Source organism: Macaca fascicularis, chromosome 10, assembly GCF_037993035.2.
Source record: "Macaca fascicularis isolate 582-1 chromosome 10, T2T-MFA8v1.1".
In the NCBI taxonomy this organism is placed as follows: domain Eukaryota; kingdom Metazoa; phylum Chordata; class Mammalia; order Primates; family Cercopithecidae; genus Macaca; species Macaca fascicularis.
This window is the reverse complement of record NC_088384.1, coordinates 30,882,704-30,954,792: the sequence shown is the minus strand read 5'-3', so window position 1 is coordinate 30,954,792 and position 72,089 is coordinate 30,882,704. Positions and strand designations below refer to the sequence as shown.

General features: G+C 47.5%; 3 gene segments (V, D, J or C); all 3 read left to right on the top strand.

The window, feature by feature from the left end:
• Positions 1-15,410: 15,410 nt before the first annotated feature.
• On the top strand, positions 15,411-17,875 carry LOC123566788 (probable non-functional immunoglobulin lambda variable 11-55). The segment is given in 2 exon segments: positions 15,411-15,489; positions 15,608-17,875. Coding segments are annotated over 2 exon segments (390 nt in total).
• A 21,310-nt stretch (positions 17,876-39,185) lies between these two features.
• On the top strand, positions 39,186-40,366 carry LOC135965264 (immunoglobulin lambda variable 10-54-like). The segment is given in 3 exon segments: positions 39,186-39,289; positions 39,411-39,742; positions 40,217-40,366. Coding segments are annotated over 3 exon segments (528 nt in total).
• Positions 40,367-59,796: 19,430 nt separating this feature from the next.
• LOC123567278 (immunoglobulin lambda variable 6-57-like) lies at positions 59,797-61,276 on the top strand. The segment is given in 2 exon segments: positions 59,797-59,877; positions 60,002-61,276. Coding segments are annotated over 2 exon segments (324 nt in total).
• The last annotated feature ends 10,813 nt before the right edge of the window (positions 61,277-72,089 follow it).

The window sequence follows — 72,089 nt, the reverse complement described above, 5'->3', positions numbered from 1 at the left end:
CCCATGCAGAAGCTCTAAAATGATGTATAGTCCCATGTGTTTGTATTCATATTTGTTAGCAGTGATTTTTGTGTCCCATCCAAAAAGAACAAAAAATAAGAAAGAAAAAGTAATGCCAAATCAATTGCATGGCCTAAGGGTTCGTTGCCATAGATAATTTTTGCTTTTGTTTTCTTTCTTTTTTGCAAACTGCATGCTTAGATACAAGTTTTGCTGAAATAAACTCCCACTTTTCTTATAGGAGCTTTGTGGCTCCAGGACTGGATTTAAGTGTTTATTTTGTGTTGATTTGGGGGTATCATATTTCAGACCCTGAAATGTTGATTTCTTTGACTTGTTTTTGTCTGATATACCACAGTGGGGCTTGTGTTCAAATTAAGCTGTGGGACATCCTTTAGATACTGGGTTCAAACAATTCTCTCCTTCCTTGATGTTCCCTTAGGGGAGAGGTGTCAGAAAGTCTGGGAAGATCCATAGTGGGAAAAGTTTATCTGTATTTCCTGGAGACTCATGGCCAGCTCCCTTGTGCACAGGACTTCTGGAGAAGGCCAGCCCTACCACTTGCATAAATACCTCCCATCTCCAGCCCTTCAGTAAATATTTAAGTGATTCATTAAATATTTACAACTTAAAAAAGTAGAGTAACCCAGTGGAACTTGAATTTAACTAGAATTTAAGTTTGAGAGTAACTGGTCAGTAGAACAAGTGACATAGATTGGGAGACATACTGTGGTTTTTAAGTGTTTTTTTTGTTTTTTTTTGTTTGTTTGTTTTTCTTAAACAGAGTTAGCAATAATTAATTTGAATAAAGAAGGAAAACATTAAACGGTTGGCAGGTGTAACGTGAATGCTATTCCATGGCTTGTTCAGCCATAGCCTCAATTTGACATGCTAGATTATGAATCCTAAAGACTGGTATACGGTTACTGCAGTGGAGTTACTGTTCTCATTCAACAACTGTAGAACATTCTGAATAGTGTTTTAAATAAATTTTATTTTAATGAAAGCTAAGAAAAAAACCCGTTACTTATACACTAAAGAAAATAAACATAAAATGGTTTCCCGCCTGACATGCAAAAGTCCCATGGCTTGACCCTGGCCAGCAGGAGCAGCTGGTGTTGAGGAGTGGGGTCAAGATGTAGCTGAGCTGCCAGCCACCTAGATGTGGTTTCCTGGTGTCTCCGGTCTGGGGGAAGGATGATGCAGAGCTGGTGTTCTAGAAAGCATCCCAATAGGGCCCCAGCCACTGCAGGATGTTTCCAGCCTACTGGGATTCGGGCTCCAGCTGACAGGACAGCTTGTAGCTGCAGGACAGAGAGGCAGGTGTGAGGCCACCATGAGCCAGACATCGGGTCCCCTCTCATTGCCTGCCCAGCTGGAATCCTGGGTCCCCAGCAGTCCCCATGCAACAGGGCTTGATGCTGGTGGTGGAGTCATGGCCATAGGCGCTCTGCAGCTGTCCACAGGAGAGCCTCCTCTAGGCCAGGTTGGGTGGCTCACACCTGTACTGTCAGTACTTTGGGAGGCTGAGGTGAGTGGATTGCTTGAGGCCAGGAGTTTGAGACCAGCCTGGACATCATCATGAAACCCCACCTGTACCAGAACAACAACAGGAGAACAACCGGACATGGTGGTGCATAGCAGTAATCCCAGCTGCTTGGGAGGCTGAGGAAGGGCTTGAGCCCAGGAGGCAGATGTTGCAGTGAGCAGAGATGGTGACACTGCAGTGCAGCCTGGGCGACAGAGCTAGACCACATTAAAAAAAAATGGAGAGCTTTCTCCCACCCTCTTTCCATGTGCCAGGCCCTCACCTCTCCTTGTCACTGAGCTGCTCCATTCTTGAGAAACAAGTGACAAATTTCTCCAGGGGCCGAAGCCTGTAATTCATGGCAGCCACTTGGAGCAGCTGCATTTCCTGCAGAACTCGGACCTCCTAGAGACAGAGGACAGGATGCTGACAGGGCCTGGGTGGAAGACACTGAGGGGACCTTTGGCAGGCAGGGAGAAGGGGCTGGTCCCTGGGGCCATTCTGTGAAGGGGCCCCATGGAGTCCCCAGCCTGTTCCCAGAGTTGGATGTAAACAGCCCCTCCTGCAGGAACTGGTCTTTGATTCCAGTGCCTTTCCCACTTTCTCCACTGGGATAGGTCTCCTCCTCCTGTGTGTGTCAAACTCTCCCAGTAAAGCTAAGATGTAGAGGATGGAGCCAGGGAGTGTCCTGCCCAGGGTGGACTGTGACGTCCACATCCCCAACCTCATCCAACATGAATGCCCCAGCTGCTCACCTTCCTCCTCTTGTTGCTGTTGCCCTGGAAGTCAGATAGAGCCCATGAGAAAGGTCCCTGGCCCACAACAGCCTCACCCCATCCCTTCCCATGCTGCACTACTGCCAGGGCCACCAGGGTCAGGGGATGTGCACATGACACAACGTGAACCTGCCTCAGGCTCCGGGCTCTAGGGCAGGGGGCATGGGAGCTGGGGCTCAGGGACCTTCTGCCCCAACCCTCTGAAATGACAGACAGAGAAACTGAGGTCTCTCGTAGAAAGAAAGTGCTCAGTGACCCTGGAATTGCCTGCCCTTGGAAAGGCTCAATTTCACCCTCCTATTATGGGACTACCCTAGGGAGAGGCTGAGTCCAGCTCAGCCCACAGCTCAGCAGCGTTGCAGTCAGGCAGCTCTGCAGCTTCACCACTCAGGGACAGGGACTGGTGACTGCCATGGAGCCTCTGTCACTCAGAGGTAATGAGATGGGCCTGGCACCCCCACCCACAGGAGCAGCTGTGAGAATCTCAGGAGAGGAGGTTTTCCAAGGGCTGAGATCTAAGGGCTCCTTCCAGGCCCCTGTCCTCCCAAGCCTCAGGATCCTGGTTCCCAAGCAGCCTGCCCCAGACTCACTCACATCCAGATCATCCGGGATGGCCGAATCCAACCTGTGTAACTCAGTCAGAAAATCCCCCAGGAAGGGGACCACGCCCTGTGCCATGGAGGGGTGGGGAGGTGGGAGGGGTAGTGGTGATGAGTATTGACCCTGAGGTGCCTGCCCAAGGCCCTGTCCCATGAAATCCCATCAGCCCCTGTCTCCCAGAACCCCCGTCCCCAGGTCTCCCAGTTGTAGCAGCCAAAGACCCTCAGCTGCCTTTCCCAATTCTCTGCCTCCTCTATTCCAGCTGGCCTCCACGTCTAGCAATCACTCCTAGTTACCTCTATGATGGGATTTTAAAAAGTCACAAGGGCCTGTGGTCCCAGCCTTACCCTTCCCCACATCCACTCTGAGTCCTGCTTTCCCAGACCCTTGCTCTGGTCTCTCCAATGGAGGTTTTCCAGGCCCAGTGGCCATAGGAGGACAGGGCTGGGGAGGAAGCCCCCGCTGTTTTGATATGGAGGCCTCCAGCTGGTGGGGAAAAGAGCCCTGTCCTCTGATCCCCTGCGGTCCCTCCATGCCACAGTCTCACTCACCTTCTTCTGCCTCCGTAGCCTCATCTGGGCTCTCTGGGGGTTCCTCTCCTGGGTGGCCACCTTAAAGCTCCCCGCCTGCCAGGTGTCAGGGACAGGGACAGTGAGGCTCTCCTCCCTTCCCCCAGTTACACCCCAGCCACCCCACACTTGGATCCCCAGGGACTGGCGTGAATCACCTGGCACAGTGCTCATACCACTGGCCAGCTCCACACTCCCTGTGTGTGTCACCCAATCATGCAGCCAGGCCTCCCTGAGACTGTTTCCTCTTCTGTAAAGAGCCATGAAAACCACAGCTACCTCACAGGGCCTCCTGAGTACTGTTTCCTGTAGCTGTTGTCATTGTTCTCCCCCTCATCCCTCTGAGGAAGAACCATTCACGAGCACCCTCCAATTGCTTTCTTTTCTCGAACCTCATTTCCACCCTGTGAGGCCCACACTACAGGCTCAGCATCCCTTCATTTTCCAGATAAGGAAACAGAGACCAAGAGTGGGCAGTGACTCCCCAGGGCCCCAAAAGAGAGGGCACCTCCTCCCCCTCCTGGAGGCTCTGTCTCGGCTGCCTTCAGCCCACATCCCAGCACCACCACCCATCAGGGTCTTGTTCTCTGGAGTCTCTGAGTGTCTAGGACTCCAGCCTTGTAGTGTCGTGATGGGAAAGGGACAGGGCATTTTAGGATACCTGGTTAAGTGGCACCTGCCTATCTGAGCCCCACCGGAGTCTGTGCCACACAAACTGGGTTTTCGCCATGCCAAATCCTTGGTTTGGCCTCGCCAGTGATCCCCCAGGGGAGTTCCATGCACAGAACTCTCTCTTCCTCCAGTCAGGATGTGGCCTCCTGAGGCGACATCTCTGACGGACATGGCAGGGTTTTCCAGAATCCTGGGTGGGGTGGCATGTTGCCTTCTCATTTGCATGGAGGTTTCTGAGATCCGGTCAGGGCAGATCCCCTAGGAATGCATGGATCCCCCAGATACTTGTCATCAGCATGTGTCACTGCTAATTGGTGAGAATCCTGTGACATGACCATTTTCAGATGTCTGCAAAGGGCAGAGCGGGGAGTCCCAGCAAGCACATACATCTGTCCTGAGTTTGCCCATTGGCACCCATAGCTGGGCAGTCTACTGGACTCCCTGGCACATGAGCTTCCTCTGTTGTGGTTCCCTCTTTCCCCCAGTGTGGACTGCAGTCCCTGCCCATGGAGGTGCGCTGCAGACAGAAGCAGCAGCGGAGGCCTGGCTTCCTGAGGAATTGCTCCCAGTTTGAGGAAGGAAGAAAGTCCCACCTACAATGATCACCCGCTAGCCTGGAGGAAGCTCCATGCCAGCAGCATGGACCAGCATGGGAACCAGAGCCCTGCTAATGCTGCAGCTCATCACCCCCACTCAGAAGCCCAGCAGCCATTGCCACATCCCATTTGCAGGGCCTCCTGCCCCGGTGCCCCCACGCGCCCATGGACCCACACACCTCTCCTCCTGTTTGCCCAAAGTAGGCCTGGAGGGAATTTTTCAAGTCCACTTTTTGTAGGTAAATCAAAACATTACAAAATAACCACTGCACACCGGGTTCAATGCCTTTCCAAACTCACTCTTTTCTCTGACCCTTAAACACTTGTTCCGCATCTCCCAGACTCCACTGTACCTTGATCAGCAGGTCCCTCTTCACTGCAGTGTCTTTTTTGCAGAGTTCTTTTAGATATTTTGTGCTTTTGCTGTTGACAGAGGAAAGAAAAAAGGGTAAATTTGGGAATCACGGGGGAGATTTGTGAGTTCCAATCCCTTTTGTTTGAAACTTAATGAATCTCAGCTTCCTGCATGAGAGTTTCCAGTGGTGTCATCTGATGACAAGGGCTCCAGAGGACCAGGGTGGGACTGTCATGCTCCTCCCCTGGCCCATCTCCACTTCACATGAGCCCTGCGTGTTCAGAGTTAGCTTCCAGCTGGACACAGTTCCACTGCTGGGTACAAACACCTGAAAGCCTCCAGTTGGCTCCAGTCTGTTCCTGATGGTTAAAAACCCTTACTCCTGAGTTAGAAATCCTTGCCTAGGAGTCCAGGGCAGCTTAGTGACCACACCCACCAGCCCATCCCTGCCTCCAGCGTCCCTGTTCTCCAAGAACCTTTCAGAGTCATTGAGGGCCCATGGGGAGACCTATGGGTCCCTAGGTCAACCCTGGTGCTCCCCTGAAGGGAGCTCCTCACCTGGACACTCCTGCCCACGTCTTGTGTAGCCGATGTATTGGGTTGCTGCGCAGAGCAGAGACGATGGCGTGCACCGCGGAGAAGTTGTTGAGGCGTAGGCACTCCTGGAGAGGGAAGAGTGAGCTGTGAGGTCCAGAGTTGGAGTCGGACCCACTTCAGCCTCAGCCCCCTCTGCTGAGATCTCCCTTCCTGAATGAAGCAGAGCCTCAGGAGGGTACACCTGGGGCTGAGTGAATGTCACTCATCTGGAAAGATTTCAGTTCAACCCAAGGAAGATCCTAGGTCAGAAGTGAGCAGCCACTACTGGGCCATGGGGGTGAAGGTCAAGGAACCTCTGGGAAGAAGGGCCCAGGGGATGTGCAGGGCTCAGGCTAGATATACAGATGCCAATCCTGAAAGCCGATGGAGGAGAAGAGGCAGTTCCCCATTTTTAGAGAGGGAATCCCAAGGCCCAATCATGGCTTACCCTGGCCACTTTGATCCAGTGCTCCACCACCCTGGCCCTGTCCAGGGCCCTCATGCTGTGGTCCCCGAGGCAGGAGGTGGTGACACAGTTGGTGAGCCTGTTGAAGTGTGCAATGGTGGCACAAACTGTGGGTGCCACGTGCTCACTCCCCTTCTGATGTCGTTGGCCCCAGATGGAGCCCAAGCATTCGTAGAGCTCCACCTTCTTGAAGAGATCCTTTGAGGAAGGAGAAGAGTGTCATGGACACAGCACAGCCCAGCTCAGAGTCACCCACAGTCCCAGGCAGGAAGTGAGCTCACAGTCATCCACAGTCTCTGGCAGGAATACAGCTGGGGCTCAGAAAGCTTTAAAATGGGCTCCAGACTTGTGGGAGTCCCTGGGTTTGGTTTTCTGCCCACTGAGGGCCCTGAATGCATCATGGCCCAGAACCCAACAAGGGTGGGAAGAGAGTGACATTTTCTCCCAGGCCATCCTCACTCCAAGAAGTAGAAGGTGGCTCAGGCCTCCCCATCCTGAGGCCTCGTCTTCCTCCCATCCCAATCAGCCCTCTACTCCTTCTCTCCCTACTGGTGCAGTTTCCTTGCAGCAACTGCAACCTTGGGCTCTGTTTGGGTGTCTGCCATAGAATCTAGTATGCATCAGGTACCTAATAAGTGCTGAGGGTAGTGAGGCTCCTAAGCAGCTGGGTGAGTGACCCATGGCCCTGCCTGCCCCTCGGTGATCACCTGCCCTGTAATGCTTTCTGTCCATCCCCTGTCATTCAGTCTGCACAGTCACTCTGTGCAGCTGGCACGGGTCATTTCCCATCTCTGCTGTCCACATGCAGACAGGGAAGGCTTGTGGGTGAGGAAACTCATCCAGATCCCATGGTTGGTAAGAAGTGGGGCTGAAACTGGACCCAGGGCATTGGCCGCTCCTCGGGGAGAGGCTGGTCTCAGACAGCTGGTGCCAGACGCACAGCCTGCAAAGCCCAGCTGCTCACCGCATCTATGAGGGTCAGCTGCTCAGCCAGCAGCCTGGGAGGGAAGGTCGTGATGTCCGGCAGCTCCTCAGTGAGTTGGCTCTTGACAGTCCCGGGACAGGGACAGGGGGACTCTGGGGCTGACGGTGGCTCCAGCACTGTTCCTGGAGGGGGCCCTTCCCCTGGTGCTGGTGCTGGTGCTGATGCTGAATGTAGATATCCTGGTGCATCCAGGGCTACAGGTGACTCTGGCTCTAGAGCAGGCCGCAGGTCCGCCAGCAGTGGTGGTGCTGGCTCCAGGGCCAGCATTGTTAATGCGTGTTGCCCAGGAGGTGGAGCAGGATCTGGAAAAGGAGAAAAGGTCACCATTCCAGTCACTCTTCACTGGGATTTCCAAGTATAGAAATGACTGGATGGAATTTAAGGGAATTGTAGCCCCAAAACACCACCCCCTGAAAGTCTTCTCACCATCTGGCTTGGCCTCCTTGGGCTCCGGAAGCACCAACTGGCCTAGGACAATTTCCTGATGGTCCTCCAAGCCCAGTCCAGGCCAGGCGAAGGTTCTGAAGGCCAGCTTTATCCAGAAAGATGACTGTTGCAGGGCCTGGCAGCAAACTGAAGTGTTTTCAGGGGGCCAGGTGAACAAAATGGAGGTGGTGGTGCTGGTGATGGAGTGGACAGCTGAGTCAGAGGCCTGGCCTTCTCCCACACAACCCTCCAGGGCACCGTTGTGTGGTTCTGGGTGCCTGGCCTCTTGCTGCCTGTGTGGAGAACAGCCCCACCCTACCACAAGGCATCAGTGCTGTCCTGGAAGGGGCAGGCCTGGGCATGTAGCAGGGCTTTATGGACCCTTCTGCGCCCCAGCATCCCACTGAGATTCTCTTCCCAATGGCCCTGGAGCAGAGCACTGTGCACCTGGACACTCAAGACTTCAGCTCCAGGCAGATTTGTGAGCAGCTTGCTCATCAAAGCTCCAGTTTGGTTCCCCTGGTCCTGGGGTTAGGAGAGTAGGGGCAGATGTTGGGTGGAGGAGGACAGGGAGAGCTGGGAAGGCACGGTGCTGGGGATGGGTCTCTCAGTGGCCAGTTGTGACCCCAGCCTTACCTCTCCTTTGCAAGGGACCTACTTTTAGAGAACTCACTATTTCCCTCTTGCAGGGGAAGTCCCCAGATGTCAGCCTTGTTGTGGGAATTACAAGACATATGAACCCCAGGGCTCCTTTAGTCTCTCCCCAGCCAGAGTCCACATATTTCCCCCCATGTTTTGTGGGTGAAGAGGCCCTTCAGAACCCTAAGTCCCCCCAGTTTATACTTGTTAGGCTCCGTCATTCTAGTCAGAATCTGAGAGGATGCCACCATAGATAGAGAAGGCCATAAGGGTTTCCCCTCTAACGTTCTGTAGATATGATTTGTTTGTTCTGTCTACTGTGAGCACCTGACTCTGAGTAGAATTGAGGCCCAGGGATTGTCATCTGCCTTGTTTATGAAATTAGGCCAAGTCACAAGAAGAGCGATGCACAAATGAAGTGTTTTGTATGTACGTGTTGAATGAGTGAACCCCAACCATTGGAGAAACTCAGTGAGCCTCTCCAGATGTCTGAGTGAGCCTGTGGCTCCTTTTTCAGCATGAAGGGACCCCTCTTCTGTCTGTGTCAAGGAGAAAGTCCAGCCAGAAGGAAACTCAGACATCCTTTACCAATGCCATTGCAGACTTGCTGTCTATATGCCTTTCCAAACAGTAAGAGAGATGGGCCATTGGGGCAGAAAGCTGAGAGCTGCTTCAGTGAGGGGGAAGAGAAAAGTAATAAACATGAATCACAGCACCCACAGCAGATTGTCCAGAGTTTTAGGCTCTAGGGACCCTTCTGTTTGCCGTGTCTTAGATCATTCAGTCCCTACAAGAACCCTGTGAGGTTCATCTTATTACTCCCTGTTCCAGAGGAGCCAACTGAGTCTCCAAGAGGTGCATCTTCAAGACACAGCCAGTAGGGGACAGAGGCACCTCCGTGCCTTGGAGGGGATGGACACTCACCTTCTAACCAGTAGTTCCAAAAAGTGTGGCACGGTGATAAAGTCCCAGAAGGGACCCAGGCAGGTGGCATACGACGAGATGGGTTTAGTTAGAAAGGCTGGAACCAGGGACTCCAACAGCTTCTCCCCTGTGCGGGGCTGGAAAGTTGGCATCCTGCAGATCTCATTTTCATACTAGGGGGACAAGGAGCGACATGCGAGTCAGTGGTAACACCATGAACCCCCAGAGGATCGGGATCTGGAACTCACACCAAGAAACACCAGCCCTTTAGGGACTTGTGCGTGTGGAGAACCTGGGTGCCCATGGTGAAAAGAGTTCTAGGCTTTCAAGGTAAAATTGCACGTGAGGATGGAGAAGGAGAAAATGATTCATGCCTTCAAGGTATCAGCACGGTGAATGTCAGCTGTGGGGCAGTAGCACCCTCTGTATCAACAGCCTGCATGAAGAGCATCATCCCTGCAACCCTCAAAAATCACCCTCATGGTGGAGAAGAGGAGACGCGGGCTTTTGGATGTCAGATGCTTGCTCAGCAGCACCCGGGTCAGAAGAGTGCACCTTCCACAAGGAGGACTGGATGAAATTCCCTCTAGGCCACCTGAGGCTCCGCTTCTTATATGGAAGGGAATGGTTGGGGGAGGTCTCATCCCCTCCTTATTTTATTGACAGCACACCAGACAAGATGCTGTAGAAGAACCCTTTGACTTAAAGGGATATGATTGTTTTTGTTCTTTAACATGAATGTGAGTCTGGAGAAACAGCTACAGCCATCCCAGCCCTGGCCAAGGGGAAAATGCCGGAAGACTCCAGGGTGGGAGGAAGTGCATCCCAAGGCCCAGGATCTGCCAGGCGACTCGTGGAAGAGAAAACGCAGGCAGGTATAGAAACCGGGAAAAGTTACAGAAATGTATGGTTTAAAGTGGAAATGAAACAAGGTGATTTTCTCTGCCACACAGACAGCAGATTGACAAAAAGTTAAGAACATGTTAGTATTCAGGGGAGGTTGTGTTCAAAGAAGCAGCTACGTTCAGAGGCTGCTGGTGACCCTGTGAGCAGCTGGAGCCCTTTTGGAAAGTCAACTGGACAGTGGCTCACTCAAGTGTGAAAGCCCTAGGACAGAGCCTAGGGAGTCCCCATATTCATGTTTGAGTCCTGGGTCCACCCTGGTTTTCTAGAGTCCCTGTATGTGGAGTCCCTTCTGTGTCCAGTCTCACCCCAGACCAGCACTGGCTGTGGTTGGTAGCAGGGTGCCCCTGCCCTTCTTTGAAGAAGATGGAGAAATGGAATCCATCCAACAGCTCCTGCTTGATCTGCTGTGTGGAGCTCTGCAAAGAGAGTGAGCCAGGCGAAGATGTGTTAGTGGGCTGCCTGGCTGACCCCATAGTGGGACACCCCCATTAGAACTCCTCCCTGGCACCCCCTTCCCCAACAGGATTTGGCACATAGGAGCATCTGCATAGACCTCCAGCCAGAGCAGGTTGAAGTCTCCGGCAGATGACAGCTTGATGTCTTGGGATTCAGATCTGAGCAGACAAGCTATGTCCTCGACACTCACCTTCCCATCCTGAAGGTGTGGTCTGGGCTGTGAATCTGACATACTGTCCAGGCTCCAAACCCCCGGCAACCTACCTACTCCTATCCAGGGAGGGCCCCTCTTCTCCTGTTTCCCCCAAACACATTTGGAGGGGCTCAGCACTGCCCTGATGGACACAGCTGAGGCCTGGCCTTGACAGGCCTGCCCTGGGCTCTGTGTTACCTGTGGGTGCCTGCTGGCAAAGGGCCAGAGGCGTCGAGGGTGAGGGTTGTACCAATGTCTATATTCTCGAGAAACAGTCTCATTTTGGCCTCTTCTGTGACGAGGAGGTTGGCAGCATGTGGGGACACAGCAGGAGAACATGTTCTCTCGAGTGTCGACTCCCAGCTGGGCTGGAAATGGGGCTGTGTGTATAATATGGGTGCCTAGTTACCAGAATTCTAAGTTCTGTTGGGGTCTGTCAGTAAGGAAGTGAGGTCACATCTTGTAGGTTCCATCCTGTAAGCGACTCCTTTCCATAAGACCTACTCAAAGGCCCCACTGGGCTTCTGGCCGCTCACCCTCCCCCATCGACTCCTTACCTTTCACCATTATGCCAAAGTGTGCCCCTTCAGCAGCTTGGGAAGACCTGGATGTAACCAGGGTCCCAGGTTTGAGGAGACAGTGCTGGGTCAAACAACCTTTATCTTAGCAGTTGTGAGACCCTAGAGAACTCCTTTTGTGTTTTGGGGCCTCCCCAGCATGCACAATGGGGGTTACGCTAGCATCTCCCTCCTAGGGAACTCATGAGGTGTGTTTGAGATATCTTATAAAACTCATGATGTGGTGTTTCCTGTAGATATTGCACACACTTACAGATGGAGGAAATTCAAAAAGGAGTGAGAAGTAGCATGGACGAGAACTCCAGTGGGCCTGGGGTTCATGGTGTGGTCTCAGGAGAAGACACTTTTCCTCTGGACCTCCTCTTTCATGCTGCACCAGTAGAGGTTGAGATTAAATGAAATTCAGACATCCTCCTCCTCTGACATTGCACCTTCCACTGCCTTCCCATTTTATTTAGACCCAGACCCTGTGTTTCATCTCAGCCTAGGGTGGGCAGCATCCACAAAGACAGCACTGAGGGGTTAGTGACTCCCTTCTGAATGATGGAATATGACACAGGTGATGGAATCGCACTTCTGGGCTAGTTCAGGATGTTACAACAAAGAGCCATAGCCTGGGGAGCTGATCAAAAACAGAATTATGTTTCTCCCAGTTCTGGAGGCTGGACGTTGGATGTCAGGGTACCAGTCTGGTCAGGCTTTAGTGAAGTGTCCCGTCCCATTCACTGAGCTTTTACAGTGCTGTCCTTTCCTTGGAGGACAGCTTAACTTTAGGAGCCTGAGTAGACTTCCATTGAAAGCCCAGCTCCCACTTGTAGCTTGGTGATCTTTGATGGGGTGGAAAACAGGCATCTTCTTCCTGAAGACAACAGAGATATTGCCTATGGCTGAGGGGTCCTGGAGGTGATCCGGGTGCAGCGACATATTTGAATGTAGGAAATTGTCTCCCATTGAGACCTGTAGAGACTAAAAGAGCCTTAGGAACTTTCACTGTTACCGCTGGAGTCTTGGGGTGCAGATCTCTTGAGCACCTGCATCATGACCTGGCCCCTCTGCTTTTTTTCCTCTTCCCTCCCTGCCCGGGTGAGGCCCGTCCTGCTCTGGGGAGAAGTTTCTATGTGGTCCTCAGCCCACCTCTGCTCCACTCCCTTCCTCATAGGGCTCATTGTTGTCTCTGTCTCCACCCTCCTGGGTCTATGATCCACATGGGGCTGACAGCTTCATGACTTCACTGACCAAGTCTTCACTGACCTCCTTCACTGACCAAGTCTCCAGGAATGACAATGACAATCACCTGCCCTGGAAACAGCCGTCATACTGTCAATCAAGGCACAGCTTGGATTCAGGAGCACCTGGGACACGTCCCCAAACCTCAGACCCAGAGGGGTAACAACTATCCCTCTGGGACCTCAGGGAAGTTCCCCAGCCCCATCTGAGGGAATTTGGCCTCCCTGGCCATCTCTGGGCTCCAGGCTGGGGCGTGATTTTCACTATTTAGCACAGGCTGATTTTCACTATTCACTGCAGGCTGATTTTCACTATTCAGCACAGGATGGCAGCCTTGCTGATTGTTCTCTGATTATCTGGATGCTCTGTGACTCCTTCTGTGCATCTCTGGGATCATCATTCAGACTCGCCTGCAACCTGAGCAGTAACACCAATGTTGTTTGCTATGACATTTACTGGAAACACGACAAGACAGGCAGCCTTGCCTCCCTGGTCTCTACCAAGATTCTATTGAGATTGAAGTAGAACCAGGGCTCAGGGTCCCCAGCCTCTTCTCTGTGTGAGTGGATGCCGCCACCAGTGCTGAGGCTTTGCACACCATTGGGCTCAAGCTTGAGGGTGAGGCTACTAATGGCACAGTAGTGCCTCTCACAGTGTCATGGATGAGACGTTCTTTCTAAAATAGAAGTCCTTTTTTTGTTTGGCCCCTTTGATAAGTAGATTCTATAATTAATCAGAAATTTCTTTTATGGAGGGTAGAGACGCTGGTGAAAGAGAAACGGGGAAGGACTTGGCATGGGGGGTGGGTGGGCTTCAGACCCGGCTCTGACCCCCATGAAAGGAGAGAGGGAAGAGGGATCACTAGGAACTGCCCCAGTCCACAGGCAGGTCAGATGTCAGATAAAGCCTCAGCCGACGGAGTGGGTTCTTTCCCAGGGGTGCTCACTAGAAGTGCCCTGCTTCCTGCAGGAAGACCTGGCTGGGGGGACCCCTGGGATCCTCACTGCCTGGAGCCAGCCCAGGGGCAGGGGACATGTTAGTCACCTGTGGTCCTCCTGCAGGTTCTCCTGAAGAGGCATCTGAGGGGGATGCTTCCACGGCCACCAGCAGCACTGCTGCTGCACCTCCCTCTGGACACGGGCAGTGCCCTCCTCCCCCGGCCTGCGCATCCACCTGAGCTCCGTGTGAAGTCAAAGCTCAGGCATCTCAGAGCTTTTCCCCCGCAGGCCCTGCAGCCACTGAGACCCTTATATGCCCTGAGCTGCATGCTAGGGAGAGAGGGGTCTGTGGGAGACCTTGGCCCTTAGCCGTCGACTCCTCTGGGGAACACCATGAAATCCTCAGACTGGGGATGTTCTCTGGAGCCGTCTTTATCCTCCTCTTCTGCCCCGCATCTCCTACTCCATGACCTGGGTCCTGTCCCTAAACCCCTGTTACATCCCCAGTGTCTGATCCATGCCAGCCCTTCTTTAAATATGTGTTGAACCCATTTCCCATTTGCCCAAGAAATGAGTGCTGGCAACTAGCTGCACTTTTTTTTTTCTAAATGGGAAATGGGTCAATAAATGAATGAGTGAATGAATGAATAACAACACAACCTGAGTCTCCTGTCACATGGTTATTTTAAGACCTGCATTTGTTTTTATAAAGGAGGAAAATGAGTCCCTGCAGCTGTGATTGCCTCTGAATTGAGTTAACTTGTTTCCACACTGTCATGCCATGGTCACAGTGGGACAAACGTACACCAAGCTCACCACAGCCTTTCAGCCCTGCCTTTCCGCCTGCACCGCCTGTGGCCGTCATGGCATCAGGGCTTCTCTCATGGTGGGCCTCTACCCACCACACACTCTGGGCCATCTCCTCCTCTCCGACAGCCTGGGGTTCAGTGATCCCTGTCCCTGTGTCCCACCTCAGAGCACCTGCCTCTCCACCCTTTCCCCAATTTCTCTGCCACTGTTTCTCCGGTCTCCCAGGAATGTCTTCTGCCCAATCTCCTGTCCCAGGTTCTAGAACTTGTCCTGGAACTTCCCCAGAGCTGAGTCTCTAATAGGAGAGCTGATGACAGGTACAGCCGCGGTCAAGCCTCTAGCCAGCAGATGGAGGAGAATCAGCCCGAGGGCCCCGCAGTATCCTCCCTGCTGCACACCTGGGCCCATATCCCCCTCCACACCTGCAGCCCCCACCTCGGAGTCTGCCTCAGCGTCTCCTCCCAGCACCTTTCTCAGGAAGGGCCTGAGGTCTTGCATGGCGTGTTTCCCCTCGGCGAACTCCTAGTCACAGCAGCATCTTGAGCAAGAGCCTCCTGGTGAAGCAATCCTCTTGGTGCTCCGCCCTGGCATTGTGTCCTCAGCTCCAGGGCAGATCACACACTTTCCTGGACCAAAATTACATGCAGGCCACCCCTGCTGGCCCCCTGCCCCACAGAGGGAGGCCCGGGGTCAGGGATGGCACCAGGACCACAGCTTCGTTGTTCCCTGAAGGAATTCTTTCGGCATGTTTGAAAGACAAGAGTTAAGGAAACAAAGCAGAGGGAAGATTCTGATCATTGCAAAAGGAGAAGTTTGCCTGTGGACCAGCAGGGGGCGCGGTGAGACCTTCTCTGTGTGTTTCTGCAGGACAGGTGCTCACAGCTGATAAGCCCTCAACTGACAGAAGCCCAGGGCTGCTCCTTCACTTCCTCCTGGGACTCTGCAGCCTTGTCCCATCTGTGCCTGGCAGAGTCGTCTACACACGACCTGTGTGTGGTCCCAGCAGCTGCTGCTTTCTCTGGTCCTACCCGTGGGGCAAACTCTTGCCTCATGCCAGCCTCCCTGTCCAAGGGCCTGGTCCCTGTGAGTGCACCTGGGGGCAGGCAATGGGGGACTCATTTGCATGGTCAGTCCCTCCCCTGTGAGCCCAGTGACACTGCGATAAGAGCGGCCTGGGGCAGCCCAACCCTGGGTCTGTGGCCTCAGAGGTAGCCGTGTCCACCATGGCCCTGACTCCTCTCCTCCTCCTGCTCCTCTCTCACTGCACAGGTAGGGACAGGGCTTAGAGCTGAGGGTGGCTCCCAGCCTGATCTGTTCCCCATGGCTCAGATCCCTCAGCAGCTGTGCCCTGACCCTGCTTCTCACCGTTCTGTGTCTGTGTCTGCAGGTTCCCTCTCCCAGCCTGTGCTGACTCAGCCACCCTCCCTGTCTGCATCCCCGGGAGCATCGGCCAGACTCCCCTGCACCCTGAGCAGTGACCTCAGTGTTGGTAGTAAAAACATGTACTGGTACCAGCAGAAGCCAGGGAGCGCTCCCAGGTTATTCCTGTACTACTACTCCGACTCAGACAAGCAGCTGGGACCTGGGGTCCCCAATCGAGTCTCTGGCTCCAAGGAGACCTCAAGTAACACAGCGTTTTTGCTCATCTCTGGGCTCCAGCCTGAGGACGAGGCCGATTATTACTGTCAGGTGTATGACAGTAGTGCTAATCACAGTGAGAGAGACAGATGAGGAAGTGGGACAAAAACCAAGGTTTTAAGCTTCTCACGTTTACTGAACTGGTTAAGAACTTCGGTGGTTAATAAAATCACATTAATACTGGATTGTTGTTAAAAATGGTGCCACATTATAACTGTGTCCCATTTTTCACATAATACCCATAGTGACTCAGCCAAAATCAAAACACAAGAACTTATACCAGTACTAAGAAATACTAATATTACTAACCAATTTCCACTAGCAAAAGAGTTGTGAAACAGGTGAAATACATCCAGATTGCATAATACATAATACCACTATATATAAGAGAGTTTTATAAAATTATGTATTATGTATATGTATAATATATGAAATAAAATGTCAGCAGATGTTCTCCCACCAGTAGCCAGCAATCCTGCCCCACCTCTAGAATAAATGGTTACCATGGATTGAATACGCGAACAGCCCTGGCAGCTTTGCAAGATGACTCTCACTGTTTGTTATTGTTTTATTTGTTTTTCAGATTGTTTTTCTTTTCTTTTCTTTTTTTTTTTTTTTTTTGAGACGGAGTCTCGCTGTCACCGAGGCTGGAGTGCAGTGGTGTGATCTTGACTCACTGCAAGCTCCATCTCCCTGGTTCGAGCGATTCTCCTGCGTCAGCCTCCTGAGAAGCTGGGATTACAGGCACACGCCACCACGCCCGGCAAATTTTTTTTGGATTTTTTAGTAGAGACAGGGTTTCACCTTGTTGGTCAGCCTGGTCTCCAACTCCTGACCTCATGATGCGCCGTCCTCAGCCTCCCAAAGTGCTGGGATTACAGGCATGAGCCACCGCACCCGGCAATTCCTAATAGCTTTTCCGTGAGTGTAATGCCATAATCATCTTTTAAAATGTTCTCAGAACTAAAGGTTACTGGGCACCTAAATGATGTTTCATGACAGTTTTGGGTGATTTTGCTGCATCTATAATTTTCTGTATAAGTGAGAACTGCTTAATTTGAAAGCTAATTTCTCACAATGTAAATCTCTTCATTCCTGGTAGTCTACTTTCTACAAAAGTGTATTTTTACACAACATTGAAAAATGGTGTACCTTCATCTATGACAGTACATTAATTTTGACAAGCAGCTTTCAGGCATAAATTGAGAAGTGTTTTATATAAAATGTATTATTTTGAACAGAGTTTGTGATCTGGTGGTTATGTTGTTGAAATTTGCATTTTACAATTCTTAGAAACTTATATTGATGTGTTCTTGTTACCAAATGATTGGCCCATTACATTTTGATAAAAATAGATTTGTTGTTTTGGAATCATTATTCGTCTAGAAATGGTCAGTCTTTTAGAGAGAAATACTTAACAGAGGATTGTGGGAAGTTTTTTTTTCTTCTTCTTCTTTAAGGGATAGTACCAGGTCTTACTTGAATGAAAGTCTGAGGCTTGCTGATGGCAGAGTGACTATTCGGTACTCGACTGATGTTTAGAGTAGAATGTCGGGTGCTCTCAATTGTTTTTATTTACGTTTGTGATTTTGTTATAAGGTAATCACATGGTATAAGACTCTGTGACAAGATCAACCTACTGCAATATAGCATGTTAGATTCCCCTAAGAGATTAAAAAGCTGATGGCATAAATGCCTGGAGCCAACCTCAGCAGTTACTTCATAGCAGAAGATACTGTCTTAATGCTCCTTTTAAATTCTTTTAAAAGGCAACATAGGATCATCCTTTATTAATGTATAAATGTCTGCAAAGATTGTGTGGTTTTTTTGAGTTAATGTTTCCCACCTAAAATCTATCATACTGCCACTTTGCCTAATTGTAGTCATATTTATTAAGTAATGCAGTTTGTACTTTTGTAACATTTTGTGAGTTTTGTACGACATTGTATTTGTATAACAGAGCAGTTCCCAGCTTATTGAATGAGTAAATAAAATGTAAAATCATACTTTACAAAAAGATCTGTGTGGCTGATGGAATTCGGACACTCCCCTCCAAATGGAAAGTGATGTGTTTCTTTAAAGTCAAGGTAGAGGAGTTTTCATGCCCCTATTGAGGTTTTCATGCCCCTGTTGAGACGTTTTCAAAACATGCTCTTAATTTAACATTTAAATATATCAGAGTCTTAGAATGTGAGAATAGTAACATTGGTTTAATTTTGTGATAACATTAAATCTACTGGAAGGATATTCTCCTTTTTTTTTTTTTTTTTTTTTTTTTTGAGACGGAGTCTCACTCTGTCTCCCAGGCTGGAGTGCAGTGGCCGGATCTCAGCTCACTGCAAGCTCCGCCTCCCGGGTTCACGCCATTCTCCTGCCTCAGCCTCCCGAGTAGCTGGGACTACAGGCGCCCACCACCGCGCCTGGCTAGTTTTTTGTATTTTGTAGTAGAGACGGGGTTTCACCGTGTTAGCCAGGATGGTCTCGATCTCCTGACCTCGTGATCCGCCCGTCTCGGCCTCCCAAAGTGCTGGGATTACAGGCGTGAGCCACCGCGCCCGGCAGGATATTCTCCTTTGAAAAGATTCTCAGCTCAGTGATCGTAGAACCCGTACTTGTGTTTCATTCAATGAGGAAAGACATTGAAATGCCATGCTAATATCCTCAGTTGGGTGGTTTCTCCCTTCCCTAATCAGCCTATGAATGTGTCGATGCAGTACTCCACAGTTGAGGCTTAGGTACTTACTGAAAGGATGCTGACTGAGCATTCCTTTTTAATAATTGCTATTTCAAAATCACATTTTGGCCGTGAGACAGGTTGCCACTCACTTTATGCTCTGCCTAGGCAGGAATGGGTCCTGGTAGACACATGAGCATCTTTGTTTTGTTTCTCTCTCTCTCTCTCTCTCTCTCTCTCTCTCTCTCTCTCTCTCTCTCACGTACACACACACACACACACACACACACACACACACACACACACCCCTCTCTTCTCTCTGGGTACACATTATTGTGGACATCTTCAGTTTCCAGGATTCTCTGCATCTCCAGCTAGAAGTCAGGGCTTAGCCTGTGGTGATCCAGCCATCCTCAGGGTTGAATCTCCACGAGGTCACAGGAACCACCAGTGGCATGGAGGGTTAGGGGTCCCGCTATCAGGTCCGGCCAGGAAATCCTCTAAACCTCTGTTTTTGGAAAAGTTGAATGCTGGGGAATCACAAGTCAGGTCCCTGCTTCCAGTCCGCAGTTCAGCCTCCCTGACTTTCTCTGGGTTCCAGTCAGTGCATGAAGATGATGGTGACATTTATTCAGAGACAGTACAGCAGCCTCAGTGCTGCTCACGCAGTGCTCAAGGCCATGCGGATGGAAGACCTGACCTTACATGTGCTGTCAGGGCTGGGACTGTCCCTTACCTAGTCACCTCGTGTGGTCCCTCTAGCCAGGCTGAAATTCTGCTGAGAAATCTCCTTCCCCAACTCAGGGCACATGGCCTGTCACATCAGGTACCTGGTCCCCTCTTCCCTCCACCTTGCACATCTCAGACATGGGGTCCATTGACAAAAATTTCTAGGTGCAGTTGGCCTCCAGGTAAAAGAAGATCATTCTTCTAGTCATGGGGTGGGTGAAGGAACAGTATCTCTGTCCTGCACAGGCTGAACCCAGGAGCAAAGGCTGCAACTGTGCCCAGACCACACAGGTATCACCCTAATGACTCAGTCCTGGAATCTCTGTCATCCTCTCAGGCTGATGTGTACAGTTATTTTCTGCTCAGCAGTCCATAAAACATCTTTCTTCTAGTCACCCTGGTTCCACCCTACAATGGCATCTCCATATGGATTTTACAGTTCCCCCAGTAAGATGACTCTGAAGTTCATAGAAGGAGTTTCTCCTGGGGTTCCACAGGGCAGCAAATTAGAGCTTTCCTCTCTGCAGGACCAGATCTATGACAGGGTGATCATGACTCTAAAACATAGAAATCATATTAGAAATATACCACAGATAATATGCAACCAAAGAAGAAAAAAATAGCTTCCCAATACTTTCCCATCTTAAAAAATATATTTTCCACCAATATTCTCTTTTCAAGGGTAATAACTATTTGAAAATTAAGTGGTTAATTCCAATTTTATCTTCAGGATAAAGTTATTGTATTTCAGATCAAACTTATTGAGGTGGAAGTTGTATAAATAATATACATCGATGTTAAGTTCACAGATTAGTAGGTAGTGACTAACATATATATAATATATATATAAGAGCATGATTTTTGTTTATATACCTGTGTTTATACACATTCATATATACAAATATCTGTCATCTATCTATCGATCTATCTATCTATCTATCTATCTATCTATCTATCTATCTATCTATCTATCTATCTACCTACCTATCTACCTACCTATCTACCTACCTACCTACCTACCTACCTACCTACCTACCTGCCTACCTACCTATCTAAAGATGCAATTCTTTTAACCAACCACAATGAAGATACGAAACACTTCTATCATTCATAAACACCTCTTGTGCCAATTTTCAACCAACACCTCTTGTGCCAATTTTCAACAAATGTTCCACACACCCAGCCCCAAGGCCGCAGTGATCTGCTTTCTATCATTATAGCTTGGATTTCTGTTGTATAGCATTTTATCTTCTGAGAGACATAAAATACGTATTCTGTCATATCAACCTTGTGATACTGAACATAGTAGCTTTATAATGTATTCATGTTGTTCTGTATGAGCAATTTGTTCTCTTTGGTATTGTGGTGGTGGAGGACTCCATTGTGTATACATATTCTACTGTTTTTACTTTGTTCACTTGGGGCATACATTTTGGTTGTGTCCGGTGTGATGTTATGAATAATCCTGCTATGTAATTTCATGTATGAATAACTTTGTGGATACACATTGTTATTTCTAGTGGGTAATTAACGAAGGGTAGAATGCTAGGGCACAGGAAAAAGCATAAGTTATGTTTGTAGTTAATGACCAAACTGTTTTTCAAAGTGTGTGTGTTCCTTCCAGCAATGTGTCAGAGTCCCGCTTGCCTTACATCCTCTTCAATAATTGACAATATCAATCTGTTGACTCTGATTCATTATTGAATTTGCTTAATGGAATATCGATATGACCTATCAATTTTGTATTTTTTAGACTCATGATATTAAATGTATGTTATGTGCTTACAGGTCATTTACTTGTCTTCTTAGATGAAGTGCCAGTACAAATCCTTCTCTCATTTTCAGTTTAATCCTTTGCATTTCAGCTGTGCTGATCACTTCTTTTTTTAATTTTTTAATTTTTAAAATTATTATTATACTTTAAGTTCTTAGGGTACATGTGCACAACGTGCAAGTTTGTTACATATGTATACATGTGCCATGTTGGTGTGCTGCACCCATTAACTTGTCATTTACATTAGGTACATCTCCTAATGCTATCCCTCCCCCATCCCGCCTCCCCACAATAGGCCCCGGTGTGTGATGTTCCCCTTCCTGTGTCCAAGTGATCTCATTGTTCAATTCCCACCTGTGAGTGAGAACATACGGTGTTTGGTTTTCTGTTGTTCTTGCCATAGTTTGCTGAGAATGATGGTTTCCAGCTGAATCCATGTCCCTACAAAGGACACAAACTCATCCTTTTTGATGGCTGCATGGTATTACTTGGTGTATATGTGCCACATTTTCTTTTCTTTTTTTTTTCTTTCAGACAGAGTCTTGCTCTGTCGCCCAGGCTGGAGTGCAGTGGAGCGATCTCGGCTCACTGCAGGCTCCGCCTCCTGGGTTTACGCCATTCTCCTGCCTCAGCCTACCGAGTAGCTGGGACTGAAGGTGCCCGCCACCATGCCCGGCTAGTTTTTTTGTATTTTTAGTAGAGACGGGGTTTCACCGTGTTATCCAGGATGGTCTCAATCTCCTGACCTCGTGATCTGCCTGCCTCGGCCTCCCAAAGTGCTGGGATTACAGGTATGAGCCACAGCGCCTGGCCGTGCCACGTTTTCTTAATCCAGTCTGTCACTGATGGACATTTGGGTTGATTCCAAGTCTTTGCTATTGTGAATAGTGCTGCAATAAACATACGTGTGCATATGTCTTTATAGTAGCATGATTTATAATCCTTTGGGTATATACCCAGTAATGGGATGGCTGGGTCAAATGGTATTTCTAGTTCTAGATCCTTGAGGAATCACCACACTGTTTTCCACAATGGTTGAATTAGTTTACAGTCCCATCAACAGTGTAAAAGTGTTCCTATTTCTCCACATCCTCTCTAGCACCTGTTGCTTCCTGACTTTTTAATGATTGCCATTCTAACTGGTGTGAGATGGTATCTCATTGTGGTTTTGATTTGCATTTCTCTGATGGCGAGTGATGATGAGCATTTTATGACAAACCTACAGCCAGTATCATACTGAATGGGCAAAAACTGGAAGCATTCCCTTTGAAAACTGGCACAACACAGGGACACCCTCTCTCACCACTCCTATTCAACATAGTGTTGGAAGTTCCGGCTAGGGAAATCAGGCAAGAGAAAGAAATAAAGGGTATTCAATTAGGAAAAGAAGAAGTCAAATTGTCCCTGTTTGCAGATGACATGATTGTATATTTAGAAAACCCCATCGTCTCAGCCCAAATTCTCCTTAAGCTGATAAGCAACTTCAGCAAAGTCTCAGGATACAAAATCAATGTGCAAAAATCACAAGCATTCTTATACACCAATAACAGACAAACAGAGAGCCAAATCATGAATGAACTCCCATTCACAATTGCTTCAAAGAGAATAAAATACCTAGGAATCCAACTTACAAGGGGTGTGAAAGACCTCTTCAAGGAGAACTACAAACCACTGCTCAGTGAAATAAAAGAGGACACAAACAAATGGAAGAACATACCATGCTCATGGATAGGAAGAATCAATATTGTGAAAATGGCCATACTGCCCAAGGTAATTTATAGATTCAATGCCATCCCCATTAAGCTACCAATGACTTTCTTCACAGAATTGGAAAAAACTGCTTTAAAGTTCATCTGGAACCAAAAAAGAGCCCGCATTGCCAAGACAATCCTAAGCCAAAATAACAAAGCTGGAGGCATCACGCTACCTGACTTCAAACTATACTACAAGGCTACAGTAACCAAAACAGCATGGTACTGGTACCAAAAGAGACATATAGACCAATGGAACAGAACAGAGCCCTCAGAAATAATACCACATGTCTACAGCCATCTGATCTTTGACAAACGTGACGAGAACAAGAAATGGGGAAAGGATTCCCTATTTAATAAATGGTGCTAGGAAAATTGGCTAGCCACAAGTAGAAAGCTGAAACTGGATCCTTTCCTTACTCCTTATACGAAAATTAATTCAAGATGGATTAGAGACTTAAATGTTAGACCTAAAACCATAAAAACCCTAGAAGAAAACCTAGGTAATACCATTCAGGACATAGGCATGGGCAAGCACTTCATGTCTAAAACACCAAAAGCAACGGCAGCAAAAGCCAAAATTGTCAAATGGGATCTAATTGAACTAAAGAGCTTCTGCACAGCAAAAGAAACTACCATCAGAGTGAACAGGTAACCTACAGAATGGGAGAAAAATTTTGCAATCTACTCATCTGACAAAGGGCTAATATCCAGAACCTACAAAGAACTCAAACAAATTTACAAGAAAAAAACAACCCCATCAAAAAGTGGGTAAAGGATATACTTCTCAAAAGAAGACATTTATACAGCCAACAGGCACATGAAAAAATGCTCATGATCACTTCTTTTTACTGAGTCTTTTCCGCTAACCTACATTGTGGCCACGCCCAGGGCTCCTCATTGCCATCAGGGAAAGGCCTGCGGAAGCGCAGCTGGCATTGACAATGTCTCTCAGGAACACTAGAGGGCGCTGTAGGCCATACGCTGGAAAAACAAGGATGGCAGCGACATGTGCCTCCTGGTCTTGGTCCCATGGACACGTGGTCACTGATGTGTAACAACTCAGCAGCTGAGACCTGGCCAGGTGAGTGCCCCTGGGAGAGGAGCTCATTTGTAAAAAAGACCAGCCCCCACTGGGTGCTAGGAGTTATAATGACAGTGTGGGGGCTGACCCTGTGGGTGCCCTCCTGAGGATCACAGCTCTGGGCTTTCTGCAGCATGGCCTGGGCTCCTCTCCTGCTCACACCTCTGGCTCTGTGCACAGGTCAGGGGGACTTTCTGGGCAGAGGATGAGGGAGGGAAGACAACACTCAACCTCTTGCCCCATCTCATCTCCTCACCTTTTGTTCTCTCACTTGTTTCCAGAAGCCACTTTCCAGGCTGTGGTGACTCAAGAGCCTTCACTGTCCACAGCTCCTGGAGGGACAGCCACTCTCCCCTGTGGCTCCAAGTGCTGGGGCCATCACCACCACCAACAATGCCCATTGGGCTCAACAGAAGCCCAACCACCTACCCCAGGACCTAATAAGTGACACAAGCAACTGGGTCCCAGGGGTCCCTGCCTGATTCTCAGACTCCGTGCTTGGATTCTAGGCTGCCCTCACCATCATGGGGCCCAGCCTAAGGACCAGGTTGAGTATTACTGTGCTCTGTGATACAGCGATCATCTCCACAGTGACAGATGCAGATGGGGACCTGAGGCACACACACCCTGGCTCAGCCTCACACTTTGCTTCCAGCATCTCCATGTTTTTTACACAGAGGCTGCATCTGGCTAGTGCGGGCTCAGGACGCTTCTTCTCTATGGCCCCAGAGGATATGGTTAAATCTATTGTTCTAAGCTCCAAAGTATTTTACTTTTAACACAGCATTTTACAATAATAATGTCTTTGTAAGAGACAATATAAAGATCAATTATGAACTGCATATTTATGAATAGGAGTGGCAAAAATACACACACACACACACACACACACACACACACACACTCTGAGTCAGACCAACCAGCACTGAATTACCGAGAGAAAAATTTGATATTATAGTGTTACAATACAGAGCTCTGATTCCTTGCATAATGATAAACATAGCAGTGGATTATATAGTGTGAAATTTAGAAGAAACATAATGAAAATAGGGAAGAAACCACTTGTTTGTTTCACTATATCTTTAGAAAAGTCTCAAACAACATAAAATAAAATCAAAATCCAAAAAATAATGAAGCTGATTTCCAAAATGTAATGCTGAATATTTAGTGAGACCATTTATACTGCAGAAAATTTTGCTGTCTTCTCTGTATCTTACTCCAGTTTACCATACCTGACTCTCCCTGGTGCTGCAGGAAAACCTCAGAGTCATAGAAGCAGAAAAGCACTGGCCCCACTGCCCTCAGTGTTTGTTGCCTCCAGAGACTGTAGGACTTTGCAGGGTTTCCTGAGGGCTGGAAAGTGTAGGCTCCAAAGCTGCAGGGGAAATGGATGGCACAGCGCAAGGGTCCGCAGGAGAAAAACTTAGAGAGACAGGCTTTGTTCCTCTCTAAATCAAGCCTATCACAAAGATTAGGTGACCCGGGCCCCATGTCTCCTCCATTAGATGTTGCCCAGGAAGAGGTCTGGACCTTTTCCCAGGTTCTGCTCTAACCCTCTCCTTTTTCTGTCTGTCCCAGGTGCAGGTTGAACCTCCCAGTAAGGAAAAGGTTCTGGGACCATACTGTTTAGCTGACTAGTTTTTGGCAAAGTCACTTACTTTTACTGGGTGTTTGTAAAAAATATAAGCCTCAGACAAGGCTTATAATTTGCATTAACTGAGCAAGTTATGCAAATTATAAATTTATTCATAACTAAAACACAAACGTGTGTATGTGTGTGTATGTATGCACACTGGTGGACAACAGCTCCTTCTATAAATTCAGTTAATAGGAGAGTGTCTTGGTTCATTTTGTGCTGCTATAACACAGAGTAATTTATATGGAACAGAAATGTGTGGACTCACAGTTCTGGAGGCAGGGAAGTCCACTATCAACGTGCAGGCATCTGGTGAGGGCTTTCTTGCTGTGTCTTCACATGGCAAAAGATGAAACGGTAATTTTGACTGTTTCCACTAACAGGAGCCCTTTTTATAACTACATTAATCCATTCATGAGGGTAGAGTCCTCATGACCTACAACTCCTCTGATTAGGCACCACCTTTCAACACCTTTGAAGTGGGGATTAAGTTTTCAGCACAAGAGTATTGGATGGGACAGAAACATTCAAACTCCAGAAAAGGGATATACCCTATAATATATACTCTTATAGTAATTCTATTTTACAGGTTGTAATATGGAAGTTAAAAAGCAAGTCAAAAATTAAAATCCCCTCAAGGAAGCCATTTCTGAAAGGCAAGGGAGCGTCTTCTCCATCACATCTTCTCTTGACAGTCAAGTCCATGGACTCCGCACATTCTTCACCTATAACATCCCATCCGGTGTTTCCTAAAATTCAATAGATTCTCTTTCAACTTTCTCTCAAGCTCCTCACACCTCACCTTCTGATTCATCGCACATAACTGCCTCCCTGAAGCCCCAGTAACCTCTCAGATCACACCCATTCAGGCAGCCAGCCCCTTGACCTCACAAGACCGAAGGAATTCTTGTTTTGCCTTTGGCCTGGCAATATTCCACCCTTTCTGGATGTGAATCCCTTGGTTCCTGGCAGCCCAGTTATCCTGAAACTTCTTGTGCACCTCAGTGTTTCACATTTTCTATCTACATTGTGGGGTTTCCTTCATCTTCACCTGAACCCGAGGATCCTTCAGTACACATCGCTTATTCCCTCGGCTACCAACTTTCCCCCTACTTCTTGCTATATGCAGGAACCAGGCTGTCCAGCTCAGCTTGCTGTTTCCTCTTACTACCTCACACCCAACACAAGGTGTTCAGTAAATATCTGCAAATGCAGACATTGCTTTCCCTGTACTGGCCACAGAGTACTGGGCCCAGGGTGAGGCTGAACTGGGAGAGTCTGCTGTGGACCTGCCCTCGGCCTGAGAGCTGAGTGGGGCACCCACCGGGACATGCATCTATAACCAAGGAGGGGACATGGGCAGCCTCATCCTGTGTGTGAAAGATGGCTCGGCCAGGGCCAATCCCTGTTCATTTAGATGGGAGGTAAAGAAAACAAAAATTCACTCTGAAAATGTCTCCAATGTCAAAAAGGAAGCAATACAGGCACATTAAAAAAATAGCATCTACTTGATACTGAGTTAAATTTCATGTCTGTTGAGTGCTAGAAACATAGTCAATTAAAAAACTCTCTGTTAAACAAACATGACGAGACAATCTTAAAGTTCATGCATTCAAGTCAAATGTGTGAAATATGTTCTTTCAGAGAGTAAAACATTTTATTTAGGTGACTAATTTGTACATAATGCTCACTAATCTATTTTTAAAACTTGATGCATTTAAAATATCACAGTAATGGACACCGCATGAACTACTCATCCATAGGGATATTAAACTGATGATGTTTCTGTTCTCTAACCACACGGGATCTCTCTCTATCTCTCCCTGTCTCTCTCTAACTCTCAATAAATGCCTTACATGTATGTGTGTGTGCGTGTGTGTGCACATATATGTACATACACACCATCTGGTGCATATATTTCTAGAACTTGTTTTTGAAATGGAGACTCACTCTATTGCCCAGGCTGGAGTGCAGTGGCACCATCTCGGCTCATTGCAAGCTCCGCCTCCCAGGTTTACGCCATTCTTCTCCCTCAGCCTCCTGAGTAGCTGGTACTACAGGCGCCCGCCACCATGCCCGGCTAATTTTTTTGTATTTTCAGTAGAGACGGGGTTTCACCGCATTAGCCAGGATGGTCTCGACCTCCTGACCTCGTGATCTGCCCATCTTGGCCTCCTAAAGTGCTGGGATTACAGGTATTTCTAGAACTTTTTAAGTCATACACAAACTTTTGTTTCTTTTTGTGGTTTTGTTCAATGCAATATTTTTTCAAAGTTTGATTTTAATAACAAAAATACTGCATATTCTTTCAGGACAAATATTCTTAAATGTGCTTGTCATTTTTAAACAGACTGACAGCACTCGCACCTGAGTATAATCCCACATAAATATTTTCTTTAGCGCTCTATTTGCAGTGGTTGATTCTAACACCTGTCACACACCAGATTCTTGTGGGTCCTGGGCAGGGGATAGAGCAGTTGGGAGGCAGGACTGACTCCAAGGGGCTCAGATCACCACGTTGCAGGAAAGTGTGTCTGTGTCAACACTGGGGGTGCTCAGGGCCCATTTCTGAGGGATCTGGGGGTGATCAGAGCTGGTGTCAGTCACCTGCCCTGCCTGGTGCCCTCTGCTCCAGCTCACAGCTGTGACCTGCCCACTCCCTGGAACCACATAACCTCACCCCTGCCTACCTCCCGATAGCCTCAGGAAGAGGGGCCTGATCCTTTTCATTAAGATAATCAAAAATTAAAAAAACGTAAGTACTACAATTTAAAAATAGTCATTGTTTCCCCATTTAAAGTCTTCTTCAGCCATGGTGTGTGTGCGCACCCTTTTGGTTCCCTGAGATCAAGAGACCCAAGAGCTCCTGTGTCACTGTCCCTGAAGACATCGCCATAGAGATCTGGCTTTCCTCAGAGAAGTCAAGTTCACGGAGCCTTCTATGCTTCCTCCAGTGAAGCTAAGATGCATGAGGCAGGCCAGTTTCTGAATGGAGAAACTGTGTCCAGTGAAGTTTACAATAAACATTATCTTCAGAAATGAGGAAACACAAAAAGATAAATTGAAAAACTGGTGAAGTCTGTGGGTAGAGGTGTGATTTTATGTTTAATTTGACATATGTTTCTAAGGTTCCATGAGATTATATAGTTGAATATATGTCCTCACTCAAATCTCATGTTGAATTGTAATCCCCAATGCTGGAGGTTTGGCCTGGTGGGAGGTGTTTGGATCATGGGGGTGGATCCTCAGGAATGGCTTGGGCCATCCCCTTGGTGATGAGCTCTCTCTGTGAGTTCACAGGAGATCTGGTTGTTTAAAAGCATGTGGCATGCCCCTCCTCTTTCTCTCTCTCTTGCTCACTGCTGCTTTCACCATTTGATGTGCCTGCCGCCCCTTCACCTTCCACTATGATGAAAGCTTCCCGAGGCCTCCCCAGAAGTCAAGCAGATGCCAGTGTTATGCTCCCTGTGTAGCCTGCAGAACTGTGAGCCAACTAAACCTCTTTTCTTCATAAATTACTCAGTCTCGGGTATTTCTTCATAGCCATGCAAGAACAGCCTAAAACAGGCATGTTAAATCTGTTTGACTTATGGCTGACTCCTGTAATCCCAGCACTTTGGGAGGCCGAGGTGGGTGGATCATGAGGTCAAGAGATTGAGACCATCCTGGCCAATGTGACGAAACCGTGTCTCTACTAAAAATACAAAAATTAGCTGGGTGTGGTGGTGGGCACCTGTAATCCCAGCTACTTGGGAGGCTGAGGCAGGAGAATCACTGGAACCCAAGAGGCAGAGGTTGCAGTGAGCTGAGATAGTGCCACTGCACTCCAGCCTGACGACAGAGGGAGAACTGCCTCAAAATAAATAAATAAATAAATAAATAAATAAATAAATAAAAAGAAAGACTCAATCTAATTTAATTTGTGGTCTTTACAAAATCTAGTGCATAGTAAATGGACCAAAATACTTACTAAATTTTTTAACAAGGAGAGAGATGATGGCTAGGTAGGCAGACAAGCTTGCATATGACTACTTGAATAAAAACACACTTCACAGAGCCTTGGTGGGATTAATACGGAAATTTTTTTTGTTCTTGAAATATGCTATCCTTTCTTGTGGAAGAAGGGTGAAAGAAAGAAAAGATGAGCAAGAAAGAAATTAGAAACAGAATCCTCATCTCTTTAGATAAAGGCCACCTAATGTAACACAAAATGGTCAGCCTGCGTATGGCCCTAACTCTTTGCTGTGATTCGGTGACAGAGCTCCTGCAACCTGCCCACCCTGTGTGATGTCCTGTTTAAAGCTGAATTGCTTTAAATCTTCTAAGCCCATGGGGTCCACATATGCTGCTGCTGTGTTTACCTGTTATAGAGGACTCACACTTGATCTAAAGCCAACTTTTGATGAGGGGCTGGAATCAATTCTTAGAAAAGCGTTCTGTTGTAGTTTCTCAGTATCCCTACATCAACAGATAATCATTTCTAGGTTACTGGAAATGATACTGTTATTTTACCTCTGAAAACAGCCATGAACCCAGGCTATGTTTCCTTCACATCCCGTTTCTATGCTGTGTGTGGGTCCATTGGGTTGGTGGCTGTGAAGGCCACAAATGATAGTCAGCAGTGAGCTTGTCCATTATGGAGGACAGGCCAGGTGAGTGCAGAGGCTGCACAAGTGAGTTGCAACAGATGATGGAAACCAGGTTATACCCAAGTCCTTTGTTGAGCACTTACTTGTTACTCTGTCTAGGGCTTTTAGCTCACAGGATTTGAGCATTTCTGGGTTCGTGGTGGTAATATTAGCAAGTACACTGTACAATTTCAATTGCATGTGTCCTGGGCCAGCTGCTATAGGTATGACCTCAGAACCACAGGTGTGGGCCACTATTTCCTACATGGTCTGTTGCAGCTCCTGTAATCTGTAACCTGACCAGAAACATCAAGGTGTGTTTGTGACTTTTACACTAAGGACTATGGTGAAATAGTAAAAACGAACCTGCAGCAGCCAGGTTTTAATGGACACTGAGGACACTTCATAACGGTGAGCAATGCCTGGGAGCTCTGTCGGCCGGAGCACCTCACAGCTTAGACACACCTCCTGAACTCCCTCACATGGGGCCTCACGAGCCAGCAGCTGAGGCATAGAAAGAAAACACATTCCTTTCTATGTTCTGCTATTTCACCAGGAGAACGGCATCCCCCACCTGTCTTTTACAACATCATTACAAGGATGCCCCCTCTGAGAAGTTCCCAAAATGTCTGAGTGATGAGAGAGACACACTGTTCTATCTGTTTTGTTGAGCACCTAATATTTATAGGATTGTCTGTGTATTTAGATGTTCTGCCTGAGTTGAAGCCTCTAAAATGACTGACAGTTTTTTGATACTTGTTAAGTTAGACCCAAGCGTGGTGCTTGCACAGACGTTTCAGTCATCACTGTCTCAACTCAGTCGCTGGTGACACATCCAAGGACACTAAAAACCAGCACCCTGGCCGGGTGCGGTGGCTCAAGCCTGTAATCCCAGCACTTTGGGAGGCCGAGGCGGGCGGATCACAAGGTCAGGAGATCGAGACCACAGTGAAACCCCGTCTCTACTAAAAATAGAAAAAATTAGCCGGGCGCAGTGGCGGGCGCCTGTAGTCCCAGCTACTCAGGAGGCTGAGGCAGGAGAATGGCGGGAACCCGGGAGGCGGAGCTTGCAGTGAGCCGAGATTGCGCCACTGCACTCCAGCCTGGGCAACAGTGTGAGACTCCGTCTCAAAAAAAACAAACAAACAAACAAACAAACAAAAAAAAAACCAGCACCCTGAGGACACTGAAGATGGATCTGTGACCCGCAGTGGGTGTTGTGCACAGTCCCAGGCCCTGCCTGGGGGCTCCTCACAGTGGGGTGAGCCCCACTGGCCTCAGGCTGGCAGAGGCAGAGCTGCCCCCGTGTTCATGGTGAGACTCAGTGGCCTGGTGCTTTCAGGGCCTGGCAGAGGCTACTGGACAGGGGCCAGTGTGTATTCTCAACAGCGGCTCCCTCCACAACTCTCCTGGGCTCACGCTCATAGCAGCCTCAGCTTCCTCCATCTCAGGTCCCCTCAGCCTCCTGAATCAGTGCCCAGGTTGGATCTAATGGATCCAGGAAGGTCAAAGTCGGGGGCGATTTTACATAAGTAACTTTTCTCCCCCTGGGGCAGTTGCGAGAATAGTACAAGCCTGGAGCAGCCCAGGCTCACTGTGCAGCCACAGGACAGGGCTGTGTCCACCATGGCCTGGTCTCCGCTCCTCCGTGTGCTCCTCTGTCACCGCACAGCTGGGGACAGGCTTCCAAGACTCACAGCAGCTCCCCAGTGTATGTCAGCCTCTAGGCTCAGAGCCCCCAGAGTTGAATCTGGCTGGGGCCCCATTTCCCACGCCTGAGTGTTTGCAGGTTCCCTCTCCCACCCTGTGCTGACTCAGCCACCCTCTCTCCTTGCATCCCTGAAAACATCAGCCAAACTCGCCTGCATCCTGAGCAGTGAGTTGACTGCTCAGGTTGACCCCACATATCTAGTGCTTGTCTGTCTGGTTCTTTGATTGGAAAGATGTTGGATGAATAGAAGTTGTCTGAGACCTAGGCTTTATGAATCCAACCCCCATTAAATCCAGGGATCTTTTTAACGAATAAAATGAATCAGGACCCAGTGAGAGTGGGGAAATGGGACGTGAGGGTTCCTCAGGACAGTAGTATGGGGAGAACATCTGAAAAGAAAGGAGGGGTTCCACTTTTGAGAATTGTCTTTTTATATCCATCCCCATATTGAGGAAAGTTATAAAATTAGACTAAAATACCTTCAATATATAACATGGTCAAAAGAAAAGAGGCATTACCGGGATAATATTAAATAGCAAAAGAACTCAGAGGCAAAACAGAGCAGCAAGAGACACTCTTTTCTGACAGCATCATTCTTATGGGCTATAATGCCAAGGCTTGTACAGTAGGAGCTGAGGGAATCTCACAGGTGACCCTCACGACAATGAGAACAACAATAACAAAATATGTCAACCTCTAAAAGAAGCCCTTGTAGAATCATCCCCAGGTATGAACCACCTGGAGGCTCAGCAGAACATTAAGCCTTAGATTTGGTTCAAGATGATCACAGACTGGTGATGACCACAGGCCCCTGGGAGCAACACACTCACACGCCTGGTGATGCTGATACCTGGTAAATCATCACTGTGCATCCTGAAACACATCCAGTGATCAGCTCTTTGCAGACCACAACTAACGTGAAAGAAATAATGTCTCAGCTGTAAACACTGCAGAGAGGATCTACTCATTCTACTCCCTTCGGTCATGAGTGAAAGATCCGTTTGCAAGGGTCAGGATGCCCTTCCAGAAGAGCTGGGTCCGTGTCTGAGGGGCCAACCGACTTGGGATCTGAGCCCAGCAGGGGGTGCTGTTGGACTGTTCCTGAGAGGGCAGGGCCCTGGGCCGGGCCGCATAGCAAACTACTGGCTCTCACAGGCTTGAGCAAGCAGTATCCTCACTGAAGTGTGACTTCCCGCACCTGCACCACCGAGCAGGAGCCGCTTCCTGCACCGCAGAAGCCACTGAGCACCAGACTCTAACACACACCAGTGCTTCCTATTTTATCCTCCACCCTCATGCAGTCCTTGTCCAAGCCTGCTCTTCAAGCAGAGAGAAATCACACAGCAGGAACAAATTTGCTCAAAGGAACTTGAAATACAGTGTTTCCTGGGCATAGAATTAGAAACACTTGGAGTTGGGGAAGCTCCCATCGTAACAACTTAGACTCAGCAAGAACCCTGGGGCTTCTCCAGCGTGGCCAGAATCTCACTCCACTTCAAAATCCTTAGTCCTTAGACCAGGAGTTCCTTTAGGGATCAGGTCAAGGTTTCTGGGTGCACATTACCACTGCCTTTCAGTCCTAATGTCTGGGCATGAGGAGCTTGTCATCTCATTCTATCCACCACTTCTAAACCTCCTTGCAGAGTGCTGGGTTAGAGAGTGCTAACTGCCATTTATACAGTCTGGACCTTTGTACAAAATTATAAACACACACACACACACACACACACACACACACACACACACACTCACTCATTTTGATGTTCCAGCAAAAGAGTAAAACTCAACAGGAACAGAAACAGATTTCAATAATACAAGACAATCTCATTAATGAACACAGAAGCAAAACTTTCTCAGAATATTAGCAATTAGAGTCCATTTTATATCAATGAAGGATTACCTTGAGCATCTGGGAGGATGTGGGTTGAGACATTTGCACAGTCACTGGAAGATGGTGAACATGATTTTTGAAAACACAGCAGGTTTAGAGATACCAACCGGAGGTCAGATGCTTCAGTTAGAGAAAGATCTTCTGAGTTCTCAGTGCTGCTCCCCTGAAAAGCTATGTGAGAAGGAAGTGGAGTGACTGAACACAATGCCTGCAGATTCATTGATACTTTAGCCTCCCATGGGCAGCAGGCATCAGTGTGGTCTTACAGGGATGAAAAAGGGCATCCCTCAAAAAAAACCAACCATTTCCCCAGAAATTAATGAAGAAATACCACAATATTTTCACCAGTGCATTTCTGTTTGAGTGAACATGTTGGGTGAAAAAATATATAATACACACTTTTCTAAATGAAATTTTTATCTCACAAAATTGTAGAATTAAATTTTTGTTTTGGATAAGAAAGCAAGAAACAATCACACACATTCTTATGATCTCATGATAAACCAGGTATAGGAAAGGAAGTCACGACTCCAAAATTCATCTAAAAAGTGAAGGTTTTGGTTCAAAGATAAGAGGGTTGTCATGTTCAAGACAAAGTCACTACTGTTCATGATATTGAAAGCTGTTGGTACAAGTGCCTGTCACTGCCGATTCACCCCAAATTTCTTCTGCATGTTTGCATCTTAAACACGAGCACACACAAAGGGAAACAGCAAAACTAGAAAACAGATTTACTTTTTTGACTTTCCAACTGGAGGAGAAAATGAACAAAGAGTAAGAATATCACATGATAACGGGTGGAGCAGTGTTTGGAAGGTGATAAGGAGCAGTTCAGCCGTCCCAGCTTGGGGTGGTCTTAGTGGAGCAGAGAAACCTCCCTACTGCTGACACCTGACTCTCTACAGTAGATGAAGAATAAATAACTAAACATAAAAAACCCTTAGGGAAAATATTGTCACGATGTCAGTGCTATTAATAGTTCAGCTAATAATTCTGTAAGAATCTATAGAAACTTACTGGCTTGTATATTTGGAATCACAACCTGAAAGGCTGCAGAACATGAAAGAAGAAAACTCAGATCGCAGTGTTCATTCTCTTTTATATTTTGAGTTTCCTACAAGAGCTGTATCTGTTATTATGCAAAAACAAACAGATAAGGAAACAAGAGTTATCAGCCTCACGGTGGATAAAAACATGCACTGTTTTTGCTCGCAGGCACAGGTGAGTAATTCAGACAGGGCTGCTGCGGGTGACTCGTCTCCGCTGATGATGGAGCCTCAGCAAAAAAAGTGTCACAGGTTGGGGCTGATTTGGTATGAAGGGGTCGGAATCGACTGAAGGTGACTTCATTGAAAGTCTGCAGTGAAGCTAGCCTTGACTGAATGACCTACCGGAGGCCTCCCATGTGGCCTGGGTTTCCAGGAAGCTGGGCAGTCCCAGAGAATTCAGAGCTCTGACTTGGTTTACACAGTGTCACTTCCACAGAAACTGTGAGTGCCAAGAGATCACTAATGTCAGGTCTGGTTAACAGGGAGGGGCCTCATCTCACCCCTCAATGGAAGGTGAGGGGGAAAAAATGGAAAAGCTGTCTTCACATCCACATGGGCCGATACCACTTTAACGCATACTCCATGGCAGGGTTCCCACTCCAGAAGCTATGGTACAGGACGTGTCGCCTATGGCGTGGGCCAAGGGAGGGTAAAGGTGAGTTTGACATCTGTCTCAGTCACCATGAGGTTTTTCTGACAACTAAATGTAAACATGTAAGGTGTTTCACAGCACAATTATATGAGAATAAATGCCATGCGTGCCTTCAATGTTGCTCTGTCCAGGAGGCTTTCCCTCCACTCCAGATGTGAGCACGTGGCTTGCATTCCCCTCCAGCTCCCTGCACTGTGGTCCTACCTGCGGCTACCACATTCTCAGCCCAAGCATCCCTACACAGGCGCAAACTCTATGGCTCAGGCTGGTCATCGCTCTAGGTCCACAGTAGCTGGTCAGAGAGAAACTGTCTTCAGCCCCGCCCAGCAGGAGAAAAGAGCATTCCAGACTGATCAACTGGGTTCCTGTCATCCAGGCAGATGTCCTTGTCTGTCTGGAGGCTCAAGACTTGACTGTGCTTCCTTTGCGGACTCCTTCCATACCCTGGCTGTGGGCTCCACTGCCCTCCTCAAGCCCCGTGCAACGTGTTCTATCCCTGCCTCTGTTGCAGGGAAACCTGCTCGCCACAAGCTCCCTGCACATAGGACGCCGGGGTCCTCCCAAGGGCTGCTCTTCCTGGAGAAGAAGGAGAACCAGTATTAAGGTCTATCTGAGCATCACGGGAAGGAAGTGGTCCGATTCTGACTCCAGTGGGCACACACCCTTGGTACTTTGTGTCTCCTGCTATTCCAGCCACAGGAGCAGGAGAAATGTGTGAGCTGTGGTCCTAGCTGGGAATAATCAATAAAAGGTGAAGGTGAGAGAAGGACACTATGCACAGTGTCACTTTGTTATCCTCATTGTTTCAGCCTGAGTCCTGTGTTTCCTGAAAGATCCATGGCTCGAGGTGGCACTCCCTATCAGGGGACAGGAATCAAAGAGGAGAATCTCTGATGGAAAGATTCACAAAGGAGGAGGGAGAGAAAAACTGGGCAACATGTTCAGGGTGAGAACGACGCCTTTGTGTCAAGGGCTATTTATTTAGTGTCTCTCATTCCCATTATTAAATAATTTGACAGCAAAAATTGCCTTCTCAATGAATTTTCAGGAAATTCTAACCACCATTCCTTTATTAAATATCTAGATATGGACATTTACACATATGCATACATATGTGCATATATAAAGACGTATATTATATGATATATATTTGTGTGTATGCGTGTGTGTGTATATATATACATGCATGTGTATGCACACACACACGGAGAAATTAAGAAATATGGGAAAATAGGATACTTCCTTAATTTCTTAATAATGTCTGTTTATATCTAAAGAAAAGATACCCCTAAGGTTGAACCACTAGAATCATTTTGTTTTTAATATGGAACAATAGAACACTTATTGCCCATAAAGATATTGGATAACTCATTTTTCTAGCAATATGAGCAAAAGTGTAAAACTTTTAAATTCAATAATGTAATTCAAAAAATACAAAATAATTTGTATTTTTAGTTGCTATGTTTACCAAGAAGACCTTATATTATTCTGATATTCTTATACATTGTTGAATTAAAGCTTGTTAAATACAAATGTTATTTGTGCGAGTAGCATATCAACATTTATTTTTCTCTCACATATTTTCAGAAATCACTTTAAAATGTAGCAGTTCATTATGTTGACAAAATATCAAAATCTATAAACTCTGAGTTTAAAAAACAATGAAGTACACAGTATACGTAAGAAAATAGTGTCAAAACTCACTACTATAAGAGACAATGATGAATACTGAAATTTTCTCTTACATGAAGACGCTCAAAACTAGATGAGGTTTTATCCATTCTCTTATGTTTATATTTATGTTTAAATTGTTGTCCTTGAGAAGAAGTGTGGGTAGGTATGAGCAGAGGTGGCGGTGCGGATCCAAGATTCTAGCCTGGCCCCCTTGATACAGCCCATTACCCTAGTCCCATCCGATCTCACACATGGTCCATCGTCACCTTCTGACTTGAGCGGGGAGAGAGACGGCGGGTAGAGAGAGAGGAAAGGAGTTAGTTCAGAGCATTGGAGACATGGTCAGAGAGTTGGCAGAGGGAGGGAAGGAGGGAGATACTGCGGGTTCACGTGGTGCTTTGCCAACGGTGGATTGGCTTCTGAATGAAGCATGAAGTCATTGAGAGTGTGGAACAGTAAAATGATATTGCAAAATAAAATAAACGAAGATTCCAGTGTGCATGTGGGGAATCACAAACACTCACAGCTGGGTGGAGAAACAAGTGCTGCCATCTGGAGAAAAGTTCCTCAGCACACGAGGAGAAGAAACGTGTTTGCCACTGTCAAGCCGAAGTCCACCTGTACAGAGACACAAGCAAATGTTTATAAAGAGATCCTTATTGGGAGCAAAGCATTGGAAGCAACGTAGGTGTTCAACACAAATGGAATTCAAAACACAAGTAGAAGATAAAATGCTAGCCAGTTGGAAGTAATACAATAACTTCTTGGCCGGGTGTGGTGGCTCATGCCTGTAATCCCAGCACTTTGGGAGACCGAGGCGGGTGGATCACGAGGTCAGGAGATCGGGACCACCCTGGCTAACATGATGAAACCCTGTCTCTACTAAAAATACAAAAAAATTAGCCTGGTGTGGTGGCGGGTGCCTGTAGTCCAGGCTACTCAGGAGGCTGAGGCAGGTGAATGGCCATGAACCCGGAAGGCAGAGCTTGCAGTGAGCCAAGATCACACCACTGCACTCCAGCCTGGGCAATGGGGTGAGACTCCGTCTCAAACAAACAAACAAACAAAAACAAACAAACAAAACTTCTTATGCAGCGCGGATAAAAATATACTTATCAGTTGAAAAACAACAACGAAAAACTCTCACCAAATTAAACAAAATCAAAAGCTCTCAAGAAAAAAAACCAATGTGCCACTTATTTAAAAGCAGAAGCATGCATAATGAATTCTTCAAGCTTATATAATGGGCTTTTTGGAAAGTAGACTGGAAGCATGTTACTTCACATAAATGGGTGCCTTAGGAAGAGATGGAGACACGCATAATGGCTAAAAATGGAATAAATCCATTCAGAGGCCTTTTAGTGTCTCGTGATGATAGTGCTAATAATATTATATGAGTAAATTCCAAAAATTTAAAACAGAAAAATATTCTCGATGTGGGGGTTGTAACAGATGATTAAGTAAAGCGAGGATACATGTGCTGATGCAGTGGACGATACGCTCTCTGCAGCTCATTGTTAGTGAGAAGGGCATTGCTTTGCCAGAAACCCCTTTTCTTTAGATTTCTCAGGGTCCCTGGGTCCCTCTCCAGCATCAAGAGCAGCTTTGGAAGAGGATCAGGATGGCCAGTGACTCTCTGGCTACCACGGCCCAGGTGTGTCAGAGAGGTAAGAAGGGTCTGGGATCTTGGACAGACTGGGACAGTGGGAGAAATTCCTGAGATGGCTCCACCCAGCTTGGAAACCACTCAAGGCCTGCAGGGAAGTTTAGCCATCAGGGTGCTCATGAGACGCGGTTTGGGTTGCAACTCGGACCTGCTGGGACGCAGGGGTCACCATGAGCCAGGCCACCTCCACCCCTGGGTCAGCTCATCTCCTGCCTCTCTCCTTCAGATCTGTCTCCTGCCTCTCTCCTTCAGATCTGTCTCCTGCCTCTCTCCTTCAGATCTGTCTCCTGCCTCTCTCCTTCAGATCTGTGAGTAACCAGGGCGTGGAGGCCCAGGAAAAGTCAGACAGCAAGATCTTATTTAAATGCTGTGACTCCACCCCCAAAGGCTTTGGGAGCTATAAAGAGACTTAGGGGAGCTCAGTCTCCAAAGCAGAGCTTCGGCAAGCACAGTGGGAATCTGCACCATGCCCTGGGCTCTGCTCCTCCTGACCCTCCTCACTCACTCTGCAGGTGAGAGTGGACCTTACCCAGGGACACGGGGGATCCACGCCCACCTCTGTTCCAGCTCCTCCGCTCCCTGGCTCAGTGGACTCTGATCCCGCTCTCACATTCCTTTCTGTCCCCCTTACAGTGCCAGTGGTCCAGGCAGGGCTGACTCAGCCACCCTCAGTGTCCAAGGGCTTGAGACAGACGGCCACGCTCACCTGCACTGGAAACAGCAACAATGTTGGCAACCAGGGAGCAGCTTGGCTGCAGCAGCACCAGGGCCACCCTCCCAAACTGCTGTCCTACAGGAATAACAACCGGCCCTCGGGGATCTCAGAGAGATTCTCTGCATCCAGGTCAGGAAACACAGCCTCCCTGACCATCACCGGACTCCAACCTGAGGATGAGGCTGACTATTACTGCTCAGCATGGGACAGCAGCCTCAGTGCTCACACAGTGCCTCAGGCCAGTGGGGAAGTGAGATAAAAACTCAGGAGCTCCCTTGGCCTCACTGAACACGTGGGGACCTCACAGAGCACTGTTTAAACTGGACTCCCCCCCAAAAGACAAGGGATGCATTCACAATAGTGTACACTATTTAGGACTGTTAAAAATAGGAACATGAAGTGAAATTAGCAAGCCTGCCTTATTAACAAATGTGTGTAGGGAGCATCATTGTTTATATATTAGTAGTTACATGTATATAAAACTAGTGCATGAACATACACATGCACTAGCAGTTAGTAAAAAAGAAACACTAGGTTTAACTAAGGAAATATTTCTTATTCCCGAGTTTTCTTATCCATTCCATTTGAAGATTCTGGCATCAATGCCCTGAGGGTGCAGCTCTCTGGCCTTAAGAGTCCATTCAGCCGGGCCACCAGCAGCCCCTCCCTTCTGTGGGCTGCTTATGCCGTCTTCTCATTAGAATCCCCTTCCCCTCTGCCACAGGGATCCCGAGACTCCTCCTCCAGATCCAAACGTGTCCACCACATTTGGTGGAGGCCTCCTGAGCCCCACATTACTGTGCACCTCAACACCTGCACACTGAAAACAGTGTTCCCAGGCGTGCTCTTCTTTTGCCTCATCGCTGTCCTCTAACAGCCATGGGCAGTGTGTGGAGAGAGCGGGTGAAGTTGGAGTTCTGGGCTACAGTTGACAGAGATGTTGACAGTTTGAGAAACAGAAAAAAGCTATATAGCTGTTTACAGGATAATTTTCCATCAAGATAAAAGTCCATGCATGAGAGCATCGCTCTTCCAGTGATGGGTGCGTGGAGGATCCTTCTCACTCTGTTGTTGGGTAGTGACACCTGGAAAACTTCCTGCTTTATCCGCTATGCAGACAGCTGGTAAAGCAGTCGGCTGACTCTACGGAAGTTGACCAAACAGTGTCCTCACTGATGTGTGACTTTTCTCCACCTGTGGGGCCCCACTGCCCTGTCACCTCCTGAGTCTGCCTTTCCCATTGCGTTGCTTTAGATTTGAGGCATCTCCCCCTTATCTCTTTAAAGTCTTTGCCCAAGTCTGGTTCAGGAAGTGCTGATACACGGTGAGAACCCAGGGTGTATATGGATGGAGTGATTCTGCTCCTAGGAGAGCCTGGCCAGGGGATATCACGCAGCTTGTGGGCATCCTCCCCACAGTGGGGCTTCTGGAGACAGCTCTGAGGCGTCCCCACCACACCCTGGGGCCTTTCTCCCCCAGTTCTTTATAAATGGGCATTTGTCGGGGCTTTAGAGGAAGAGGCCGCTGAGGTCACACAAGACCTGCCTTCTTACTCTGGCTCACAAGGCGCAAGTGAGCTGAGACCCCAGACTCTGTGTCAGTGCTGTGGTCACTTGGTCAGAGCTCACTGTCTTGTCTAAGGGAAGCTCGAGAAATGTGGGTAGCTTTGACACAGTCTGGCACCAGCCGCTCCCATCCGGAAGCACTGGGAAGGTGCTGATGGCTGTTTACTCTGCTGCACCCTGAGCAGGAGGCTGATCATCATCGCAGACCTAGGATAATAGCCTCAGAGCTGAAATATTTCTCCTGGCCCTGAGAAAAGTGGGCTAAAGTTCTCTCTTCTGCTTGCGTTACCCAGTGGTTTCCTTCCCTTTCATCACCTGTGACCAACCATGTGCTCATTGGGGATACTCATGCTGTCATTTCCGGCACAAGAACCCAAAGATCTAAGACCATAAAATGCATTTGGTCTTTCACGCTGTCTATTCTCATCGGGGCAGACATCTCTCCATTAATATATTTTATTTAATTTTCTTGTCTAATATTTTCTGAGCAGTGATGAGTAATGAGTGAGGTAAGGGGTACCTTTGCATTTTTTTTGGTCTCAGGGAAAATGTCCTCCATACAATAAGTCGCTGACTCTGGACCAAGATATGTGTGTGTGTGTGTGTGCGCGTGTGCACACACATGCACACGTGCACACACGTGTGTTGCCATATCATAAACAGATTTATCTATTTCTGTATTCTTAACTGATTTTTATTAGGGATAGATGTTAAAATTTGGCAAACTCATTAAGAATCTATTAATACAATATGATCTTTTGTTGTGATATAATAATACGGTATTATACCAAACCTTTATTAATGTTGAAGTCAACCATTATTTTAAGTATAAATTCCACTTCACAATGGTGTAGAAATGTGTAAATCTGCTGTTGAAATCAGTCAGTTCCTCAAATTTCCTGGCTCAAGTGAACCTCCCACCTCAGCTCCTTGAGTAGTTGGGATTACTAGTGGGTGCCACCATGCCTGGCTAATTAAAAACAAATTTTATTTGTCTTAACATATTGCCCAGTCTGGTCTTGAACTCCTTGGCACAAGCGATCCTCCTGCCTCAGCCTCTCAAATGAGTTAGCTAACATTTTATTTTAAATGTTCGCATTAATATGTTTATTTTATTTTATTTTATTTTATTTTTTTTTTTTTTGAGACGGAGTCTCGCTCTGTCGCCCAGCCCAGGCTGGAGTGCAGTGGCGCGATCTCGGCTCACTGCAAGCTCCGCCTCCCGGGTTCACGCCATTCTCCTGCCTCAGCCTCCCGAGTAGCTGGGACCACAGGCGCCCACAACCGCGCCCGGCTAATTTTTTGTATTTTTAGTAGAGACGGGGTTTCACCGTGGTCTCGATCTCCTGACCTTGTGATCCGCCCGCCTCGGCCTCCCAAAGTGCTGGGATTACAGGCGTGAGCCACTTATTTTATTTTTACAATTTTAACTTTTATTTTAAATTCAGGTGGTACATGTGCAAGTTTGTTCCAAGGCTATATTGTGTGATGTTGAGGTATATAATTTTATCTTTCTAAATTGTTCTTAATACATATTTTTAGTTTAAATTTCAACTTTTATTTTAGATATAGCAGGTACATGTGCGGGTGTGTTACATGGGTGTATTGCACCCGGGTAGTGAGCATTGTACCCAACAGGTAGTTTTTACACCATTCCCTCCTCTCCCTCCCCATTTTAGTAGTGCCCAGTGTCTATTGTTCTCATGTTTATGTCCATGTGTGCTCAATGTTTATCTCCCACTTAAAAATGAGAACATGTGGTATTTGACTTTCTGTCCCTGTGTTAGTTTGCCTAGGATTATGTCCCCATGCTCCATCCATGTTGCTTCAAAGGATATTATTTTACTCCTTTTTATGGCTGCATAGTATTCCACGGGGGATATAAACTATATTTTCTTTATCCAATCCACTATTGATGGGGACCTAGGTGGATCCCGTGTCTTTGGCATTGTGAATAGTGTGGTGGTGAATTTACAAGTGCATCTGGCCTTTGGGTATAATGATCTATTTGTCTTTGGATAGATACCCTGTAGTGGGATTGCTGGGTCAAATTGTAGTTCTGTTTTAAGTTCTTTGAGAAGTCTCCAAACTGCTTTCCACAATAGCTGAAATAATTTCCATCCCACCAACGGTGTACACATGTTTTCTTTACTCTACGACCTTGTCATCGGCTGTTGTTTTTTTTACTCTAATTATAGCCATCCTGACTGGTGTGAGATGGCATCTCATCGTGGCTTTGATTTGCATATCTTGATGATTAGTGATGATGAGCATTTCTCCACAGTTTTGTTGGCCACCAATTTAGTGCAGTTTTAAGTTCATAGTAAAATAGAGAGGAAGGTAGAAAGATATCCCGAATCCTTCCTGACTCCACACACGTCCACCCTACCCCTTATCAATGGGTCTCACCAGAAATGTACACGTTCTGTAATTGATGAACCACATTGCCAGGTCATCATCACCACAAGTCAGTAGCTTCCTTAAGGAATTTATTTCGTTGATGCACATTCTATGGCTATGGGTTTGGGCAAATATATAATGACATATATCCACCATTACAGTATCATGCAGTGTATTGTCACTTCTCTAAATTCTACTGATTCATCTGTCTCCCCGCTAACCCTTGGAAGTCGATGACCTTTCTACTTTTTTCCTTTGTTTGACCGTAATATACCTGGAATGATTTCCTCCCTTTTTGGACTGTAATATACTTGGAATCATGTATCATGTCACTTTGCAGGTCAGCTTCTTTTACTTATTAATAAGCATTTAAGTTTCTTCCATGTCTGTTCATGCTCTGATAGTGTGTTGTCCATAAACATGTGGAATATATTAATATAAAGTACTTTGGAGCTGATCAGAGCACTGGCCATTCAGGTTTTTCAATTACTGTTTGTTGAATGACAGTGACCAGTCATATGACAGGAAGTCTTAGACCCCCCAAGAACACAGAAGATGGACTGAGGATGGTAGGGTCACCGAGGGCTGCACTGGGTGCTCTCATGGAGGGCTCAGTAGGGGCGTCCTCTAGTTCCAGTGAGCCTGGGCTGTGATGGGCACTCAGAGAAGGGTCCTCTCTAGCCTAGCAGAGCCCCTGCTCACAGTCCTATCAGCTGTCCCGGCAGCTTTCCCTCCCAGGACCTTCCGTGGGGCAGACAGAGTCTCGCTGCCTGTTAGCCCTTCCTACCCACAAGACCCTCAGCAAACCATCCTTATTCAGTGCTCAGGGAGAGGTGGGTCAGACAGCAGCTGGGGCCACATGTGCATGACCAGCTCCTCCTGGCTGAGGCCCCCAGCAGGGAATAAGCTCAATCCATCCCACTGGACCACAGGGGACTGTGCCCACCATAGCCTGGATCGCTCTCATGCTTGTCCTTCTCACTCTCTGCACATGTAGGGCCAAGGCCTAGAGTCCTGGGGCAGACCCAGCTTGTGTCAGCCCCTCAGGCTTAGACCCGGCAACAGCTTAACACTGACACCTGCTCCCACAGTGCAAATGTTTGCATTTCCAGGTTCCCTTTCCGAGGCTGGGCTGACCCAGGTGTCCTCACTCCCAGCATCTTCATGCAGCTCAAACACATTCACCTGCCCTCAGAGCATCGGCTTTTATATCGGTGGCAAAAATCTATTCCCCACAGAATCCAGGGAGCCCTCCACCTATGTTCTGAGATTCTGCTTACTCTGAAATGACTACCAGGCCTCTGGGGTCCCCAGACAATTCTCTGGGTTGAGAGGCTCCTCCAGAGGCTCAAGTTCTTTGGTCTTCTCTGGTCTTCACCTTGAGGATGGGGCTGATCACCTCTCTCAGATGGGCTGACAGGGCATGGCTTACACCATGCTCTAGGCCAGTGGGAAAATCCCCTCTGCTTGTGCTGCCTGGGCTCCCACTAGGCCCCTGCTATTTTTGACAACAGCCAGCACTGGTGGTGACAGCTTCAGCCACGTATGCCCCACGGTGAGAGTCTGCAGCCCTTCCACACAACTGTCACTTGCAGAATGTCTGCATCATTGCTAATAGCACATTCTGAGCCTCCTCACGTTTATGTGGGCAACAATTTCATTTCCAAGACATGCACATGATACAGGAGATTTATTTACCAAATAAATTTGTTAGGAATCCAATTATAATTAGAAAATATTCATCAGTGATCGGGGGAAATATCTGGTATAATTAAAGTAGAATTTGGTGAAAATATAAAGAACTAAATAATGAAGATGTGGGCAGAGAATCTGAAAACCCCAAGGGAGATGGAAAACCATGACCAGCAACAGTGGGGTTGGTGATGTCCCTGCAGGGTGGCAGGCATAGAGTAGGGGAGGCAGAAGCCAGCTGTGGATTCTTCCAGGCTGTAACGACTCCACGTGAGGGCAGCTGGGGCGTAAACAGTCCAACCACACCCGCCTCCCTTCCTCAGGGTGGGAAAAGGCATCAGAAGAAGCCTGACCTTCCCGGCGTGCTCAGCTGTGTCAGTCAATAAGGTAGAGGGTTGTGATTCTATGGCCATTAGGGGCCTCTGTGGGTCTGACAAGAGAGAAGTTTCCCAGGAGGCAACCGGCTGAGCCTGCTGTCTTGGGACTGGCTGCAATTACTCCATGAGTGTGTGACTGTCCTGTAGCTGGAACTGCTCTAGTCCTATAGGAATGATAAAGGTTATTTCTTCCTTTTCCACCCCAAATGGAAGTCCTCTCCAAAGAAGAGTCCAACCCTCAATCACAGCACAGGTCAGAACTGGAAAGAGAGCATGACAGCAACACATTTGCAGGAGGGGATTCAACTGCACAAAGATGAAGAGAAAGGCTAGAAAAGACCTAGGCGTCCCCAGGCCACACTGTGGACCCCAGGAAGCTGTGCTGGGCATCCCTGCATGGATCCATGGGTATTCACTGGTAATGTACGATCCACATGAGAACGCTGCCTGCTAGGTTCTGGCCCTCATATGCAATGAGATTGTTGATGCCCCCTCACCCCATGGAGAACTCCCAACATGCTGCCTGCTTCCATTCTGAACTGAGAAGCAGCAGCAACAGCAGCAACAAAGTCAGCACAGTTTAGGTCTCTGCCAGTAGCGACCACAGCATTGGGAAGGGAAAGTGGGGATAGAGATCTGTGACTAAGAGGGGTGCTGTGAAGTGTGCTGTGAAGATGAGGGGTGTTGGACGGTTTCACATTGGAAGTCACATGAGGATGACAGATGGCAGGTGTGTGAGCGCAGAGGCTTCACGGAACTGGGACTGGACTGTGCTGTGACCAGGTCATTCTCTCCATGGGTTCTCTGTGCCCATCCAGTGCCTCACAGTCTCAGGCATTCACTCCACCCGCTTCTGCAGGTGCCTGGGGCCTCCCCTGGTGGGCAGGTCTTTCTATGCAGATCCCAGGTGAACCAGACCAAAGTGTCCTTCCTTCTGCCAGGGATGCTCCTCCTTCCCCTGCTCCTCCTCATGTTACCTTTTCAGCCTCTCCAGGGGACCCCAAACCTCAGAGCTCCTGTCTCTCGGGACATTTACCAGCTCTCCGCAGCCATAATACCCTGTCATTTTCAGGCACATGAAGAGCATCCTGACTTCCCCTGGGACCCGGTGAGCAGCCCACTCTCGTTTGGCCAGTTTCCCAGTCACAGCCCTGCCCCTGGACCACACTCCTCCAAGCCCCTCTGAATGCATTTTTTTTTCTTTTTTGTCTTTGCTTCTCCTCTCACCCCTACCTAAGTGTCATGCTGTCTTTGTCCAGAACCAGGATGCAGAGCCTGGCTCACTTCTGTGCAATGAACACAGGGAATGGGTAACAGTCACCTACGGAGAAGGGGCCCCTCCCAAGGTAATCAATGTGTGGCATTTCATGTTCCTCCTCCCAAATGTCCTCATTCCATTCCTCACTTATACAAAGAAGTCAGATTTGAGGTAGACACAAAACGAGGAGGGGACTCATGGTCTACGATGGCCTTCACATCTGAGAAGCCTCCTTGGCAGTGCTTCTTTCTTCACAGCATAAACCATACTCTGATGAATGAACATAGACTTTTGTCCTAAAATATGTCTTCATTTCTTTGTCATGTGCCATTTTAGGCATTAATTGCCTTTTAAGGTACCCTTCCTATATCTGAAAAGCACACACTTTATGAATCTCTGAGTCTTCCTGCAGAAGCTAAATGTCTGATATTTTCCAGGAACATGTAAATATGTCATTGAAAATATTTCAGTAAAGGAGCGGATAATGCCATAAAATAGAATTAAAAATACGTGGCGATAATATCACAACACAATTGCAGATGTCAGGTGTAATAAAAGAAAACTTGAAAAAAAAATACAGTTGATAATCTTGGTCCTCCTCCACAAATTCCCCAAATATAGAAGACTGAGGGGAAAATGTTGGAAAAGTTCTCTTTGATATCCTTGATCTTGGACATCATGTCGTGGCCATGGAAAGGGGAATAAAAGTCAATTGGAGGGAGAATGAGGAAGGAGGTATTGTAGGTTAGAGGAGAAAGTATGAAGTTGTTAACAATCAAAGCGGCCCTGAGTGGGTGAGGACATAATGCCCACGCCCAGGTGACACCACCCATGATACAGCACCATCCTCATTATTAATGCACCCATGGTGTGACCACTACAATGGCCTGAGGGCGGAGTCCCCTCAGTGATCTTCATATGACTTTGTCACCTGCCATCAAGCAGAGGTAGTAGCTTTTAAAACATACTTTTCACCAATACTTGCATAATGTGTTGAATACATAAATTACTGTTTCCTCAAATGTAAAATGAGTGTTAGTGCCTTTGTATCCCCTTAAAGTAGCAGCCGTTCTTATAGCTCCATGTTAATTATTTAATGCATCATTCCCACACAGTCCCCCATGATAGCACAGCCTGCTGCTCAAGCATTGCAGAGTTTCCTTTCATGTTGACATCTGCGTCACTACCTGGCACCTGGCTTTCCAAAGCAGAGAAACTAACGCTCATCACAGGATCCTAAGCAAGTCCTAGAAAATACCTCCTATGAGAGCAGCATAACATCCAACTGCTCCACAAATAAGAACTTCAAAGTTATATTCTTTCTTTCTTTCTTTCTTTCTTTTTTCTTTTTTTTGAGAGGGAGTCTCACTCTGTCGCCTAGGCTGGAGTGCAATGGCACGATCTCTGCTCACTGCAAACTCCGCCTCCTGGGTTCACGCCATTCTCCTGCCTCAGCCTCCCTAGTAGTTGGGACTACAGGCACCCACCAGTACTCCCGGCTAATTTTTGTATTTTTAGTAGAGACGAGGTTTCACCGTATTAGCTATGATGGTCTCGATCTCCTGACCTCGTGATCCGCCTGCCTCAGCCTCCCAAAGTGCTGGGATTACAGGCGTGAGCCACCGCACCTGGCCTATATTCACTTTTTTAAACCTTACCCAGAAAGCCAATCCATCACCAGCTGTAGAGATTCTCTCCAAGCCTCCTTCAAAACTACCTGGTCTATTGACTTTCTATTCTACCTTCCTGAAACTTACTGATTAAGGGCTCTAATGAAATTTTCCCCTGACTGACACCTGGGCCCACCCTTCTCTGTGTCCTCAGAGTCTTTCTGTTCCCCTGGTGTCTCTGATGGTGAAATCTGACCCCTGGTCCCAGGGTTCCTCCCTCTTCCTGCCTGAAGGGCTGGGTCTCCTCTCAGTGAAGGGCCCATGACCTCACCCTATTTGGTCCTTCCTGGGAAAGGCAGAGACCTTGCCTCTGTTTCCTTCAAACAGAGCCCGTTTTCCCTGATACTCATCACCTCCAACAACACAAAGTGAATCTCAATGTCTTAACCAGAGTGCTGGCTCTATTGGGTTTTTGCTCATCTGAACAAGTTTGAAAGTTTAAAAGTACAGTCAGCACTGGATGCTGAGCAGAGACCCCCTGGACAGCGGGTAGAATTGTGAGGCTTTCAGGACTGAAGAACAGGGAGCCTGGGCACCAGCACCTGCCCAGGGTCAGCGTGACTTATGCATCCACCAGAGGGCGCTGTGGTTCAAGCCCTGCTCAGGCTCCCCAGCTCCTTAGCTGTTTTCCCCCGACCTGCAGGTGTTCTGTGCCCTCCACGGGGTGTAGCCCCTTCTCCTTGAATAGCCTCTTCATTTCTCAGCCAGAGCCACTCTGAAGTAAAAGGAGGGGCTTGTGCAGGTTCCAGAAAAGGAGACATTTGCATGGAGACCTCCCACCTTGAGCACTATAGTGAAAGATAAGAAGGGCTGGTGGCTCCTTCCTGGCTGTGGCTCAGAAAGCAGAGCCTGGGGCGTCTCCACCATGGCCTGGGCTCCACTCCTCCTCACCCTCCTCGCTCACTGCACAGGTGGCTGCCCGCAGGGAATTCAGGGAGGGCTCCTGGATGTCACCTGGGATGATGACCTCTGCCTTCTCCCTGGGAACCAGCCCTGACCTGTCCTCACTGATCTCTGTGTTGCTTCTCCTTGCAGGGTCTTGGGCTGAGGTTGTGTTCACTCAGCCCCATTCTGTGTCGGGGTCTCCGGGGCAGACGGTCACCATCTCCTGCACCCGCAGCAGTGGCAGCATTGACAGTGAATATGTGCAGTGGTACCAGCAGCGCCCGGGCAGTGCCCCCACCACAGTGATTTACAAAGATAACCAAAGACCCTCTGGGGTCCCTGATCGGTTCTCTGGCTCCATCGACAGCTCCTCCAACTCTGCCTCCCTCGCCATCTCTGGGCTAAAGTCTGAGGACGAGGCTGACTACTACTGTCAGTCTGCTGATGGCAGCTACAATCCCACAGTACTCCAGACCCATGGGGAAGTGAGACAAGAACTCCCCAGAGCATCCCCACCCTGGGTCAGCCTCAGCGTCTTCCCACCGGGGTGTGTGGCTCTTCTCTCCTGCCTGAGTGTGAGACTTGCACTTGTCTTCTTACAACTTTCTCTGTTTTCTTTTCAAAATATCAATCTCTCCTTCCAAATCTTCATGGATGATGATCAATTCATGGGGTAGATGTTTAAATCAGGGCTTCTGAGCCACAACACTATTGCTATTCTGTGTTGGGGGCTCTCCTGGACAGTTTAAGATGTTTAGCAGCATCTCTCACCTCTACCCGTTAGATTCTGTTAATTTTCTGTTCTCTCCTGGGACAAACAGGCTGTCTCCAGACAGCGCCAAATGTCTCCTTGCTGAAGGGCAAAGTCAGCCCTTGTTGGTACCACTCTGATAAAGAGCATGTCCTCAGCCATCAGAACACCCTTGGCTTTGCATCTCATTTATGACATTCAATTGAACAGGAGGCTAGCTTTAAGAAAAATGAAAACACCTCTGTTTTTTTTCTCATCCGATGAACACAACAATATCATAGAACTAAGATTTTGTAATGCTTAAATGGTATTCTAAGCCACATGAGATCAGAAACGCTGTTACCTAAGCCTGTAGACGCCCCAACCAGAGTCTATAATGCAAATATTTTGTCAAGACTAAGCGTGCACATAATGCTTTATATCCTTGTATGCTTTGTATGTTGCACAATGAAATATAGTGATCTATATTCTATTCAAGGTAATATTCTTCAAGCATAAGAAGTATGAAGTGCTGCTACATGCTCCACATGGATGGACCTTGAAATATTATGCTGCATAAATGCAGCAACCAAAAATGCACAATCATTCTTGATTTGTATGAAATGTCCACAATCAGCAAATTCACAGAGGCCAAAAGGATAGGGAACATCTTCAACGACTGTCATAACTGAAGTGAGAGGGATGACTTTGACAATAAGAAACAAGGAAACAATTTAAAAAATAAACTGCAGTCATCTTCCTGAACACAGGTGATGGATTATCTATCCTTAGTTGTCTAAAAAAGTCTACTAGATGAAACTGAGGCCCATAAAAAATACTTTTCGTTTTCTTTTGTAAAATTTAATATGAATAAGAACACTGTGCTTGCTCACTGATCTGCTCATCAGGTCACTTCCTGTGGTCTCTAGAACAGTCCTTCTGGCTTCCCCATCTCCTCCCTGAGCATCGTCATCTAGGGAGTGAACAGCACAATCAAGGCCACACCTGTGGGACCCTGCGTGAGTTAGCAGGGCTGTGTCCTGGTGATGTAAAGGGACACGGGGCCAGCTGGGGACCTGTGAGGCTATATCAGAGGGTGAGTGTCTCTGTCCCTGCCAGCTGGGAAGCCCCTCAGGAGGTTGGAGGGGAGCTGAGCACACAGTGAGCTCTCTGAGCTGAGACGGGAAGTGACTGCAGCTGTCAGGACCTTCAGGGACACTCAGGCAGTCAAGGATCAGGCTCTCTCACCCTGTAGGGCCTGGTTCAGGTCAACTCCTCATCCTGAGACGGGAAGTGACTGCAGCTGTCAGGATCTCTCAGGACCAATGGGCCATCGAGGTCCAGGCTCTCTCACTCCTTGGGGCCTGGATCAGTTGAAATCATTTTCCTTCTCTTCCTCCTCAAGGAAACAGAGGCATTACCCTGGACTGAGGGGTGCTGGCATTGGTCAGAGTCCAGAATGTAAACCAAAAAGGAACAGATGCCGATCTTAATCAATTGAGAGGGAAAAAGAAACACAAGTCATAATAGAATCTGTATTTTGTGCTATCTCCAAAGAGGGTTTTGAGGACTTCAATATTTAAAGGGGAAAGGGTAAGTAAGAAAGGAAGGAGGAAAGGAAAAAGCAGGAGAAAAATCAGAGTGGGGAGTAGGCGATGAGGCAAACATTTTTGTGACATTCTTGTGACCACTCAGTAGGGACAGGATCAGAGGAAGCATTGATAGATGAGTCTGGATGAGCTCAGTGCATCTACAGTTAAATATGAAAAGAAATGAGTGGGGGAAAGTCAACTATGCATGCCTCTGCTGAAGGATGAATCTACGTTTTACATAAGATGAAGTCAATACGTGAAGTTGCAGCTACTTCTGTGAACACAAGGAAGGCAACTTTTGCACAACTCTGTTCCCAGGTGTAACTTTCCCTTTGGCATAGTGAATTTGGGGTCCTGATAAAGATTTTTTCCTTTGACAGGGAACACATTTCAATGTAAAAAATTCTCCACCATTGGGACATGTAGAGACTAAGAATTAGTAGCACTTCTTCTGGGCGTGGTGCTTCATGCTTGTAATCCCAGCATTTTGGGAAACCAAGGTTGGTGGATCACCTGAGTTTGGGAGTTCGAGACCAGCCTGGCCAACACGGAGAAACTCCTTCTCTACTTATCCTTTAAAGTCTTTGTCCAAGTCTGGTTCAGAAAGTGCTGATACGCGGTGAGAACCCAGGGCGTATATGGATGGAGTGATTCTGCTCCTAGGAGAGCCTGGCCAGGGGATACCATGCAGCTTGTGGGCATCCTCCCCACAGTGGAGCTTCTGGAGACCGAGCTCTGAGGTGTCCCCACCACACTCTGGGGCCTTTCTCCCCCAGTTCTTTATAAACGGGCATTTGTCAGGGCGTTAGGGGAAGAGGCTGCTGAGGTCACACAAGACCTGCCTTCTTACTCTGGCTCACAAGGCACAAGTGAGCTGTGACCCCAGACTCTGTGTCAGTGCTGTGGTCATTTGGTCAGAGCTCACTGTCTTGTCTAAGGGAAGCTCAAGAAATGTGGGTAGCTTTGACACAGTCTGGCACCAACCGCTCCCATCCGGAAGCACTGGGAAGGTGCTGATGGCTGTTTACTCTGCTGCACCCTGAGCAGGAGGCTGATCATCATCGCAGACCTAGGATAATAGCCTCAGAGCTGAAATATTTCTCCTGGCCCTGAGAAAACTGGGCTAAAGTTCTCTCTTCTGCTTGTGTTACCCAGTGGTTTCCTTCCCTTTCATCACCTGTGACCAACCATGTGCTCATTGGGGATACTTATACTGTCATTTCCGGCACAAGAACCCAAAGATCTAAGACCATAAAATGCATTTGGTGTTTCACGCTGTCTATTCCCATCAGGGCAGACATCTCTCCATTAATACATTTTATTTAATTTTCTTGTCTAATATTTTGCGAGCAGTGATGAGTAGTGAGTGAGGTAAGGGGTACATTTGCATTTTTTTGATCTCAGGGAAAATGTCCTCCATGCAGTAAGTCGCTGACTCTGGACCAAGACGTCTGTGTGTGTTTGTGTGTTTGTGTGTCTGTGCACGCACACACATGCACACGTGCACACGCATGTGTGTTGCCGTATCATAAACAGATTTATCTATTTCTGTATTCTTAACTGATTTTTATTAGGGATAGATGTTAAAATTTGTCAAACACATTAAGAATCTATTAATACAATATGATCTTTGGTTGTGATTTAATAATACGGTATTATACCAAACCTTTATTAATGATGAAGTCAACCATTATTTTAAGTATAAATCCCACTTCACAATGGTGTAGAAATGTGTAAATCTGCTGTTGAAATCAGTCAGTTCCTCAAATTTCCTGGCTCAAGTGAGCCTCCCACCTCAGTTCCTTGACTAGCTGGGATTACAAGTGAGTGGCATCATGCCTGGCTAATTAAAAATAAATTTTATTTGTCTCAACATATTGCCCAGTCTGGTCTTGAACTCCTGGGCACAAGCGATCCTCCTGCCTCAGCCCCTCAAATGAGTTAGCTAACATTTTATTTTAAATGTTCGCATTAATATGTTTATTTTATTTTATTTTATTTGTTTTTATTTTTTATTTATTTATTTTTTTTGAGACGGAGTCTCGCTCTGTCGCCGGGGCTGGAGCGCAGTGGCCGGATCTCAGCTCACTGCAAGCTCCGCCCCCCGGGTTTACGCCATTCTCCTGCCTCAGCCTCCTGTGTAGCTGGGACTACAGGCGCCCGCCACCTCGCCCGGCTAGTTTTTTGTATTTTTTTAGTAGAGACGGGGTTTCACCGTGTTCGCCAGGATGGTCTCGATCTCCTGACCTCGTGATCCGCCCGTCTCGGCCTCCCAAAGTGCTGGGATTACAGGCTTGAGCCACCGCGCCCGGCCAGCTTCTTTTACTTGTTAATAAGCATTTAAGTTTCTTCCATGTCTGTTCATGCTCTGATAGTGTGTTGTCCATAAATATGTGGAATATATTAATATAAAGTACTTTGGAGCTGATCAGAGCACTGGCCATTCAGGTTTTTCAATTACTGTTTGTTAAATGACAGTGAACAGTCAGATGACAGGAAGTCTTAGACCCCCCAAGAACACAGAAGATGGACTGAGGATGGGAGGATCACCGAGGACTGCACTGGGTGCTCTCATGGAGGGCTCAGTAGGGGCGTCCTCTAGTTTCAGTGAGCCTGGGCTGTGATGGGCACTCAGAGAAGGGTCCTCTGTAGCCTACCAGAGCCCCTGCTCACAGTCCTACCAGCTGTCCCGGCAGCTTTCCCTCACAGGACCTTCCATGGGGCAGACAGAGTCTCGCTGCCTGTTAGCCCTTCCTACCCACAAGACCCTCAGCAAACCATCCTTATTCAGTGCTCAGGGAGAGGTGGGTCAGACAGCAGCTGGGGCCACATCGGTATGACCAGCTCCTCCTGACTGAGGCCCCCAGCAGGGAACAAGCTCAATCCATCCCACTGGACCACAGGGGACTGTGCCCACCATGGCCTGGATCACTCTCATGCTTGTCCTCCTCACTCCCTGCACATGTAGGGCCAAGGCCTAGAGTCCTGGGGCAGTTCCCAGCTTGTATCAGCCCCTCTGGCTCAGACCCGCCAACAGCTTAACCCTGACACCTGCTCCCACAGTGCAAATGTTTGCATTTCCAGGTTCCCTCTCCGAGGCTGGGATGACCCAGGTGTCCTCACTCCCAGCATCTTCATGCAGCTCAAACACACTCACCTGCCCTCAGAGCATCGGCTTTCATATCGATGGCAAAAATCTATTCCCCACAGAATCCAGGGAGCCCTCCACCTATGTTCTGAGATTCTGCTTACTCTGAAATGACTACCAGGCCTCTGGGGTCCCCAGACAATTCTCTGGGTTGAGAGGCTCCTCCAGAGGCTCAAGTTCTTTGGTCCTCTCTGGTCTTCACTTTGAGGATGGGGCTGATCACCTCTCTCAGATGGGCTGACAGGGCATGGCTTACACCGTGCTCTAGGCCAGTGGGAAAATCCCCTCTGCTTGTGCTGCCTGGGCTCCCACTAGGCCCCTGCTGTTTTTGACAACAGCCAGCACTGGTGGTGACAGCTTCAGCCATGTATGCCCCACGGTGAGAGTCTGCAGCCCTTCCACACAACTGTCACTTGCAGAATGTCTGCATCATTGCTAATAGCACATTCTGAGCCTCCTCACGTTTATGTGGGCAACAATTTCATTTCCAAGACATGCACATGATACAGGAGATTTATTTACCAAATAAATTTGTTAGGAATCCAATTATAATTAGAAAATATTCATCAGTGATCGGGGGAAATATCTGGTATAATTAAAGTAGAATTTGGTGAAAATATAAAGAACTAAATAATGAAGATGTGGGCAGAGAGTCTGGAAACCCCAAGGGAGATGGAAAACCATGACCAGCAACAGTGGGGTTGGTGATGTCCCTGCAGGGTGGCAGGCATAGAGTAGGGGAGGCAGAAGCCAGCTGTGGATTCTTCCAGGCTGTAACGACTCCACGTGAGGGCAGCTGGGGCGTAAGCAGTCCAACCACACCCGCCTCCCTTCCTCAGGGTGGGAAAAGGCATCAGAAGAAGCCTGACCTTCCCAGCGTGCTCAGCTGTGTCAGTCAGTAAGGTAGAGGGTTGTGATTCTATGGCCATTAGGGGCCTCTGTGGGTCTGACAAGAGAGAAGTTTCCCAGGAGGCAACCGGCTGAGCCTGCTGTCTTGGGACTGGCTGCAATTACTCCATGAGTGTGTGACTGTCCTGTAGCTGGAACTGCTCTAGTCCTATAGGAATGATAAAGGTTATTTCTTCCTTTTCCACCCCAAATGGAAGTCCTCTCCAAAGAAGAGTCCAACCCTCAATCACAGCACAGGTCAGAACTGGAAAGAGAGCATGACAGCAACACATTTGCAGGAGGGGATTCAACTGCACAAAGATGAAGAGAAAGGCTAGAAAAGACCCAGGCATCCCCAGGCCACACTGTGGACCCCAGGAAGTGGCGCTGGACATCCCCGCATGGATCCATGGGTATTCACTGGCAATGTACAATCCACATGAGAACGCTGCCTGCTAGGTTCTGGCCCTCATATGCAATGAGATTGTTGATGCCCCCTCACCCCATGGAGAATTCCCGACCTGCCACCTGCTTCTATTCTGAACTGACAAGCAGCAGCAACAGCAGCAACAAAGTCAGCACAGTTCAGGTCTCTGCCAGTAGCGACCACAACATTGGGAAGGGAAAGTGGGGACAGAGATCTGTGACTAAGAGGGGTGCTGTGAAGTGTGCTGTGAAGATGAGGGGTGTTGGACGGTTTCACATTGGAAGTCACATGAGGATGACAGATGGCAGGTGTGTGAGCGCAGAGGCTTCACGGAACTGGGACTGGACTGTGCTGTGACCAGGTCATTCTCCCCATGGGTTCTCTGTGCCCATCCAGTGCCTCACAGTCTCAGGCATTCACTCCACCCACTTCTGCAGATGCTTGGGGCCTCCCCTGGAGGGCAGGTCTTTCCATGCAGATCCCAGGTGATCCAGACCAAGGTGTCCTTCCTTCTGCCACGGATGCTCCTCCTTCCCCTGATCCTCCTCATGTTGCCTTTTCAACCTCTCCAGGGGACCCCAAACCTCAGAGCTCCTGTCCCTCAGGGCATTTACAAGCTCCCCCCAGACCTAATACCCTGTCCTTTTCAGGCACATGAAGAGCATCCTGACATCACCAACCCCACTGTTGCTGGTCATGGTTTTCCATCTCCCCTGGGGTTTTCAGACTCTGCCCACATCTTCATAATTTAGTTCTTATATTTTCATCAAATTCTATTTTAATTATACCAGATATTTCCATACCCTGACCTGATCACTGATGAATATCTTCTAATTATAATTGGGTTCCTAAGAAACTTATTTGGTAAATAAATCTCCTGTATCATGTGCACATCTTGGGAAGGAAAGTGAGGAGGCTCAGAATGTGCTATTATCAATGATGCAGACATTCTGCAAGTGATAGTTGCATGGAAGCGCTGCAGACTCTCCCAGTAGGGCATACGTGACTGAGGCTGTCACCACCTAAGAACCCACTCTCCTTTGGTCAGTTTCCCAGTCATATGACTTTCCCCCCAGCCTTGCCCTGGACCACACTCCTCCATGCCCCTCTGAATGCATTTTTCTTCTTTTTTGTCGTTGCTTCTCCTCTCACCCCTACCTAAGTGTCACACTGTCTTTGTCCAGAACCAGGATGCAAAGCCTGGCTCACTTCTGTGCAATGAACACAGGGAATGGGTAACAGTCACCTACGGAGAAGGGGCCCCTCCCAAGGTAATCAGTGTGTGGCATTTCGTGTTCCTCCTCCCAAATGTCCTCATTCCATTCCTCACTTATACAAAGAGGTCAGATTTGAGGTAGACACAAAACGAGGAGGGGACTCATGGTCTACGATGGCCTTCACATCTGAGAAGCCTCCTTGGCAGTGCTTCTTTCTTCACAGCATAAACCATACTCTGATGAACATAGACTTTCTTCTTAAAATATGTCTTCATTTCTTTGTCATGTGCCATTTTAGGCATTAATCACCTTTTAAGGTACCCTTCCTATATCTGAAAAGCGCACACTTTATGAATCTCTGAGTCTTCCTGCAGAAGCTCAAGGTCTGATATTTTCCAGGAACATGTAAATATGTCATTGAAAATATTTCAGTAAAGGAGCAGATAATCCCATAAAACAGAATTAAAAATATGTGGAGATAATATGAGAACACAATTGCAGATGTCAGGTGTAATAAAAGAAAACTTGAAGAAAAGTAAAGTTGGTAATCTTGGTCCTCCTCCACAAATTCCCCAAATGTACAAGTTTGGGGGGAAATGTTGGAAAAGTTCTCTTTGATGTCCTTGATCATGGACATCATGTCGTGGCCATGGAAAGGGGAATAAAAGTCAATTGGAGGGAGAATGAGGAAGGAGGTATTGTAGGTTAGAGGAGAAAGTGTGAAGTTGTTAACAATCAAAGCGGCCCTGAGTGGGTGAGGACATAATGCCCACGCCCAGGTGACACTACCCATGACACAGCACCATCCTCATTACTAATGCATCCATGGTATGACCACAACAATGGTCTGAGGGCGGAGTCCCCTCAGTGATCTTCATATGACTTTGTCACCTGCCATCAAGCAGAGGTAGTAGCTTTTAAAATACACTTTTCACTCATACTTGCATTATGTGTTGAATACATAAATTACCGTTTCCTCAATTGTAAAATGAGTGTTAGTGCCTTTGTATCCCCTTAAAGTAGCAGCTGTTCTTATAGCTCCACGTTAATTATTTAATGCATCATTCCCACACAGTTCTCCATGATGGCACAGCCTGCTGCTCAAGCATTGCAGAGTTTCCTTGCATGTTGACATCTGCATCACTACCTGGCACCTGGCTTTCCAAAGCAGAGAAACTAACGCTCATCACAGGATCCTAAGCTGGTCCTAGAAAATACCTCCTATGAGAGCAGCATAACATCCAACTGCTCCACAAATAAAAACTTCAAAGTTATATTCTTTCTTTTTTTCTTTTTTTTTCTTTTTTTTGAGAGGGAGTCTCGCTCTGTCGCCCAGGCTGGAGTGCAATGGCACGATCTCTGCTCACTGCAAACTCCGCCTCCTGGGTTCACGCCATTCTCCTGCCTCAGCCTCCCTGGTAGCTGGGACTACAGGCGCCCACCAATACTCCCGGCTAATTTTTGTATTTTTAGTAGAGACGAGGTTTCACCGTATTAGCTATGATGGTCTCGATCTCCTGACCCCGTGATCCGCCTGCCTCAGCCTCCCAAAGTGCTGGGATTACAGGCGTGAGCCACCGCACCTGGCCTATATTCACTTTTTTAAACCTTACCCAGAAAGCCAATCCATCACCAGCTGTAGAGATTCTCTCCAAGCCTCCTTCAAAACTACCTGGTCTATTGACTTTCTATTCTACCTTCCTGAAACTTACTGATTAAGGGCTCTAATGAAATTTTCCCCTGACTGACACCTGGGCCTACCCCTCTCTGTGTCCTCAGAGTCTTTCTGCTCCCCTGGTGTCTCTGATGGTGAAATCTGACCCCTGGTCCCAGGGTTCCTCCCTCTTCCTGCCTGAAGGGCTGGGTCTCCTCTCAGTGAAGGGCCCATGACCTCACCCTATGTGGTCCTTCCTGGGAAAGGCAGAGACCTTGCCTCTGTTTCCTTCAAACAGAGCCCATTTTCCCTGATACTCATCACCTCCAACAACACAAAGTGAATCTCAGTGTCTTAACCAGAGTGCTGGCTCTACTGGATTTTCGCTCATCTGAACAGATTTGAAAGTTTAAAAGTACAGTCAGCACTGGATGCTGAGCAGAGACCCCCTGGACAGTGGCTGGAATTGTGAGGCTTTCAGGATGGATGGACAGGGAGCCTGGGCACCAGCACCTGCCCAGGGTCAGCGTGACTTATGCATCCACCAGAGGGCGCTGTGGTTCAAGCCCTGCTCAGGCACCCCAGCTCCTCAGCTGTTTTCCCGGGACCTGCAGGTGTTCTGTGCCCTCCACGGGGTGTAGCCCCTTCTCCTTGAATAGCCTCTTCATTTCTCAGCCAGAGCCACTCTGAAGTCAAAGGAGGGGCTTGTGCAGGTTCTAGAAAAGGAGACATTTGCATGGAGACCTCCCACCCTGAGCATTACAGTGAAAGATAAGAAGGGCTGGTGGCTCCTTCCTGGCTGTGGCTCAGAAAGCAGAGCCTGGGGCGTCTCCACCATGGCCTGGGCTCCACTCCTCCTCACCCTCCTCGCTCACTGCACAGGTGGCTGCCCGCAGGGAATTCAGGGAGGGCTCCTGGATGTCACCTGGGATGATGACCTCTGCCTTCTCCCTGGGAACCAGCCCTGACCTGTCCTCACTGATCTCTGTGTTGCTTCTCCTTGCAGGGTCTTGGGCTGAGGTTGTGTTCACTCAGCCCCATTCTGTGTCGGGGTCTCCGGGGCAGACGGTCACCATCTCCTGCACCCGCAGCAGTGGCAGCATTGACAGCAGCTATGTGTACTGGTACCAGCAGCGCTCGGGCAGTGCCCCCACCACTGTGATCGATGAGGATAACCAAAGACCCTCTGGGGTCCCTGATCGGTTCTCTGGCTCCATCGACAGCTCCTCCAACTCTGCCTCCCTCACCATCTCTGGGCTGAAGTCTGAGGACGAGGCTGACTAGTACTGTCAGTCTGCTGATGGCAGCTACAATCCCACAGTACTCCAGACCCATGGGGAAGTGAGACAAGAACTCCCCAGAGCATCCCCACCCTGAGTCAGCCTCAGCACAAAGAGTGTGCCTGTGGCTGATCCTACAGTTTAAGCCTGCGAGGAAGGGAGAGTCAGCCACAGGCCCCTGCAAAGGGTCAGTGGACCTTGTTCCTACATTGTCTCTATTTGAAAAAGTGAGATACATTTCACTTCGCATAAAATGTACAATTAAATGGTCTTATTGTGTTTACAGAATTATGCATCTATCACCATAATCTAATTTTAAAACATTTTCATCACCCCACAAAAAAAAACCCCTCGCAATTAGCAGCCGCTCTTCACCTTTTCTCCCCAGCACTGGTCACTGCTAAAGACTTTCTGTGAATAGCACGCAGTTAAAGACCTAAGAAACTCAGTGATGCCAGGCAGGTAGGTTTTTTATGTGCCCAAACATGTAAGAATAAATTCCTGAAACCAAAGATAAAGACACAATTATGAAAGCAGACAGAAAGCTTTAGAAGATGTACAGAAAATCAACCCTTCAAACAATGAGAGGTATTTTATGAGTATACATCGAGACCAGAAGGCAGTGCTGTCTTCTTACAATGTCAAAAGAGAGAATGAAAGAACTGTTGAGTCCTAATGCTATATCCAGATAAAGATTTTCTTTTTCTTAAAAAAGGTAAAAAAATAAGACTTTGTCAGATGAAGAAAACCTGAAAGAATTCATCAAAAAAAAAAAAATCAAAACAAATCAACTCTAAAGCAAAATTTTCAGGTGGAAGACAAATGATAATGGAGAGACACATTGAACCTGAAAAATGCAGGAAGAATAACCATAAATATAGTAGTAAAAGACCAAGTTTTTAGCTCTTCAGTTCTGGAAAATATGCATATCAAAAGCTAAGTTGTAGCATCTCTGGTATAATTTCTACTTATGAAAAATATAATATATACAGATATATGACAACTTCAACCCAAAGAGGGGACTGTAAGGGGTCTACATGACTGGGAAAATATTAGTCCTGTTATTATATGTAAATAGATCATGAATAGTTATGTGTACATGTTGTAATCTTTACAGCAACCAATGTAAAACTGTACAGAGATACTAATATAAAATCAATATAAAAATCAAAAGACCCCACTAAATAGTACCCAAAGAATCCAAAAGTAGCAGAAACAGAGTGGAGAGTAACAAAAATTATAGAGAAAAAGGAAACTTATACTAAAATTGTAACCTTAAATCCAACCATGTGAATAATTTCATTAAATGTAAATGAACTAATCACATATATTAAACACAGTTTGTCACATTGAGAAAAATAAAAAACAAGAAACAACCATGCGATTCTACAATAAACTATAAATAGACGTATATACACAAAAGTAAAATGATAACACAAATAAACACCTAGTTAAAATGGCATAAAGCATTCCTTCAACATTAATTGCATCATTCTGATTTTGTATATTGTGTACTGTGTTTTAAGATGTCACTCTTGGGGAAAACTGGGTGAAGTGTAACTAAACCTTTATTACATATTTTTTCACCTTAATGTGTATCTATAATTATGGTTACAGAAAACATTAAATGAAAGTAAAAGGATGGAAAAGTTTTATCGTGTAATCCTGAATTAATAACATAAACATACAATATGGATATTTCTTTCCATTTCTTTTTTGTTGTTGTTGTTGTTTTTTGAGACAGAGTCTCACTCCGTCATCCAGGCGGGAGTGCAGTGGCACAGTTTCGGCTCACTGCAACCTCTGCCTCCCAGATTCAAGCGATTCTCCTGCCTCAGCCTCCCAAGTAGCTGGGATTACAGGTGCCCGCCACCACACCGAGCTAATTTTTTTATTTTCAGTAGAGATGGGGTTTTGCCATGTGGATGAGGCTGGTCTCGAACTTCTGACCTCAGGTGATGTGTTCACCTCGGCCTCCCAAAGTGCTGGAATTATAGGCATAAGCCACAACTCCTGGCCTTTATTGTTTTGTTTTGTTTTTGACACAGTGTCTCACTCTGTTGCCCAGGCTGGAGTGCAGTGGTGCAATCACAGCTCACTGAAGCCTCAAACTCCCAGGCTCAAGCCATCCTCCCACCTCAGCTTCACAAGTAGCTAAGCCTGTGGGCAAGCACCACCGTGCCTGGCTCATTTTATTTATTTTTTGTAGAGACAAGGTCTCACTCTGTTGCCCAGGCTGGTCTGGAACTACTGGGCTCAACTGATCCTCCTGCTTTGGCCTCCCAGATGGCAGGAATTACAGGCATAAGCCACCACACCTGGCCCAGTATAGATAATTCATGAGTAAAAAATGTAATAGTTGAAAAACAGATTAGATGTGTTCTTACTATTTCCACATAGCACAGTACTAACTATAGGACATTGGGACGTACTTGTGAATACAAAATGAAGGTTTTTAAAAAGATAAAATTTTAAAAAAAATAAGTGCCTAAAACCGACTGGTGAGGGGTTTACCCAATGCATGAGCAGTAGAAAGAATTTAAGTTTTTGCACCCAGGATATTAAAAAGCAGAAAGGTAGATTTCTTTTTTTTCCTGTTTTACTTTTTTGGGGTTACTCTATTTGATCTAATTAAAAAGCCTATTTTAATGCTGATGGAAGACAAGTCTTCTCTAATTTAGTCCCAACGAGATTGTCTCCTCTGGGCCAACAATGCTCATCTAGAACTTGGAATTTCGATAAATCCATTCTGAGGTGAGGAGCAGCAGTACCAGAAAAGTTGATCCAGGCCATCTAGGACCCTTCGGGGAAGGGCTCAGGCCTGTCACAGAGGCCTGATAGGAACTGGGGCCCTGCAGTCAGTCTGGGACATTGCAACTCTCCTGACACGGTCCCAGCAGCTGGGAAAACACTCAGGGTCTCCCTAGGGTTTGACCACATGGCAAGTTCCCTATTCCCTGATTGGCCCAAAGCTTTGACCTGCTAGGACCCGGGGCCTATCAAAGGCCAGGTGTCCTCTCCCCATTGGAAACCTTCCCAGGCTCAGCTCTTCTCTTCACATTCTCCTGCTGGCCTGGGAGCATCCAGGCCAAGGGGTGAGGCGGGGACAGCCCTACATTAAGTTTTTATTTCAAGGTAGAAAATCTGTCCCCTTGATTGTTTGGGAAACTCTAAAAAGACCAGGGCAGCTCAGAGTCTAAAATAGAGCTTCAGGGAGTATAGAGTCAGAGTGCAGAAACTTCTATTCCATTTACTCTCTAGCAACTTACCTAATATCAAAACCTATGGTTATGCTATGTTTACAAATATGCGTGCACATCTATGAATATGTGTTCATAAGAACATGCACATGCACCATTACGTTTAAACATGTATGCGTGTACACACCAACTGATGTAAAAATCACTGTTTCATGTACTCAATTTTCCTTTGCGTTTACCCTCTTTTCTCCACTTTTTAAAATATTTATTTCTAATTTGGGGGACTACTAACTGAGATTATTTTCCATCTCACTGAAAAAACAGCTTTAGAATTTCCTTTAGAGGAGTTTTGCTGGTGGCAAATTCCATTGGGTTTTGTCTGAAAAGTAGCCATTTTCCTCTATTTTTTCTGTTTATTATATAGAAAGATAACGTATGTAAAGTAAAATGGACAGGTCTTAATTATACAGTTTGATGTGTTTTTACAAATGCAGATGCTCACGTAGCCAACAGTCCAATCCATTCTCACAACATCTCCTTTACTGCAGGATGGAGACATTCTGTCCCTGTCAACGTAAATTATCCCATCATAGCTCCCAAATACAACGTGTATGAGAGACGCCTTTCTCCTGAGGACTTCTCACAAAGTGGGGTGTCCTGTGTGTTCTGTTCCCACTGAAGAGGGCTAAATAGAAACCTAAAGTCTGAAATAAAATAGGAGGCTACCCTGACGAGGGGTCTCGCTTTGCCCTTGGACAGAGAGCAGGCAGTGGTCAAGGCCCTGGTCGGGGCAGAAGCCTCTGTCAGGACCCCCTGGCATCTGGTCACAGACACGATGGACCTGGGCCTAGGCAGAAGGGGGTGCTGCTGGTCTGCTGCGGACGACTCTGTGGGGTTGTCAACTGGGAAACCGGACACTTGAACTTGGTCTCCACGCAGGGTTCACTGGGCCAGCAGCTGGGCCCTCTCTGGGCCGTTGGAGAGCCTCAGGCCAGGCCCAGCCCAGGAACCCCTCCCAGAAATGTCACCCCACCACTGGGACTGACACTCAGGCACAGGGAGTGATTTGGTTGGGCAGAGGAAGAGGAGCACATTTGCATGAAGGGCCCCCCTTCCTCCTCTGGGACTACAGGGTGGGTAAGAAACACCTGCATCTGTCAGCCTTAGCAGAGCTCTGGGGAGTCTGCACCGTGGCCTGGACCCCACTCCTCCTCCTCCTCACCTTGGGACACAAGCATCAAGGCTGAGGCCGTGCTGCAGGCCAGTGGGGAGGTGGGAGAAAGACCTGCTGCCCATCCAGCAATGGGGCTTCTCTGTGCATCCCCCGATTCTTGGGCAAGTCAGCTGATTAACTTTGGTTTTCATTTGTTGAGTAAAAATTTAGATTTTACAACTCACTCCAGTGAACACAGTGTGGAGAGTGTGTTCCTGTCCTCTCAATTCTACCCTCACATCCAACCCTTGGCAGTAACATATCGTTGTATTGTCTCATATTAAGAGAAATTCCTCCATACCAAGATCAGGCTGTCCTGGAAACCAAGTCCGTAATGGGTCAAAACAGGACCAGGGTCATCGTGTCTGACTCAGGACAGTCGACTCCCAAAGGTCTGTTTATCCACCCCATTCACTGAGAACTTACTATGTGCCAGGCTCACATCCAGGGGTTCAAGGCACATGATGAAGAAGAGAGGAAGGGACCCTGTCCTCATGGAGCTGACACCGGGTGGTAGAAGAGATAAGGCAATCAAGTAAAAATGTCAATGCAACAATATGATGTCACCACGTAGTGAGGAGAGGAGAGCTCAGTTGGGGGTTGAGGAGCCATCGGAAGGTTGGGCAAGGAAGACACAGGATCTGACTCAAGTTTATGAAGAAAAGTCCAGATGCCTCAGAGAAGATGAACAGGGAAGCAGGAAGCGTGAGGGCCATGGGGCCAGCTGGGGTCATTGGAGAGAAAGGTCAGGCCTAGCCTGTGTTTGTGAGAGGAGGGACTGAAGCCTGGGTGAGGAGAGACGGCTCAGGAATAGCCTTGAAAACTGGATGGGGTGGATGCGAACCCCCTGCTGTGGGGGCCTCCATGAGCAAGGAGGCTGGGGGAGGTCCTGAGCTCATCACCATGATGGAAACTTTGACAACAGCTTCCCAGCCTCTTTCAAATTTGTCACAGGACCCTTTTCTCTCCAAATGGCAGGGGGGGAGTCCCACTGTGAGTTTTATTTGAGGTGTCTCTTCTCCATGCCCTGTCCTGTCCCTAGGCTAAATTCCCACGCGAAACCAAGATACTGTTGAGTCTCAGGTATCACATTCACACACGATGCTCCAGAGTGAGGGAATGCACTCTGACCAACCCACCAGGAATTCTGCCTTTGAGAAAACTAGACCAGATCACTCACACCATCCTCCCTGACAGCATCATGTTGACCAGCGGGTTGTCTGATCGGTTTGGACAGCACAATGCAGATCCCTGTAGTTGCAGCTGGGGTCAGTCACATGCTCACCTCATGGCTGGGAGACTTTGGGTCCAGAGAACAGGAAAAAAGGAGGTTTGCCCACGTGATCCCACAATGTGCATCACTCTGTCATCCACTCCCATCCTTAGTTGATGTTAGATTTGTCCTATAGATGCTGGGACCTGAACAGGATCACAAGCCAGGCAATTTTTGGCTCATAAAGTTGCAGCTCAAGCTCCCTAATGTTGCTGATATTCTTCCCCCAGACCAATTTTAGACAGACACACTATTACCATGCAGGCTCTGACCTGAGATACAGGTAGTCTCAGGAGAGGGAGGGAGCAGATACACATCCCCATGATGGCCTCCTTGTCCCAGAGGCAGTAAGAAAGGCAAGGAGTTCAGGAAGCCCCAGGAGTGGCTACTGCCCACCACCACCTGTGCACCTGTCCTCCACCTGTCCCTCCCTCAGGCGAGAAGCAGCCTGAGGGCCCAGCACCTGCACCTTTCCCAATGTCCGCACACTCCAAGTGGGGCCTCCTTCTGCTCCCCTCCCTTAGCTACTGCTTTCCAGGACACCTGTGTCATTGCTGAGAGTCTACTTTTCACGGCACCCTTGTCCCAGTGGTCTGGGATCAGTGTCAGCCTGTTTAATTCAGCTCTGTCTCTGTCCTTTCAGGACACCAATCTAGCTATGAAAGCTCTAATTGAATTTTCCTTTTTTTGCCCTCAAACCTTAGATTCTCCTTCTCAGTGTCTCTCTAGAATATTTTGTCTCTACCCAGTAATGTCAAGTTATGTTCAGGACTACGACCACTTCTTTCCCCAAATTCTGCACCTTCTTTTCAGTTCTCCTTCCCTCTTATGGCTTATTTTCCACTAACCAGATGATGCCAAACATTTTCTATTTTACCTCCTTCACGAATAAAAAAGAAAAGCATTTATCTACAGCCCATTGTCACAAAGAAAGGAACAGACGAGCGATATCTTCTAGAAAAATACAGGGTGAACAAGGAAAAAGTTTTAATTCCTCGTAGGAACTACTCCATGATCCAAGAAAATAAATTCCAGAGATTCAAGAGTTCACTCCATAGAAACAAGAGTGTAAATACAGTAGGTAGTACGTTTTCTTGGTTTGCTCAATGAATAACCTCAAAAGGATTAGAGTATGATTATAAAAAAGACGATATATTACTTTCAAAAATGTAAGATGAACATGTCAAAAATTTTAATCAATTCATATTTCTGAAAAGACCAGTAAAATGGTAAATAATTTTAAAGAACACTTTAAAACACACTATTCCACCAGGGCAGGACCTGTGAGGATAATTTCCTGTGTTAGAGAAACACTGTCCTAAAAAATAATAATAGAACTCTAAGCTCTGAATTTATCTTCTCCTGTAAGACAAAATCTACAAAGTGACAGGATCCCTTTTATATACATTATCTAGCAAAGTATCTATAGATTTGGGACACTCCTGTCTCACACCTCACATCCTGGCTGTCCTCAGGTGGAATCTACTCTCCTTCTGCCCATGTCGCAGCCTTCTGCATGCTTCTCTCTGCTGACACATGGCTTCTCCCTGCCTTCCTTTCCAGCAGCCCTAACAGATCAGGCCCTGCCAGTGAGTAAGCTCCTGGCCCCAGGAACCACATTGCATGTTACTGGATTTCTGAGGTGCTTGCCCTGCCAGGGACTCTCTGAATCACGATCCCTCTATTCCTGGGAATTCTGTTCTCCTGGATTCTCTTATTCAGCTCTGTGTTTCTCCCTCCATATCTACTTTGTGAATTTCTCTACATCTTCACCTGAATCCCAGGAAGCTTGAGGACATGCTGATACTTCCTCAGTTCTCATGTCACACCCTGTTCCCTCTTCCTCTGTGATCCCACCACGTCATCCTGCATCAGAACCCTGAGTGCAGCAGAGGCTTCTCTGGCCTCCTTACCCCCAATGGTAGAAGGGAGGAAGGGAGACCCCCTGTGCCTTTCCATCCTTGTGCTCCCATTAGGGTCAGCATGAAGCAGAGATGAGGCTGTCTAGATCATCATGGCCTTCCCAACACTAAACTCCGTGCCCAGCAGAAGGTAGGTGCTTGATAACTGCTTGACAATTGAAGACCTGCCTCTCACCACACTGGCCACATTGTACTGGACTCAGGATTGGGCTGAACTGAAAGAGTCATCTGTGAACCTGCTCCTCTCTCTGCCCTCAGCCTGAGAGCTGAAGGGGAACCCATCAGGGAGAGCACCCATGGGCAGGGAAGGCACATTAGTAGCCTCATCCTGTTTGTGAGGCTCTGCTCAGCCTGCGGCACCCCTGTTTATTCAAGGCAGATAAGAAGGAAAACAATTAACCAGGGCGAATCCAAGCCTGGCCAACAGGCAGCATCTGCAAGGTGATGAGTTGAGGACCAGATGGTCAGAGTTGGTTCTACCATCTCTCAGGCGCCTCTCTCCATGTTGCCCTTTTGTGCCATCCAGGGGTGAGGTTTCACTCCACTGAGCCCCCACCCATCTAGATGGGCTCCGCTGAGAGAAAACCCCCTTTTCTAGATGAGCCCACTGAGGCTCAAGGGGCACATATACTTGGTGATGCACCTTCTTCCCTTAGAGACTGGTCAGCCTAGAACACCCGCTCCCGAGTGGCCTCCTGGTCCCTCATCAGCCCAGCCCCACCCAGCTCTCCATGAACCTGAGCTGTGAGAGAGAGGAGGGTAGAGTAGGAGGAAAGGAGGCGTCCAGGCCATGGTGTGGATGTTGCAGGAACCCCTGGGTCTTCAAGTTGAGGCTGGATACGGCAATGTTCTTTTTATCTCCCTCAAACTTTTTGGTAAAGGGTCAGTGTTTGTCTGGTCCATTATTTAAACCTGATTCCTTTTACCACCATCATAGGCACACATTTCTGAGTCTTCATCCCAGAGAACAGCTCCTCTGTAAAGGGGACGTGTAGGGTGGCTGTGAGTTCTGAGCTTGCCCCTTGGGAGGAAGCACCTGCTCTACCACGTGCACTGGCCTGTAAGCAAGAGCCCAGCTTTGCTGAAACAGGAACCATCTGAGTTTGCTTCAGGCCTTGCTGACCTCAGAAGTTTCACATTGTCCCCTGGTGACCTCTTCACAATGATATTAGTGGTGATGGAACAATGCAGGACAGAAGGTCTTCCTTACTTTCTTTCAACAAAAAAATGGTGTATTATCCAGCCTGACAGTACCCTAGCTGGACACAGGGAAAATAATTTACATTTTAAATAAATCATGTTTATGATTGTTTTCAATCTTATGAGTGTGAGATAAAAGTAATGCCATCTCAATACCAAAACAAACAAACACAAGAAACCAGAATCTGAGGAGACTGAAGTGTGTTCATTGAGAGACAGTAAGAAGAATTTAGTCCAGCTCCCCTGCCTGGCTGTGAAATCCAATGATCCAATGTCCCACTCTACAGACAAACGCACAGGTTTTTCACCCAATGCAGACAGAAGACATTGTATTGAATTCATGAGTGTCTGCTGAGAGCCACAATAGGCTGGTGTGGCACAATGCATTATGGGAGGCACAGAATGGAGGGACAACATGTACTCAGTGGATTCTGCTCTCTTATCAGACTGAGTCACTGCAGAGACTGCTCACAGGGTTTCTCCACTGCATTCTGTTTCACATAAACAAACACCAAGAGCCATAGGATATTAGTCAATTATATTTTCTCCTTCAGTGTCATACTTGAGATCTCTATCATATTTGAAATTGGACTCAGAGAGCTTCAATTATTTTGTTGCAATATATATTATCTTTACCAAAATTACCTAGACTACTTTGTTTCCAAAAAATAAATCTTACAATTTATTTGACTTCCAAGATGATATGAAACTTGAATGGTCAGCATATCGGCCAGTAGTGTGTCTGGGGCTGGACAACAGAGAGTGCTTGGGGTCCGTTCCTGAAGGGTCTGGGTGTGCTCAGAGCTGGCATCATCCACCTATTCTGTCTCCTGCCCTCTGCTAAGGCCTCACAGCTGTGAACTTCCAAAACCCTGGGACATCACGGCTCCACTCCTGCTCATTCCCCTGATCCCCTAAGGCAGAGGGCCCTGACCCTGACCCAAACACAGAGTGGGATCAAGAAGCTTAGAGGCTCTCACTTGCACAGATGGACTCTTCCTCCAGGAGTATAAAGAGAGGGAGAAAGATCGGGAGAAGCTCTGCTGTAGCTGTAGGCACAGAAGGCAGGACTCAGGCCAGTCTCCACCATGGGCTGGTCCCCTTTCCTCCTCATACTCCTCACTCATTGTACAGGTGACTAGACACAGGGCCAAGGGAGAAGCCCTGGGAAGCCCAAAGGACTCCGCTTTCTCCTCTTGTCTCTAGAACAGTATCACCATTTTTGTGTCTCTTCCACTTCCAGGGTCCTGGGCCAGGTCTGTGCTGACTCAGCCTCCTTCAGTGGCAGGGTCCCCAGGGTACAGGGTCACCATCTCCTGCACCGGAAGTGCCACCAGCACTGGGGGTGGTTTTCATGTCAATGAGTATCAGCAGTTCCCTGGAATGGCTCTAAAACTCCTCATCTATGAAAACAGTCATTGGCCTTTAGGGTCCTGTCCTGGTTCACAGGCTTCGCTGAGCACTTCTGGCCTCTAGTCTGGGGATAAGGCTGACAATTTCTGCTTATCTTGGCACACAAACATTAATGCTCACACGGAACTGTAGGCCACTGGGGAAGGAAGACAAAAACAGGCTGTTTTTCCAGTGAAGGTATTTCCCTGTGTAGCCCCCAACCCATTCACCAAATAAGCTGCTTAACCGTGATTTTGTTTGGTGGACAAAATGTGGAGTATCAGATGCACTGAAGCAAACATGGTCTAAATTACATTTCCCAGTCCTTTCTCAGTTCTACCTTCATATCCAGCCCTTGGCAGTAACAAATTGTCATACTGTCATATATTGAAATAAATATCTGTATTAGTCCATTCTCACATTGCTATAAAGAACCTGACCTCGTGATCCGCCCGTCTCGGATCACGAGGTCAGGAGATCGAGACCATCCTGGCTAACACGGTGAAACCCCGTCTCTACTAAAAAAATACAAAAAACTAGCCGGGCGAGGTGGCGGGCGCCTGTAGTCCCAGCTACTCGGGAGGCTGAGGCAGGAGAATGGCGCAAACCCGGGAGGCGGAGCTTGCAGTGAGCTGAGATCCGGCCACTGCACTCCAGCCTGGGCGACAGAGCGAGACTCCATCTCAAAAAAAAAAAAAAAAAAAAAAAAAAAAAAAAAAAAAAGAACTACCTGAGACTGGGTAATTTATGAAGAAAGGCTCACTGTCTTTAATTGACTCACAGTTCTGCAGGCTGTATGGGAAGCACGACTTGGAGGCCTCAGGAAACTTACAATCATGGAGGAAGGACAAGGGGAGCAAGTACATCTTGATATGGCAGAGCGGGAGAGAGAGAGAAGGGGAAATACTACACACTTTTAAACAACCGGAACTCACGAGAACTCACTCATGATAGTGAATCTTGAGAACAGCAAGGGAGAAATCTACCCCCATGATCTAAACATCTCCCCACAGGCCCCTCCTCCAACACTTAATATCATAATTCAGCATGAGATTTGGGTGGGGACATAGAGCCAAACCATATCAATTCCTCAATACCAGGGTCAGGCTTCCCTGGGAACCAAGTCCATCATGGATCAGGACAGCACCAGGAACACAGCGCCCGCTGTATCTGACCAAAGAGCCTCAACCGCCAGATGTCTGTCCATCCACAACATTCAATTGGCACCTACTATGTGCCAGGCTTAGGTCTAGGGGCTCAAGAAATAGGGTGGACAAGACAGAAAGTGTCCCTGTCCTCATGGACCAGACACCATCTGGTGGAAGAGATGAGACAATTGAGTAATAATATCAACACCATAAGATGTCATCACTTAGTGAGGAGCGGAGAGGAGAGCTCAGTAAGGGTGGTAGAGGAGCCATCAGAGGGTTGGACAAGGAAGACAGAAGATCTGAGCTAAGTTTGTGAAGAAAAGTTCAGATGCCTCAGAGAAGATGAACAAGGAGGTGGGAAGCGTGATGGCTGTGGGTCCAGCTAGGGTCACTGGAGAGACTGTTTAGACCTAGCATATGATTGTGGGGAGGAGGGACTGAAGCCTGGGTGAGGCAAGAGGGC